Source organism: Triplophysa rosa, linkage group LG10 (assembly GCF_024868665.1).
Source record: "Triplophysa rosa linkage group LG10, Trosa_1v2, whole genome shotgun sequence".
Classification (NCBI taxonomy): domain Eukaryota; kingdom Metazoa; phylum Chordata; class Actinopteri; order Cypriniformes; family Nemacheilidae; genus Triplophysa; species Triplophysa rosa.
The window spans coordinates 21,248,060-21,320,148 of record NC_079899.1 but is presented as its reverse complement, the minus strand read 5'-3'; the positions used below and the strand labels follow the sequence as shown (position 1 = coordinate 21,320,148).

The 72,089-nt window shown below is 39.3% G+C and overlaps 3 protein-coding genes across 10 annotated transcripts in view; all 3 read left to right on the top strand.

Annotated features, from left to right (window-relative positions):
* Positions 1-8,192, top strand: part of foxn3 (forkhead box N3) — a 77,865-nt gene extending 69,673 nt beyond the window's left edge. For all 4 annotated transcript variants that reach the window (XM_057343637.1, XM_057343639.1, XM_057343638.1 and 1 more), the window contains exons 5-6: positions 3,744-3,852; positions 4,963-8,192. In XM_057343637.1, the coding sequence (XP_057199620.1) occupies positions 3,744-3,852; positions 4,963-5,434 (581 nt within the window). In that variant the 3' untranslated portion in view covers positions 5,435-8,192. The remainder of the gene's footprint in view (positions 1-3,743; positions 3,853-4,962) is intronic.
* Positions 8,193-15,138: 6,946 nt separating this feature from the next.
* On the top strand, positions 15,139-62,167 carry ston2 (stonin 2). 5 transcript variants are annotated; one of them, XR_008963677.1, is made up of 10 exons: positions 15,139-15,215; positions 23,047-23,217; positions 23,784-23,945; positions 27,419-27,601; positions 36,827-38,665; positions 39,607-39,809; positions 40,817-40,890; positions 59,867-59,988; positions 60,198-60,268; positions 60,371-62,167. XR_008963677.1 is itself a non-coding variant. In XM_057344096.1 (9 exons), the coding sequence occupies exons 2-8, from the start codon at positions 23,139-23,141 to the stop codon at positions 51,664-51,666; spliced, it is 2,589 nt and encodes an 862-aa protein (XP_057200079.1). In that variant the 5' UTR covers positions 15,139-15,215; positions 23,047-23,138; the 3' UTR covers positions 51,667-51,713; positions 59,867-59,966. The 5 variants fall into 5 exon arrangements, 4 of the variants coding, with proteins under 4 accessions (XP_057200079.1, XP_057200080.1, XP_057200081.1 ...); XM_057344096.1 differs by lacking the exons at positions 60,198-60,268; positions 60,371-62,167 and adding an exon at positions 51,618-51,713 and having other exon boundaries at positions 59,867-59,966; XM_057344097.1 differs by lacking the exons at positions 15,139-15,215; positions 23,047-23,217; positions 60,198-60,268; positions 60,371-62,167 and adding an exon at positions 51,618-51,713 and having other exon boundaries at positions 23,794-23,938; positions 59,867-59,965.
* Positions 62,168-63,307: 1,140 nt separating this feature from the next.
* On the top strand, positions 63,308-66,756 carry dio2 (iodothyronine deiodinase 2). The gene is made up of 2 exons (XM_057343820.1): positions 63,308-63,970; positions 65,116-66,756. Exons 1-2 carry the CDS (start codon positions 63,752-63,754, stop codon positions 65,668-65,670), a joined length of 774 nt encoding a protein of 257 aa, XP_057199803.1. The 5' UTR covers positions 63,308-63,751; the 3' UTR covers positions 65,671-66,756.
* Positions 66,757-72,089: the final 5,333 nt, after the last annotated feature.

The window sequence follows — 72,089 nt, the reverse complement described above, 5'->3', positions numbered from 1 at the left end:
TATATTGTGCCAACACAATGGCCAAAAGCACTCTTAGCCTGAAACTCTTTGTATAAGCAGCGTCTTTAAGGCCCTTGTCACGGAGTGTGTGGTTTGCTCAAGGACGGATGCTGTCAGGAGGGCTCAGATGTGATCGACGGGTCGCCTGCTGTGAAATTTAAACTGAATAAGGTTTCAAAGCGGAATCAGATATGGGAACGGAAAACGCATCGTTTATTCACACACACGCCGTTTCGACCTGCGATTTTTTTTCTTTTAATATCGGAAGCCGTATAGGTCATATGGATTACGTTTATATGTCCTTTTTTAGAGATGAGTAGTGCCCTTTTCTACACTTTCATTTCATGTAAAAGAGCTCCAGTGAACTTGTGTCTTGTGAAATGAGGTCATTATTGTGTATTATATTGTATTTAGTGTCAGCCGCAATGTCAGTAAGATAATAGAGTTGACAGAAACTCCCTCAGATTTAGCCGTTTTCTGATTTCGTGTGGACGACTCCCCCTGGTGGACAAATGCTGCAAAGGTTGTTGCCGAAGACTTGCTTTAAATTTTCATCTGTGTTTCAAGACATTAGCGTACAGTAGATATTAATAATATAAATAAATATCAGTGAAAATGGGAACACACAGCTTACAAGTCAGCTGTCCTCTGTTGGAGTAGAGATGTTAGAGAGAGAATTAAACTCTTCCGTACAGAATGGTGTGTTAGCGCTGCTGTTTCCAGGGCCGTCTGCCATGGACATTAATACGCTTGAGAGGAATGCAGAGAGAGAGCGAGAAATAATGGCATTTGTGCTCTGACTGCGCAGTGCTGCCGTGGTCCTTTGAGAGCATCAGGACACCTTCCCACGGGCACCAGAGAGACTAAATCATTGCTGATGTTTGGGGGACTCAAGGTTTTGTTGTGTACTGTGTGTTTTGTTGCATTTGCATTATTTATTCACCGCTACATGATGATGACAAAAAGTTGAACGTGACTTTTGCTTGTTTTCGTTGATATGATTATCATTTCAATGGATGCATTAAAACACATATTTTGTTTGAATAGATTTTAATACATATTCTTTATGTATTGTATGCTAAGCGTGATAAATTATCTGAGCCCCGTGTTCCTGAATTAATTGAATGGTGTTTTATATAGCGGTACAAAACTGTAGGTTACATTTAAAGGGATTGTTCACCTCAACAGGGTGTCATTTGTTCAACTCCTCCTCATTTGGTTCAAAACCTGTATATGACTCTTTTTCTGTGTTTATGCTTTCATCCATTATGCAGTGCATTTTGTAGTTTTTGTGTTCCCTGGGTGTCGAACCCATGACCTTGCTATCGAACCCATGACCTTGCTATTGCCAGCTTCACACTGACTGCAAGTTCTACACTTAGTTTAGCCGACGATCTGTTTGCATAGTTTTCTAGATGCAATTGCAAACTCCCCTGTTATCATCAACAAAGCTACTTTAACTAACATGTCTTATTGATTTGAATGTGAGGATTTTAGTTTTGTCTTGCCACTCTCTTTCAAACATAATAAGGGTTACACGAAACACATCTGTGTATCAGACTGCACACTGGCTGATTTATTGGTATAGTTAATAGGAAACACCTATGAATTACCTTTGCATTCATATGCAAACGCACACGTCTGCTGCAAATGAAGTGCAATGCATTACAAATACAAACAATTGGCGTTACGTGACTAAATCTGAATAGAAATGCTGTAATCGATAGTTGTCTTTCGGATTAATTGTGCAGCTTTACCTGCTGTTAAACACGACATTATCTGCACATAATACCACATAGAAAGTCTCAGTCAATGGTGCTAACATGAGGCATTCACCACGATTGTAAATCTGGATTTCTTTTCTATCGAGCCAGCTAACTCTCTTTTTCGCTTTTGTTTAATGCTCTCGTCCACCACATAAAAGAGAGAGCGTCCCCAGGCCACACTGGCTTCCTTCCTGATGCGGCCGCACGGTGAACGCGGCTTCCTTTGTGCCCCGCTGTCGTTTCTGATGCCTGGATGGATGGCTCGACACGAACCGCCTACAATGGGGCGAGATCATTAGCCATTCAGTTTGCTAGCCCATCCACGCTAATTGGTGGAGAGCCGCACATCTCTGTCAATTCACATAGCGCGCTTGGTTAGCCGGGCCGGCCTTTGTCACAGGGCATCGCTTCACCTTGTTACGACAGCGTGTTCCCTCCGGGTTGGGGAGGGGGGGGGTTGTGCGGGGGTATGGTGGAGAGGGCATCCAGCCAGCCCAGATGTTCCTTTTAGCTTCCCGACCACAATTCACTGTCACCTAGTTGAGATCCGGAACTATGGCATGCATAGGAGAACGGGTTGCCAAGGCAACAATGCTCCTGCCTAATGGGCATATCAGTGGAGTGGATTCAGAATGGATGGTTGTTTTGTCGTTTTTTGTGTTTGCCATCTGCTTTGAGTCTAGGTTAGTTTTCCAGATGGAGCTATATGTTGTCCTGGGCTTGGACTCGCAGAAGGACAGTGGCCATTAGGTCTGTTTGGTTTGCATTTATTAAGGAAAGAAGCTGCTGTGATGCACTTGATGTGCAACTTGGACACATGAAGGTTTTATTGAATTGATGCATGTTGCATCCACCGAAACCTGTATCTTGACTTGCTGGCGTCCAAATACAGAATACAATGAATGTGTGTTACTGTAAGCCGAGTTGCTTTGATAAAAATGAGAATTGCATGAACATAAACATAATGTAATACTTCTTGCAATATCTAGAGGTGTAAAACCGAATGCAGTGCACTTGTGGGAGTATCCAGGGAGATAATGCAGAATAAAGTGAGCACTTGTAGCATTAAGTGAGCACTTGAAGAAAGCAAACAATCAAATAACAGCCCACTTCCCTGTAAAATCAACCCACCAATTTACTGGAGCGGGCAAAAAAATTCCCTGTTCAATTCAGACCGCACCACGGCCTTGTTTTCTCCTTTATCATCTGTCTGGACTAGTTGCTTTTTCTCCTTTATCATCCGTCTGGACTAATGTTTCATTTTCCCTTTACAGGGGAAAGCTATTATTTTCAATTGGATTTGTGCTTACGATGTTTGCCTGAAAACTATATAAATATATCAACAGAGTAAATATTTTGCAGAGTCACAAAAATAAAGTTTAGAGTCACAATTGCTTTATAAATGTTTTTGTTCTGTTGAACACAAAAGAAGATATTTTGAAGAATGTAGGAAAGCAAACTGGGGTTCTGGGGCACTTTTGACCACCATTGTAATACTACGGTAGTCAACGGTGGCCAAGAACTGTTTGGTTACAAGCACCAAATATATTTCTCTGTGTTCATCAGAACAAAGAAATTCATACAGATTTGGAACAACTTTTTTTTTTACCATTTTTTTAATGTTGTTGACATGTCTCTATATTTGAATATTGCACCCTCGTGTGTTTGTTTTAGTTTTAATATTGCAAAATAAGCTCAACATTTTCACTTTCAGGGGATTTATTATTTCAACAAAAGAAATAAAATGAAACTGCTGTGTTCGTGATTCATAAACCCGGCGTGCTTCTTTTGAAACCCCTCAGTATTTTGAACAGCTGCTATTATAAATGGCAGAATTATTTACATTTTGAGTCTGATGTGTGTGACTAATATGCCATTAGTTCCTCGGGGGTGAATTAGGACATAAAGTGTGTGTGTATTTGTGCTCTCGTGGCCTGGAAGGTGCTTTAATGGACCTTATCTGTGTTTTCTCTCCAGTTCCTCAGGGAGTGATCCAGAACGGAGCTCGTATGATGAGCCAGGGCCTCTTCCCGGGAATCCGACCCCTTCCCATCAACCCTATAGTGAGCAGGACAGCCGCTGTAAGGTCAGTCGTTTCCCTCCAGGTTACTTTCCACCCATCACATTACTCTTGTCATGATTGACAGGTTTATCAGCCAATGGGAATCATACCTACATTGCAGTCGATGTGTGATGTGTGGCGGCTTTTTCTTTACGTTTCATTAGAGCAGGACGGCCAGGTCGTCCGCAAGACTTTGCAGCCTAAAGCTTCGGTTCTTGCATACATGATGTCACATGAATAATTGATCACGCCACATTTTTTAATGCCGTGGCTGATGTGCATGGACCGACTGTCTTGCCGTGAAACATTTATAAGATCGGGTGCCTGCCTGTGCACAAGCAGCCTTTAACACATATTTCCTCTACATAAATGGGCTCAGGGTCCACACTGTGGTCCACGGTCTACAATACGGTCTAAAGAGTAAAATAGCTTTTCCTCCCGTAAATTGAGTGACACTGAATTTAGACATTAATTATTAAAGACGTTTCTTTAGCCTGCTGTGCTGTGGCTATAATTTATAAGTCATAAATGCATGTAGGAGGCAGGAAGTGAAAAAGCTCTTAGGATCATTTTTCTAAACAGAGATTTTTCTATGTTTGAGTTTTCGAACACAAAAGAAGATATTTTGATAAATGTGGTTTTGTGCCCATGGAAGTATGCATTGTTCGAAATATCTTCTTTTGTGTTCTGCAGAAGAAATAAAGTCATACAGGTTTGAAATGACACGAAGAGGAGAAAATGATGAAAGTTTTTTTATTTAATTTGTGTGAACTATCCCTTTAAGAGACAATAAAGTGAACAATAAACAGTATACAAAGCGATAATTGCTCTCTTTGATGTTTACTTTCTTTGGAGGTGAAAAACATTTTTTATATTTTATTTAAAACATTTCAATTTTGATTTAAGAAAACAACTGATAGTTCCATAGACATACAGTAGACATAGTTCATACATAAATACATAACATGCACATACATTTTTGCGTGCATGTGCCAGATATTACTAGCATCTGTGCAAAAACAGCATTTATTCCAAGTGTCCATGATACACACATTACATGCGACACAACACATGCACCAAAAAAATACACAACAGCTATAAATGAATAGATGTCTTCTCTGTGTGATTTAATAGGTCGGTGCTCGCTGGCTACAGAATTACCAGTGATGTTGAGCCAATCCATACCTCTCAACTGGTCACCAGCGACCTCAAGGAGGACCACACCTACAGTTTCGCCAAATCTTCTGGCTCCGACGTCGGAGAAGAGACCCCCTGCGACGGGAGCGAGGTGAGCTACCACGGCAACGAGGCCGGCAGCGAGGGCGAGGACGACGACAAGAGCAAAATCAAGAAGGAGCCCAAGGAGTGGTCGGTGGACGCCCTGGCGCTCGCCCAGCAAAAGAAACGGCAACATTTGACAAAAGCCAAACAGAGAGTGGCCAGTGACACTCTTCCTCTAAAAAAGAGGCGCACGGAGAAACCTCCGGAGAGTGACGACGAGGAGATGAAGGAGGCGGCCGGGTCACTGCTTCATTTGGCCGGCGTCAGGGCCTGTTTGAACAATATCACCAACCGGACGGCTAAGGGCCAGAAAGAGCAAAAATAATATACAGACTGTATTATTAAGAGGACAAAAAACATCACTTTGAATAGAATTTACTATTTTTTTCCAGGACATCAGGTGAATTCTACTGATTTGTGGCAATATCAACAATCACTTTGTTTTCCTATCTTTATAGGTAACATTTTACTGAGGGTTCCTTGTTTGAGTTTACTTTTTTCATTTTGTTGTGTTTCTTAATCTACGGAGATTGAAGCCATAGCCTTCTAAGCAAAAGATTTGGCTGATAGTAAAATGTAGTACAATTATGCCCTGATCATAGAAACATGACCGTCAAATGATCAACTTTCTGCAGCATGTTGTCGATTTTTAGTGCAGCTCGCCAGAGGAAGTTCTCAAGTTAGTGATACGGTAAAGAAGACGGTAATCTCTGATGTGAATTAAACATGTTCCCGTGCCAGAGACAATCCTGTGGCCGTCTGGCTCGAGCACTTCCTGTGATGTCACTTCCCTTTGACGCCCTGGCTGTTAATCCAGTCCGGGAGCAAAGGGCCATGCAGAAAACGCTCGCGTCCTGTTATTCGTCATAGGGCTTGTGTGAATCATGCTGGCGGTAGTTCTTCATAAATCACACGAATGAGAAAAAAGCCATAAGCCTTTGTCGAAGTGCTTTGTGGAGGCAAAAGTGATCCGTTACCAATAAGTCTTTTAAAACTGCCCACCTTTTTTTCCTAAGCAATCAAAATGAGTGATATTGTCCATCTAAAGTGATAGTGGATGGTGATATTTCTCCTTTGGCAGAATGAAAAAGAAAACTCGGAGCTAATGCTACAATACCTGCCAATTGTGTTCTAATATTGGAAAATAATAATACGTGGAGTTGTTTTGTGTTTGTTTGTTTGTTTACGTTTTGATTTCGTTCTCTGTTCAAACCCTCGTGATGTAATAAGCAATTTCATCCAGTCAGGAGAACACTGTATAAAAGTTACACTAGACCATTTTTCCTTTTTTTAATTTAAGCAATGTAGCCAGCAGACTTTTCCAAATTGTGTTGCATGGGTTCTGTAAAGAAAAACACGACCGTTTTTTTAAATCAAAAAGTTCATGTAAGGTAAATAATGTATTTAGCATGGAGCATGAATTATTTTCATATAAATATAGATCCTAGAGAACTACGGCACCGCCTCTAATTTCTATGCCATTAGGCCTAGTCTCTTTCTTCGTCCGATTTGGTTTCCGACTGTCGTCCTTATCACATTTGTGTTCAAGCAGGCGTTTTAAGAATGATCTTCTTCAGGGACAAACACTGACTGTTGGGAAACTCTCTCTGCAATATGACGACTCGGCGCAGGGCTCGGGCCGTCTCAGAGACCGTGGCCCGTCCACGCTAACAGCCGCCCTCCAACGGATTTCAGCCGTATCAATGTCCGTGTCGTTCAGGAGAAGTTCGTAGTGAGTGTCGGTACCCAGCTCCTTCCAGCTTTCGTGCCTGCTTTTCTTCCATGTGTAACCCGGGTGTACGTGTCATGTTTGATATATTCAGGGTCTTCCTTGTGTTCGGCGAGACTTTGGATCTGCAGCGCAAAACTTGACACGTAGTTTTGTTCGTTTGTTCGCGTAGCTCTGTTCAGGAGTTGTCAGTATTGATTCAGATGTTCTTAGTACAGGCAGGATAACAGCTGACAGATAGTTACACCCACATGTATATTTAAGCACTTATAAGCAGTAAACGCAAGCGATACCGGAGCTCAGTGCAAACGCTAGTGTATATACTATCACGACCTCGCCAAATTGCACTTTTATTAATTTAACTCGAGGTAAACGTCTTTACCTTTGAACGCAAGAATTTTTAAGATTCAGTGCCAAAGCCTGTAAGGACTCTACACTGCAAAATGGACGACGCATACTTGATATGTATGTCAGTCAATGTCAGTAAGTTGTAGCATTTTTGTCAGTGACCCATGTATTATATTCTCAATCATATTTGTTAATATCACATTGCATTGCTGTAATTTACTCATCGGGATGTCTCTGATGTCATACCTCATACTGTCACCACCCCCATTCATCTGATGATCCGATGTTTCGTAGCGTGTTGAATGTCTTATCTTGCTCATGAATGTTAATGTGACGTCTCCTGTTGGCATGCCTTTTTACCTAACCAAGCTAGAAATCGTTCTTTTCCACATCTGCACTTGAATTATCCCGATTGTAAGATTTGTGACCTCATCTAATATTGGATCTTCAACATCTGCCACGTGTATGGTCAAAATGGAGGAAAACCAGTAACGTAGAAAGCTATTAATTCTAAACACACTGCCTCCCTTTAAACGACAACACTCACTACGTAACTTTTCCCTTCCGAGTTCTTTCAGAGGTAACGCTCTGTTAAAGGAATACTTTCAAAAGCATCAACAAGCAGCCAAATAATAGGAGGCAATGTTTTTTCCCCATTGTGTTTTTTGTCATTTGTTTTGTTGAAAGGTTCCTGTTAACTGCCATTATGTTTAGCGTTTAGGTTTAAGATGAAAAGTAACAGTGTCCATTTGGTTTGTAATGAATTACTTTGGTCTGACGGCATGTGCACCCAGCAAAAATGTCAATATAGAGGCGTTATTGCACTCTGTATTTTCCTTGACTTGTAATCATATTGCCAAAGACAACGATTTTATCAATTCATGTAAATATCACTTTGTCCAATGCTACGACAGATTTTGTTTTTGTTTCAGTTTTTCTCCAACCCTGCCATCGAGTTTCTGTGATGTATTGTCTTCCAGTTGCAATAAAAAAAGTTGCAAGGTGATACTGGACTAGCATTATGTTTGAGAGAATGTTTTATTTGAATAATTTGATTATAATCATTTGAGTATAGTAGCTTAAACAAATCTTCGGGCACCAAAAATGTTCAAATGCGAACTCATTTCTTGGTTTTGGCCTTTAAACTGTCATACATCAGTACAGCACACATACCGTTTCAGCAGCAACAACATTCTTCCAAGTAAACTTCCGCAAATAATCAATAGCTGTTGAGTAGTTTTAATAAATTAATATAAATTAAAAATGAAATAAATTGTTATATTATAACCAAACGGGCAAGGCGCGTGCGTCCTATGAAGTCTGCCGCACAGAATAGGTGAATAGGTGCCGCACAGTGATCCTAATAGTAGCGGGGTGAAGAGGTCATAGCTGTTTATTTTATCAGTTGCGAATAAACCACAACAATCGACCAATCAGCATCAAGAACCATCCCCATACAATTTACAATCATAATCACAGAGCGAGCGAGCGTTCGGGAATCACACACAGCCGCCTCCCTGCTCCCTGTCACCACACCCATGCTCGCCTGTGTTGCTATGCAACTGCAGAAAAAGAGAGACGGCAAATTTACAAGAAGCTTGTTGCTAGACACACACGCAGGGTTCATCTGTTTCGCAAGGGTTACTTAAAGGTTACTCAGCTACGGTAACAAGTGTTTCGCTTTATGCCAACAGAGAAAATTCAATTTGATTACAAAACGCTTGACAAACGGCATTATTTCATTTGGCTTCACGTAGATGTTTTTGTAGAGTTTGGCACGCCGGCGACCCCATCATATGATCTCTACAAACATTACACTGGCAGTCACAAGACGTTTGGTTTACTCTATAAATCTATCTTTGCATTCTTCTGAAATCTCCCTCGAGAGCCGGCACGCAGCCCCAAAACGCACTTCCGAAAGACATATTGCATGCGTTTGTTGCCAAGGAAACAAAGCGAGGTGGTATTCCAGCACATCTGAAAGTCTTTTCTATCAGCACCTTACATGAAAAAACTCCCCGTTTTTCACACCGAGGCTAATGTGGGAGTTCATACCCCCGTGTGCACCTAAAAAGCTGTCTCTGGAAGTTTGGTTTCGTGAAGGACCCACCAACCAGAAGACTTGCCACCTGCAGCTACTTCAATATTTATTCTCGTTTCCAAGGTAGCAGGAAACGGAGGGGCTTGTTGGCCACACAAATCGATAACTGCGCTCTCTCTTAGTACAAAAAGCATTCAAATCTGCCACACAGAGGCTTCAGTCTGATGGCCTTTCTAAGTCGGACGCAAATATGGAAGCATTACAGCAAATCTGTGGCATAACGGGGGGAATGTTTAAATAGAATTTGTGAGTCTATACATCTTGTCCTAATCTGTCTGATTTGCATGAGGGCACAGTCTAGGGATTTGAGGAGAAATTGGAAGCTCTGATGTGACGGCTGCAGAAACGTGCCAGGAAATTTGATCAGTGTGGGCATTTGTCTGAGCTCTACATGGCCCCTCTGTGAAATAGTGAGGGTTTGATTTGAGTGACTAAAATACTCGATTATTCAGAGTGATATCTGCCAAAGCTGATAGTATGGTGGTTATGTTAACTGGCATTAACTAAATTCTGAAGAATAAATGAATATGTCTTAACTTTCTGAATGTTTTCAATTCATATAATGACTATTAATATTGAACATCAAACTGGTGATGTTCCTTAACATTTTCTATGTACAGAGAGCGCAAATTCATTGCATTTTCCTGACCTCTTTTAAATGACAAGATATCTCAGCCCTGATCATCGGCTGTTTCTACTTTGTCGGCCGATACCGATTATTGGCTGATATATCGGTGCATATCTAGCGTAAATATCATCAGTGTTAAAATGTGTAAAGGTGTGCGATATTTGTTAGCGTGCTCCTTAATGTTGAGAATTTATTTGTGGAAATTTATTAACAGTAAAAAAATATAGCAGCTTTTAACGTCTTTTGTTCCAGTCAAGAACATGCTTCAAATTACTACGCAGAACAACTTTTATATTGCTAAAAGGTCGCTCTTTCGTAGCTCAGGAGATTTGATGGAGCTCTCAGTTGTGTTTCATTACTGTAAGTATTAACTCAGTCTCAGATGTTTCTTGTAAATTTCTTAGGGGAAATAAACATATCGCTGCTGTTCTTCTGAAACCTTGTATATTTCGTGGTTTAGATTTTTTTTGCCGTAAATCATTATTATTAGTCACCCTTTATGTTTGTCACTGGGTTTTGCAAATATCTAACCAATAAAAAGTATTAAAAAAGTGCTTGTCAACTTGGACAACACAGTATTTAGTCAAAAGTACAGTGTTTTTCCATTTCCTGAAAAACAGCTCATTTTGACCACCGAAGGTTTTAGAAGGACACCAAGGATATGACAAAACATATGAGAAAATGGTCAAATACATGAATGGTATGGAGATGAAAGGAGATGGTATGTGTAAAATAATCTGGATTCAGGTAAATTTGAGAAAGATGAGAAATGTGCAGTTCATGTTTACATTTTTTATAATATTGACTTGGCAAATCTGAGCACAGTTTGTGATATTATTAAGATCTCTAATGGAGACATTTGTGAGATTTCTGGGTCTTTTTCTCTGGATAAATGTGAGACGCTTTCAGACTTGAGCAAAAGTTGCCATTTGTCTCCTTTTAATCTCATTGACATGTATGAAACATAATTGAGGTATTAAAGAGATCTCATCTGTGATTTGTCTTCCGTATGGGATGGAAGAGAAAGAGATAATCCAGCACGCAGAAACGGTATGAATCATGAGGTAAAACAAGCGAAAAAGAACAAGCAAAGAAAGAGAGATCAGGTAATGAATCTGACATTTTCCATGGAGGCTGTGCTGACAAAGCAGGTGGAAATGCCAGCTTGCTCTCCACACCACACTTTGGATGTATTTTCTACCTTAGCTGCTGCATTTGGGCAAGACCCCCCCCCCCTCTCTCTCTCTCTCTCTTTCTGTCACACTCTTTCTTTTTATCAATTTTACTCACACAAACTCACACTCACTCTCTTCGTTACAAATGAGCCTGCGGTAAAATTAATGTTCTGTAACCATCCTGTTAACTGCAGGTACGCTATTTTTGCACTGAGGGCAGCTCATGCCCTTGATCTTTCATTAGGAGTCCACCTAAAGGACCTGAGGGAAAGCAGGATCCAGTGGAGCAAAAGAGGAGATAGATTGCCCGTCTATGTTCAACCAAGTCTGTCCATACTGCCTGTCACCAGAAAAGAGTCAAATAAGCTTTGTATTTGCTAACTGCCTTTTCCATCGCTGTATAATTTCTCTGGTGTACTGCATCACATAATGAAGCAATTCTATTACAATTAAATTCTGTTCAATTATGTTGCTATCAAATTCCTTTATCTGTATTCCTTAAACTGTTTACATTAAATTAACAAATGCTATACGGAATGTATACAGCATTTACAAATAACACACTGTACTTGTGAAATATTCTATGATCCTGTCATGATGGATAAAATCAAGTTTAATCTTAAAATTGGAAATTAAATTGTTTGCCCAGGTAAAACAATTGTGCACTAAAATATACTTTATTTAATCACACTTAGTACACTTCCATATGTGTACTTAAAGTGCTCTATTTTCACACATTACGTGTATTTATTATACTAAAAATAAGATCTTTGTATTCATGGTGTCTCAAATTAGCAATTGAGTACACTTAGATCTTTTTAAAAAGTACTATTTTTTGTATATTGAGTACAAAATTAGTGTGTGAAAATTGAGCACTTTGAATACATTTGATTGTATTTTAGTGCACTTTTTTCACCTAAGTGACTAAAGCACCGAATGGTTTGGCAAAATAAGGTTTCCAAAACAAACCAATCGCCACCCTCCCATCTTCCATTGGTAGGTCAAACGGGTTAACACTATAAGACGTACATGTACAAATGGCTTTTTTAACTCTTCTCTGTAAACTTCAAAAGGACAGTACTGTACAATTTGCTCAATTGAACATTAAGAAACTGCTACTGATTCCATCCGGTTTGACAGCCAAATCTCCTTTAATTCCTATGTTTGTTGTGTATTCGATAACTTGCTCTGACAGTAAAATTAAGCAAATTGAAAGGGGCAGTTTAAAATTTGTGAGAGGATGAGGTGAAGTCGAAGGTACATGGTCCATTGGATAAGCACTTGGCACTATCGATCATTTTCCACATGGTGCTGCAATCAAACCCGGCACATTTGTGCCGAGCGACCACCTGCAGACAGAAGACGGCCCATTGATTCACTGCGAGTTCATTGAGTACTTATTTAGAGAATGAATGTGTGTTGGTCAATGGTTGCATCTGCTCCGATCAGGGCTGGCATTATAAAATTGGGGATTGACTTGAATCTATGATGCAGATCTGCTCCTCCAATCTCATTTAACCAGACAGGTTCATTCGTCTGCTGTATTCATCACATTTTAAAAACATTTGAAGTCTGGACTGCTGTGGATCGGAAACGGATGTGAGATTTATTAGATCGACGTTTTAAATGAAACTTCCCAAGAAATGTGCATGCGTAAAATCTCTCTGTTGTCCTCTGCCAGCTTGGGGATAATGTTATTGACTTTTATTTGCATGCGACATCCTGGTAAGCAGATATAGATATGAAAGAAAGGCCGCGGTGCATCCCAGATTCACGCAAATTGGATGTAATGTCATATGAGACTTACAGCTTGGTGCTTCCGTTAAGACTAAAATTGGATCAGTGCTTTGGCAAGAAGGTGATGTCCGTTTTCTCAGACAAGAGAAGCTAGATTGAACTGAATGGTAGTGTGTGTGTGTGTGTGTGTGTGTGTGTGTGTGTGTGTGTGTGTGTGTGTGTGTGTGTGTGTGTGTGTGTGTGNAAGAAGCGATTTGGCGATATTGAAGAAAACCCCCTCTACAAACTGGCAACTTTACTCGATCTGAGGTAGGCCTGTGTGTATCTGTGTGTATGTGTCTGTGTGCGGCTGTGCGCACGCGTTTGTGTGTCTGTCTGTGCACCTGTCTGTGTGTGCGTGCGTTCGTGTGTACGTTCATGTTTGTATATCCCGGTGGGGACCTAAACCTGAATGCACACCAACACATGGGGACTCGTGTCACCGTGGGGACCAAAATCGAGGTCCCCATGGGCAAAAAAGCTTATAAATTGTACAGAACACTATTTTTTTTTAATCTAAAAATGCAAAAAGTTTTCTATGATCTTTAGGTTTAGGGGTAGGGTTAGGGATAGAATATACAGTTTGTACAGTATAAAAAACATTACGCCTATTGACTGTCCCCACGGAGATAGTAAACCAGACATGCGTGTGTGTGTGTGACAGAAGAAAACAGTACCGCACTGAAGCCCTGGGCATTTTAATTGTGATGAAAGTAGGTTAACCAGAGGGGATACATTACCAGCATGTGGAATGGATGAGAGACTGTAGAGACCGTGTGAATGGCTCCCTCTCTCTCACCTTGACTCCTAATGAGACACATGCCAGAGAGCAGCAAGATTCCTCTGGGTCTCCTCTTATAACTCGTCTTATCCAGGACTTTTGAAGAAAGTTTCAATGTTCAACAGCGTTTGAAAGGTCAAATAGAATAACATTTATGAAGACAGTAATGAGATTAAATGGACAGCAAATTGAGACTTTATTAACACTTGGGATCATCGTAGTGACTGTTGTACAGGAGGGCAGACGGCTGCTGTCCCTGGCAACAGCGAGAGATGGCACAGCGTCACTGTTATGCAATGTGCTAAAGCAGACAGTCGAGACAGTGAGCGGTTTCATTAAGGCCTCATAGAGCTCAGCAGGGGTCTGTGCCATTTCACGTGTCACACGCCGCTGTTGCTAAAAATAAAGCTTTCCTTTCACTCACGGATGTGGTGGTGACTTGAAAGTTGTTTTGTGGTTTACCTTCTCCTTCTCTCCTCTATCAGGGTTCCTGGGAAAAGGTCCCTGGCTTTTTCGAAGCATGACGGGTTGACAGGAGCTTGTGATCTTTAACACACATCTGTCTGAAACCTCAGTAATCAGTTGTGTAGATAGCGCTGTTTTGGGAACAAGGAATCACATAACTGGTTTTGATGTAAGGGTAAGATCAAATACAGAAGCTAAAACTTTTTAAAGATAAATTAAAATACAAGATCATGAAAAAAATGTTGAGGGGGCAAAATTGACCAGCTATAACATTAACCAAACTTTAGTTATGTAAAATATTATAGTCAATCCTCCATGAAAACATTTAAAACACCTTTACGTGTGGTGTGGTCATGTTGCTCTTAAATTTGTTGATATGCACTTTAATCAAGGAGAGGCGTTGCAAGACCTTTGGCGCCCCCTGTAGGAGAGATGAATGTTTTACAAAAATCTGTATTATTCTTCACACTATGCATCAAGAGTTATCAAAGTTATTCGCTGGATCTTTTTCCTTGTTTATTTGAGACATTTTGTAATAGCAAATACATTTTTAGAAAACATAAGACACCCGATACAAAACACAAATACACACCAAAACCATATGTTACATCCAACAGATGGCGCAACATGTGTGCGACAATGCGTTAATTAAAAGTTAATTACATAATGTATGTAAATTCATGACACCCGTTTTAAGCCCTGACAAAGTTCTGCTGTAAAAAGTCTTTAAAGAAGTCTGTCAGGTTTAATGCCCCATTATTTATATTCATTTAATTGTTGATGGGTCATAGAAATATGTGTCAATTACCGACAAATTTAGAAAAAACGTTTTGGCGCACAAAGAAAACTTTCTTTCATCAGTCACATAGCATTATTGTCATGTATGGCGATTTTTTCCTCCGATGCCCCACCTCATTCGTGTTTGATTGGACATTTGAAGCAGAGTTGCTTATTTGTCCAATCAGATGCGACTAAGGTGGAGCGTCGTACAGCGCTGCTTCGGACGTCCAATCAAGTGCGAGCAAGGTGGGACACAGGAGCAGTTTCACCGGGAGCGAGTGAGAGCCACAACAATCTGCTTAACCTCAAACAACACGATATCGGTATGTAAATATTCCCATGCACTTGTTTTCTCTGTGCTCGCTATGTTTAATGGAGTATTGTCGTTTTAATTGGCGTAAGACGTTTGAAATGTATTTAGACGTATATGTATTGAGCTTTTAATGTTTAAGTTAACTTACATAAGTTGTGAAGCAACAGGTTGTTGGAAGCGCGCGTGTGCTTTGTTTACATTGATAGCAGGGTTTGCCTAATACGTGGTAAAACATTTACAAAGTTATTAACATGTTAGATTACAGACATGCATTAAGTTTTTTGGTGATGTAGATTTGTTGGGGTGTGATTTCTAGTTGTTTGAGTGTAAATGCTTTGTTCGCTTCGGTTGACCAGCAGCAAATTGTTACAAAGCAACAATGCTTGAGCAACAAATCAAAGTGAATATAATAATTTTTTTTAAAAGCATAAATATTTAGTTTTGAGTCACGAGTCTAATTTCCTAATGCTAAGTGATCAAAATGTCTGAAGTATAAAAATAAATATGTACAAAAACTAAACTTGACCCACCTTCTTGGACACTTGCTGTAGGTAGCTCTCCTTGTTTTGTATATTCAAACTTTAACCTTTTAAACTTCTGAGGTGATTTTAAATACAGTAGTTCCTTACATATATTTACCATTGAAACCACAATTTATACTGTGCCAATACTACTTACTATTGTAAAGTCCTTTCCACATTGTGAGATGCTTTCTGAATCATTTAATCATTCTGTTTCCTTATTGTTGTAGTTACTATGGTACTTTTGCAGAAACTATGGTTACCGTAGTACAAAACTATGTTTTTTAATGGTGCCAACAAGCTGCTGTCAACCACAGGAACCTGAAACTGTGAATATGGTGATAGATTATTGTTGTTTTGTATTGATTTGTGGATAACATGGATTTTCTATTGCTGAGTCACTGCCAGAACTGGGCTGTTACAGTTTGCTCTATGTTGATACTCATGTGTGTGTTTGTGTGCACATATATATATATATATATATATATATATATATATAATGTATATATATTAGAGATGCACCGATTGCAATTTTCTTTGCCGATTCCGATTTCCGATTTTATTACAAGTGAAACCTGCCGATAACTATAATTATACAGTATACTGTATATAAAACCATATTAACTTTTCAATACACATTTTTTTTATTTTCATTGAATAAATGATTGAACATTACAATTTCCCCAAATTTCCCTAAATGCAGTTCTCCAAGCTGCATTAAATTACAGAATCTTCTCTTTCCCAAACAACTCTTAAATTGAATAACTCTGTGACTGAAAAGAAGTACAAATAATAAAATATAACTAAACAAGTCACTTAATTTACCTTTTTCATTTTTGTACTCATCTCACAAAAGTCTAAGATAACAATAAAATACTTCAACTTTATTCTCATCTGTTTCCGTTTATGAAACTAACATTGCTTTATTTCATTTTTTCTGAAATGTAAAATAAATTGTCTTTATCTTGTGTCTGTAGGATTAAAAGAAGTGGGTTGATTTTTGCTGCAACTTCAATAAAAAAGTTAAAAAAATCTTATGAGTGAATTCTACTCTAAAGATGTATATGTATTTGCAGTTTTTTGTGTTCGTAAAGAACTCAATCAGATATTTATCACATATATTGGTTGATTTATTCATTTTTTTATATTTCTCACTATTGTTCCATTATCATATCAGACCTTTGTCAGGTTTTGCTGTTCTCCTGGGGACAATGTCAGACACTTTGTTCCAATAAGAACAAAGATTGCAAACACTTCCACCTTTCCATGTAAACATATCTTTATTTACTTAAAGGGGTGATGTTCTTAAGGTAAAGGTTTGCATTTGGCAGCCCTGCCTGTGCATTTTATTTTAACTTATTTGGTACCAACACGTGTGAAGTGAAAGAGAATTCTGAGCACAATCACTGAACTGTCAACATATAGGTCAACTCTGTTGATCTTCATACACGGCAGCGGCAGATTCCCTAAACCACATGGTACAGGCCTCCAGGAAGAATTGTCCCTCATAGGCTTTATTCATCTGTCAGGGGTGATTGACCCCTTTACCTTTACATGTTTTCAGTTACAGATATGTTTTTTTACTTGCTCTACTTGTTTTGGATCTGGCGGGTCTCTTTAAAGATTGAGCTCAGTGGGGTTTTAAGGTGGAGCGTCTCTTGAGATTATGGTGTTATTCATGTGAGCTTCGCTGCTCTGTAAACAGTGTTTCTGTGAACTATGAAGCGGAGCATGTTTGAGAGGGAGGGGGTGTAGGCTTTTTATTAAAACTGGAATAGTCTTTGTTGGGTGGATGTTATGAGACACTCCCTCAATAGCCCAGCAAGGCCCCTCCATGAGATGAGGCCTTAGGGTGAGGTTCCTCCTGCTGGGTACACCCCAAGCTCTGGACCAAAGCAGATCAGAGTAAAAGTCCACCTGCCAGGGTACCAGTGCAGGTGGCAGAGCTGTGCCCAGTTTGGCTTCACACTGGCTCCTTAAAGCTCCTGGTCTTGAAATAGGAAAGCCTACTGTCAGTATTATAGCACCAACTCTTTTCTCAGTCAGTATTTTAAAACAGCAACAACTTGGTGTGAATAAGACTGATTGACAACAAAACTTGCTGCTTCCAGTATAAGCAATACTGCTGACTGTATTGCATTGATCCTTCAGGTGAACACCCAGTTTCTGTTTGCTGTTTTGCAAAGCTAGTTTAACCACTTTGTTTTCCAGTGTTCCCCTGATTTGATTAAAGATTGTCATACACAAGTTGATTTCTGTGATTTGTTTTTGTCATTTAAATAATGTCTTCCAGTGACATTGATTTTTAGGGTTACAAAAGATTAGATACACTCAACTCATGTACGGTAAATGATGTTGGTTGTTATTACCTCAAATTGTAAATGTTTTGGAAATAAATCTGTTTTTTTATGTAAGTTTTATTAACATTTTTTGTTCTAAATATTGTGATAATACTGTATTGTGATATTGTAAACAAAATAAAAAATAAACTTAAATAACAGATTAATTTTCAAAACATTACCTTTTTATTTGTTATAGAATTGGCAACCTTTAAAGGTTTAATTGAAACTTATGTGTAAAATAATACAAATTCAATGGGCCTTTTACTTAAAACAAATCTGGTGAATTGTAATAATTAATATGAGGAAATGTATTAAGAAAGCTAAATGCTAAGAGAGAACTTCTGAAATCAGTAAAAGCACAAAACAAAACACTAAAGGCGGGATAACATGCTATGTCATGCATTCTGACTTCTTTACACTGTTAAACATGCTGGCTTCTCATGCTTAACATGGTCAACTTGTTAAAGGGGTCATATGGCGGAAGTATGTGTTTTTCTGTGTTTTTGGTGTGTTATAAGTTGCCCATGCATGTATTAGACACGTAAAATTGCACAAATGAAAGTGTGGGATCAAAAGATGCATTCTATCTAAAAGCGAAGGCTCAACCAGACCTGCCTGAAACGCCTCGTGTAACCACACCCCCACAAATCTACGTAACTTCGTAACATGATTTGACTGAGACGGCCCAAATCTACACGTAGTTAAGGTGGGCGTAATTGTAAATCTCATTGTATCGCCTGTCAGTACAGTTGCTTTGGAACCTGATGTTCCGAATATGGTAAGAGGCGTTACATTTCAGTCACACGCTTGCAGTATTTGACCAATCACTATGCACGGGTGAACTGGCCAATCATAGCACATCTCGCTTTTCAGAGCGATGAGCTTTGTAAAAAATTAGTGCGTTTCAGAGAGGCAGGGCAAAGAGGAGATACAAACATGCACGGTATGTGGAAAATACAGCGTTTTTTAAACTTTAAATGGTGTATACACATTGCGTTACATCTAAAACAAACAATAATATTCGTTTTAGCTGTGCAATATGACTCCTTTAAAAAACGAGTTGGACGTATGACATAGTATTTCTGTGCTTGATACTCTCCCCCAGCACTCCAACTTGTTTCGGAAAGTTTTTTATAAGTCTAGATCCCTGTTTCATAACAGGGATTCTATTCCTTTTATTGGGCAACTCTCCCGGAAAAGCACGCCCACGGCAAGGCGAAAGAAATAGCCGGCCCACGCGCCAACCGATGGAGGCAAGGAAGACCCGCTTCTCAAGATTGGCTGCTCTGTGGGCCTGCAGCTCCTTACATTTAGCAGACGCTTTTATCCAAAGCGACTTACAGAGAGTTCAGGGAGCAATAAGCGATATGCCACACAGGAGCAATAATACAATAGGCACTAATACAAAGTTACTAGTTTCAACAAAAGCCAGATACTCTTGCGAAAGTGAGAGAAGTTGAGGTGTTGATGTTGAGGAGGTTGATATAACGCTGGATTTGGAGATCGTTTGTAACTGATCGATGGTGCGGTCCCAGTGCTAAAACAGTGGCAGACATGAATTGCACGCGGTAAGTCAAACTAAGTCATACGTCTTTGTTTTGTTGGCAATCAGCGTGTACGTGCATAAACAACACGAAGAGATAATGCGATGACGTATTGTGAGCTTGTGCTGTAGTTCCGTCCCCCTGCCTTCCTCCAGCAGCTTGTCTTTTTCCGGAAATAATCATACAGCTGTATCTCTCTTTTATAAATTTGATCAAACTAAATACTCTTTGAAGATACGACGTATGCAATACCACTGTATAGGTACCCAAGAGTAATATGAGATTGGCAGCAACTGCGTGTGTTATCCCATCTTTAAATATCATCACTGTCCTTCCAAAACCTTGGATGTCCAAATTTCAGGAAATGGAAAAAAAAACACTGTATACTTTTTAGTTGATTAAATACTGTGCTGTCAAAGTTGACAAGCTCTTTTTAGTAATGTTTATCCCTGAGATATTTTCAAAACTCAGTGACAAACATAAAGGGTGACTAATAATAATGATTTATGACAAAAATAAAAATGACAAAATATGGTGATACAAGGTTTCAGAAGGACAGCACAGGTCATGTTGGCAGCTCAACCAATGGCATTTAAAGTATTTAAAAAATCACTATAACTATACAATATGCATAATATTTATTTTGTATTGCGCTATATTGTGCAACGATATATCTTTACAACGCTACAGGTTTTAATAGCTTAAATTCAAACAATTAAGAGAGCTGTTTTTCATGGTTTGTCATGCCTGTTATAAATCTTTGACTGTGTGGACCATTACCACCACATGTTCTTGTGGTCCAGTTGTGGTATAGCCCATTTGCACAGGAGATGATAGCCGTCTCAGCACTTCTGGACCTGGATGCACAACCCGACCTGTTCCTCCCTCAGTGCGACACATTGTGTTGTGTGTTTACTTCTAGCCACCTGTTTTGGTTTGTAAAACATACACACAGACAGGCACTGTGTAAGGCTAACCGTGAGCACCGACAGCAGCAAATTATGTACTGTCTGAGTGCACGGCCGTATGGCCATCTCTACGTTATCATGAGCTCGTGAGAGAGAGGTTTGAGACAGTGGGAGAGTTCCACACACCAGCTCTGCCAAAGAGTGCCTACTGATATGCAGCAGACGCCTGCATATACCGCTGATATCACTGACAGAGTGCTGAAGCCCGAGTCTGTTGGAGTCTGAAATGGAAGAGAGCTTTTCTGAAAGAGTTTGCAGGTGAAACATTGGTGGTGCTTTGAAATTCAAAGTTGGAGGTTTTGAATCCGAACGCAGGGCCCTAGACTAGGAGTTTGAGAAACTAACTTTATTTCAAACTATTGCAACATTTTACAACAAGATACTGACTGTATTGATATTCTTGCGCAAATATTTTGAGGGGAATAAAACAGATTGACCTGCATTCAAAGCAAATCTGTGAGAAGGTAAAACACAAACTTTGACGTTTGTAACCCTGTAAACTCTTTTATTTTTGGTAAAAAAACAGTACATGACTCAACACTGTGGTCACATTGCACTGAAATGAGCATATTGCACTGATATCCCAACCGTTGTTGTTCAATAACCAATGGATGTCCTGTGAATTGCTGAATGAATTGGCCAGTTGGAGGGAGGGGATATCTTTGTTTGGTGAGAAATAGGGGGCCGAGGAAGGGAAACGCTCGATTGTGAATGCAAAAGAGAGATTCACCAGAACAAAAACATGTTACGGAATTGGCCCCAGTTTACCAGATCATTCAGCACGTCTGAGTGTGTTTCCTTTATGCAAGTGTGTTTCCTGCAGGCTCTTGATTTAGTGAAGGAAAAGACTTCCTCTGATGTGGAAAATAGTTATCACATTGGTCTCCCAGCTTTTGTCATTGTAATTTTCTCATCTGTGACCTTTGAAGGGTGTCAGTCAATGTCAGGTATTGTTTGTCACATTTATAAAAGATTAGTGTGCATCTTTGAAGCTTTTAGTGTCTTTGCATTGCACTGCGTTTAGGGTTTTGTATATGTTGGAAGTGTGTATGATGTTGGGAGTAGCCAAGGGCTCCTGAACTGTACTGTTATAAATGGTTTTCTGTTGTCAGACATTTATCAGAGGGCCTTCCTGTGGTTTGTAGGGCTCTGTTGGGGCATGTTGTTTTTGAAAACTGTGTTTACTCTTGTCACATGAATAAGTCCCATTTGTTTAGGTAATATAAGCTGTTTTCGTCATTGGGCTTCTTTCTCTTGTTTTTTTCCTCTAGCTGTTCATCAAGATATTTTAAGAAATGTGATTTTTGTGTCCATACAAATGGAAGTCAATGGGAGCCAGTGTTGTTTGGTTAATAAAATTCTTGAAAATATCTTCTTTTGTATTCTGCAGGAGAAAGTAAGTCATACACGTTTGAAATGACACAAGGGTGAATACATGATGAACGAATTTTCATTTTTGCGTGAACTATCCTTTTAAGTAGATCATAAGATGTATTTGCAATATGTGACCCTGGACAACAAAACTTATGGGTCAATTTTTCGAATAATCTTTACAAAAAATTATATTTTTTACATAATCTGAAAGCTGAATAAATAAACTTTCTATAGATATATGAGTTGTTAGAACAGGACAATATCTGGCTGAGATACAACCGTTTAAAACTCTGGAATCTGAGAGTGCAAAAAAATCAAAATATTGAGAAAATTGCCTTTGAAGTTGTTAATCAGGGGCACTGTGGCAGACCATCCACTCACAAAAATAAAGTTTTTATATATTTAAGGTAGGAAATTTACAAAATATCTTCATGGAACATGATCTTTACTTAATATCCTAATGATTTTTGGCATAAAAGAAAAATCGATCATTTTGACCCACACAATGTATTTTTGTCTTTTACTAAAAATGTTCCTGTGCTACTTAAGACTGGTTTTGTGATCCAGGGTCACATATTAATTTTGTCCGGCCTAAAGGTAACCAGTATTGTGAATATGGAAATTGCTTTACCATATTGCTTCTTGCTTTAAATATATTAATGCTGTCTGAAAGAAATGGCTGTTTGAAGATTTCTTTTAAGCTATTTAGAGCAAATCACATATCCCAAATATATTTAATATATTAAAAAAGAAAGAAATCAAGATATAATTTGGTTATATGCTTCAGTCTTAATTAGGCATGGGCCGGTATGAGATTTTGACGGTATGGTAACCTTAAGCCAAACTATCATGGTTTCACGGTATGGTGGGTTGCGGTTGCAGCTTTAAAATGTGTTATTTTAAATGTCGGAGTAAAAAACATCGAACACAATAGATTGGATTTTTAAGCATCACAAAATATTTGGAACAGTAGTAAACATGAACAGTATGTGAAAAAGTGATGAAAGTGATAAACCGCAGTATGCCTTAAAACCAGTATTCGGCCCATGCCTAGGCTTAATAAGGGTGTAATTGGCGGTTTATGTTTCTTAGGATTTCTAGGTGGACATGGCGTCCAGAGGTTTGGGGGAGTGAGACAAATTCCTCAAGAAGAGTCCGGTTGAGGACACAGGACACATCCTCTCATGGCTGCTACAACCGGTAGCGCATCTGGAACTCCAAGACCAAGCTGGGTGGCTTTTTCCGATGAAGAGTCACATGCAGGTATGTACCAAAAGGCAGATGAAAGCTGTCCTCACTTATAGGTTATCTTTTTTTCAAACACATTCCAGGTTTCCTTCTTTACCCAGGTCAGACAGAACATCTATTATATTCCTGTAGCTGGAAGAGAATAGCGCTAACAACATCAAGGTCACGGGTTCAGTTCCCAGGGAACAAAATCTATACTGGATAAAGTATACAGTACATATTACATTTACTGTAAGCTTTAAATAAATCACATATTAAACAAATAACAATGAATATGAAGCTTCTTTTTTCTTACTGAAAATTTTCAAGCATTTTGCTCATCATTATTAATAAATCGGATGGAAATTGTAGCTGGTTTAGTTGAATATCAGTTCATCCTGCTTTGTCTGGGTTTGCCATGCGAGTGTGCGTTTAGATCTTTCTGTGAGATTCTTGGGTCCTGAGGTCATAGCTCCATAGCGATTACAGCGGGAACCGTCCACACATCTCGCACCCTGCTAGATTTAACATTTAGCTGTGACCTTTTTGTACTGAGAAGAGACTTTGTATTTCTCAAACTTTGTGTTACTTCTGGTCTCTAGATGAGGACAGCCTCCAGCCCTCCTTTGAAAAGTCTGAGATGGACTCCTCTTGGGAGGAAGGACCTTTTGTGTTGGCTCAGAAGCCAGAGAATTTGACTTCCTGGGTCCAGTTTGATGACAAACCATGGTCACCATCTCCTCCTCCGCCGACACAGGTAAAAGGTACGAGGATTGCATAAGTATGTTTCTTTCAAGTGACATGAAATGTGGAGTTGCCATGGAGTTGAAGAAATATATCAAGTTCACACGTTTATTCGTTTACATGATGAAAAATTGAAAACAAAAATCTTTTTTGAAAAGTTTCACGTACACAAGAAAACGTATTCAAAATGATCTAGTGCATTCACATGGATCCATTTCATTCTCGCGATGTCAGTATTTTCAGAAAGTTACGTCTTGCCGATTACACAGAGACGATAGCGCCGCCGTTTTCAAAAACGTGCACTTTGAGACCTGTTATCAAAAGTTTGCGTTTTCAGTCCCCCAAAACGGCGTTGTTGTGTAAACGAATGGCCAAAACGTATAAAAAGGTTTAAGTTTCAGTTGAAATCGACGTCGTGTAAACAGCCTCCTAATCTGTAGTTGTATGGTAAAAAAGATTTCCGCTGAATATAATTGATTAATAAAGACTCATTCTCTCTGTGGTAATAAACAATATGCCGTAAATACTGATATGAAGTAATTGAACCTTGAAAATTCCTGTAAACTGTTGACCTCTTGATTATTATATTTTTATTGTTTTGATGTGACATTATAACTCTTAAATCGTTTCAAAATAATAGTCATGATAATTCCACCGTTTCATAATACGATGTAGTGCAAACCTGTAATAATGATGACAGATGCTGTCTCAACCACTGAATAAGTAGTAATTTACTTATAGTAGGGCTACACTTATTACCAGACAGTCCGCCTGGAGAAATCTAGAGCAATGCCTCAAGAGCACAATGATGTTAGCTCCGTGGACTTAAACTTGCAACCTTGTGTTTACAGACACTGAGGTTTTAACCATTACAAAACACCCATTTCAACAAGGAAACAGAGTTTGAAGTGGAGACAGTTGACTCAGTTGGGTTGGGCTGATTGGAACTGTGTCATTTCCTTCATGCCCTGATGCTTGGTCTAGTCTTGTCTGTCTGTCTGTCTATTTTATCTCTGTCTCTCTCGCACACACACACACACGCACGCACGCACACGCTGAATCTCTCGCACACACACACGCACGCACACGCTGAATCAACCACCCCCCCACTAGTTTGTGAGTAACGCTTTCCCAGGAAATCTCTTATGAGAGACTCAAATTCAGCGGCATGCAAATGACCAAACCCTTCTAATCAAAGCATCATAAGCAGTTTTTCTTCTCATCTGTTGCTGTCCTGTTTTAGGATGAAGTCAAGGGTGCAGTCAGTCTGTCATTCCTTCATAAGAGATCAGCACTGGGCTTGTTCAAGTACCATTTATTTTCTCCTATTATAGACGCTGTCTAACATATGATTACAGCTTTAGTGCCATGTGTGGTCTAGATGGAGAATAATGTGCTGTGTCAGAAGCTGGGTTTAAGTTCAATTATTATTTGTTTGAACTTTGCATTTAAATATCACTTAGAATCAGCACGAAAACAGTGGTCAGTCTTTAATGCAAATGTTTCCATCATGTGTTTTATTTAAAAATGACTTGTACATCAAAGCATCAAGCCATCTGAAGTTTTGTGTGGTGAGGTCACTGGTTTGGGAAGCTTTCAGGATAAGGTGGAGTAATCCCAGATGAATATTTTAGTTTCTTTCTCAAAGTTTAAGAGTACTCTTTAAATCTTTAAAAATCCTTTAGATTTCTCTTTACTTGCAACACTGACGTATGAAAATATAGATTTTGCCTTATTGTATAGAATAAGCGCATTGAATGAAATAGGAAAAATCATTTTGGTTACAGAAGAATGTCAGGTCAAACAGTAACTTTTGTGCACATATAGATGCTGAAAGGGACAGTTCACCCAAAAATTACAATTCTGTCTTCATTTACTCACCCTCAAGTTGTTCCAAATCTGTATACATTTCTTTGTTCTGATAAACACAAAGAAAGATTTTTGGAAGAATGACATAAGAATAAAAATAACAAATAGTAGGAAAAATTACAGTGGTAGTCAAAAGTGCCCAGAACGATTTGCTTTCTTACATTCTTCAAAATATCTTCTTTTGTGTTCAACAGAACAAAGAAATTTCTAAAAGCAATTTTTTCTACTATGGTAGTCAGTGGTGGCCAAGAACTGGCACAAGCATTCTTTCAAATATCTTTCTCTGTGTTCATCACAACAAAGAAATTGATACAGATTTGCAACAATTTGAGAGTAAGTAAATGATGACGTAATTTATGTTTTTGGGTGAATTGTCACAAAAGAGTGAAAAGCATCAACATTTGTTTAACATTTTACATAAATTCTTTAGGGTTAAAATAATGTTATTGTTAAGAAATCACAAGTTCCTCATCTTCAATTGTGGTTAGCAGAACAAAAATTTCATCATCAGTTTCCCCCAGTAAGTATAATTGTGCCTTTAGTAGTACAGTACATCCTCTCTGTACTGCTCACGCCTGCGTCTCGTGTGTGTTTTCATGTGACGTTCAGTCACAAGTCACAGAGATACAGATATGAGCCATCCAAAAGTTTTAATCTATATTCCATGTCTTCCTCCAGAACCGCTCCCATCCGTCTTGAGGTCTTGTGGACCCAAATTCTGTTCTCTACACTCACTTCCAAAAAATAATAAAAAAGCATTTGTTGTTTCAAGCCAGTGTCGATTTATTTTGTTTTAGGGATGAACTTGATCGTCTGTTGGGTGGCGTGTCAGTTGTGATAAGACTTTATGGTGTTGTGAAAGCCGCCATTTACTTTGGCCACTGTTACTATGATTACAGGCATTATTCACGTGCTATTTCAAGAGTAAAGAGTGGCATTACAGTAAATGCATTCCTGTATGCTGTTGTATGAACAAGACAATGAGAACTTAGTGTGAACTCGGCCAAAGAGAACAAGCATTTACTTGCAACATTTCACTCAGTTTTACTTCTCTTATAAGATAGCTCAGACTTTCTCATAACATCTTTCTGATAAATACTTCTTAAAAAAAAAAAAATTCTGCCTGTGTTTGCAATGCGTATGATTCCCGACTGTATAATGAAACAACACAGGCGCCCGTGTGTATCTTAAGAACTTCAAAAGTGTCATCTGCTTGTACATGTTTCATGAACCTGAATCACAACATCATCTGTTTGGTATTACAGCATGCTCTCCGCATTGTTCTTCTACAGAGTAAATCACAACCTGAGTAATCTGTCCTCTGATAGCAGCTACAGCGGTGCTAATGAAAATCATGGAGTCGGTTGATTTGATTGTTTGAGGAGGCTGATACACATCAGTATGCAGAGTTATCGCTCCTCATCCTTGATGTTTAATCCTTTTACTAACGCACTTTTCCCCACTGTGAATATTTAATAGTGTCTCATTGTAATTCAATGATAACACCTGTTCATTAGTGACACGTGTTTATTCCCGAGCTCACGTACAGATGTTCAACGTGACTCGGGTTGGGCAGAGTGGGATAATAAATGGATGTCACTGAGGAGTTTTTATTTCATTGCAGGCCCCAGACACAGTATTTGCTCTTCGGCCAGCTTCTGGAGCAACGTCCCTCCGTCAGAAAGCAGCTGGACCACCCAATCAGAGGAGCAGGGCTCCGTGAGCATGGGGGCGTCTTCCTGTGACCTGCCCTCTCTTAACACGGAAGAGCGAGCCGGTCAAACACCTTCCGGCCCTCACTCTCCTGGTAAGCATCACACAGACCCCGTTTTCCCCTGGTATTCAAATTCATCAGGGTGATTTGGTCAAAGGTGAACAGCGGTCAATACAGGTGTAAATGGGGTCCAAAGCGTTTTTGATTTGATCACCCACCACATCCGAGTAAAAATTTCAATTGCATTTGTGATGCATATACCAGTGCATTTTAGACAGCAGTAGAAGACTGCCTTCTTGCCTGTCTATCACCAAAATTTGTTAGTCACAGATTATCTAAAGATCATCCCGGAATGGGATCAGTGTTTATACAAGAAATTATGTCAAATAAATCTTGATGTTGGGATTAAACATATATTCCCTTTAATATTTTTACACACAATCTCAGATAGGAGTCAAGACTTTTTAGTACGTTTTTAGTAACCAGGAGAAAATTTCTTTCATCATCTCTTGTCGTTCCAAACCTGTATGACTTTTGTTCTTCTAGAGAACAACAAAGAAGATATTTGGAAGAACGTTGGTAACCAAACAACACTGATCCCCATTGACTTCCATTGTATGACACAAAACCACCGAGACATTGTGTTCTGCAAAAAAAAGAAAGTTTTAGAGATTTCAGACGACTCGAGGGTGAATAAACAAAATACAGAATTTAGATTTTTGGGTGAACTATCACTTTATTACCAGAGGTAAGGACCAGAAACTCATCCCTGCTAGTTTATAAACAGGTTACACTTTTAATCTGAACATCTGTAAGAGGGAGTTTATATCCTCAAACAGTAATTTAAGTCTGTCCCCTCGTGAGGAGACGGGAGGAAGTGAGAGTCGCGCAGGAAATGTTTCACGCACTGAATTATCCCTCAATAAATCCCTACACATCCTCCGGGGGTCGCATGCAGGAACGTTGACCGAATGAAAAGACGGCAGGTTTAGGAATAAATGATGGAGAAATCGGGACGGATAAATTCACGCGTCCGGTGACAGCTGCTGCTCAGACGATGCCCTGCGTTGAGCGATGGTGAGACGCGGTGCTGATTTGAGGCAGAAAGCTCTCTCTCACGCAGGTAATTTGCGGCGGAGAGGTTAGCGCTTTTACACGATCCATCTTGGGCCTCTCGCCTCAGCCCTTCAGCAATAGCTCACTCAGACCAGGGTTTCTATGGTGACAGGAGGGGGTGAGGTGCTCAAGATGGGTTTATTTATTAAAATGTGGCATGCTTCTTGTCTCCTGAGGGAAGATGAAGTCACTGCAACAGAATTTTCGTTAGAAGGAAATTCAAATGGCAATTATTAGTCAGAACAGATATTATACCAAACAAGTCAAATGATTTGTAATCATGGCAGACTTCTCAGGTTCTCAGTTGCCTTTTAAAAAATGTCTATAGTTTCTGGCTACGGTGCAGTGGTGTGGGGTTAAAAATCTAGGGCGGTAACTAAAGGGGTCCATCAAGAGGACATGCTATTAGAAAGACATCTGAGTTACTCCAGATGAACAGTCCCTGTTACAAAAGTATTGTGACTTTGGATAAAAGCATCAGGCAATGAATAATTCATAGTAACTAGATTTGACATCTTCTGAACAAAATGTATGTGATGCTTGCCAGTGCAAAACGCTAGGGTTTCCTGAGCGGTTGCCATGGCATTGCTGTGTGGTTGCTAGGATATTGCTAAATGACATTTTACTGTCTAAAGTCAAAAAAGCCCACCTCCGAAACTCTGATTTTTCAGAGCGTTCTATACTGAACGTCTTGGGGATTTTTTTGTTTTAACCTTTTCATGCATGAATCATGTCAACCTCAGTCAGGATTTGTTTCAGATGTGTTCATATTGCTCTTAGGGCATGAATAACAAAATGGTTCTTAACACATATTTTTCACTTTTCCACTCGAGTGGACATCTGAAAAGGCGACAGTGCATGACTAGTGTCCCCTGTAGTGGTTGATGTGCAACTATGCCATCAAAAATGTTTTTTGATAGCTGTCCACTGTAGTAACCTCTGTAAGTGAAAGAGTTAAGGTCTAGGCTGTCATCGAGACATGGGATTTGAGAAATCATTCATGACCAAAACACACACAGTGCAGGTGCAATTACATGTCAGAGTTATTGATTCTTTGTGGAGGTCTCCCGGAAGTAAATTTTGGGCCACATAACGTTTGTTTATGTTTTTGCCGCTGAAACCGTATATCGTAATCAGACAGTAGTGAAGTACTTTTCCTATTTTTCAAATATATATACTTTATTGGAAGGTTTTTACTTTTGGAAAAATGTTAACTTACTACATTGTATTATTGTAAAGCATAATATCATACTTTTCACTCCACTACATAATAGACTTCATAAATACAGTACATGTCTTTATTTGCACATGCTTGACTTTTCGTTCCATTGACTTCCATTCATACGTATGCGAATGCAACAGACGGTCCGAAGATATTTCGCATTTCGCTGTGTAGCAAAGTTCAAGTTTGGTGAAGTCTGATCTGTGAATTCGCGTCACTACAGTGCGTGAGACCAATAGAAGTAGACCCAATAGACCTCCTGGTACAGAAATGTAAAAGATGGAGGAATCTCTCCTGGCCATTTTAGCAGCACCACCCGAACGAATTTCGCATGCTCAAAGTCTAGTCTGACCGCGGCATTAAAGTAAATAAAAATTTTCGAGCAAAAAGTAAAAGTAAGAAATGGATTTGTACTGGATGTTTAATGTACTTAAGTGTCAAGAACTCGGGTGAGGTGAGAGACAAAGGACCCAAGTGCAGACAGGGACGTAAGGGGTTAACAAGACTTTTAATAAATAATTAACAAAACTCAAAACAAAGACCCACGTGGGGGTAAACATAACAAAACAAGAACAAGATTAACTAAACTGACAAGACTAAACTAATAACACAACGAATAGGAACACTACAAACTAGACTGACTAACTAACAAGACAAGAACTCACCCACACGTGCAACATAACAGAACAATGATCCGACACCAGACAGAGAACACAGGGCATTAAATAGAGGGACAAATCAAAGGGGAACAGGTGTGGGGCATGAACTAATAAACAACCAATAACGAGAGATACAAAAGGGCGGGAACACAGACAAGGACCGGAGAGAGTATCGAAGGCCGACAGGGTCAAAATGACTCTCTCCACACATAAGAGATCCTGCCGTGATTCTACCACAAGATCAAGAAAGACACGACGAGCCAGAATCACGACAGAACCCCCGCCTTAAGGAGCGATATCCTGACGCTCCAAAAGGCACAAACAAGACAAGACAATGACAAAAACCATAATATAAGACATGACAAAAACATGATACATAAAAAACCAAACACTGACATGGTGCCGGCTGGAATGCCGGCTGGACAGTACATAGCGCCGGCTGGATGGCAGGCTGGACAGTACATGGTGCCGGCTAGATGGCCGGCTGGACAGTACATGGCGCCGGCTGGATGGCCGGCTAGACGGTACATGGCGCTGGCTGGATGGCCGGCTGGACAACATGGAGCCAGCTGGAAGGCCGGCTGGACAGGACATGGCACCGGCTCGACGGCCGGCTCGACTGTACATGGCGCCGGCTGGATGGCCGGCTGGACAGGACATGGCGCCGGCTCGACGGCCAGCTAGACTGGACAGGGCGCCGGCTGGATGGCCGGCTGGACAACACATGGCGCCGGCTGGAAGGCCGGCTGGACAGGACATGGCGCCGGCTCGACGGCCGGCTCAACTGGACAGGGCACCGGCTGGATGGCCGGCTGGACAACACGTGGCGCCGGCTGGATGGCCGGCTGGGAGACCGGCTATCACCGACTGGGCAGACCTGGATGTCGACACGACAGGACCGGACAGGATGTCGGCAGCTGGGCAGCGCTCTCTGGCAGCTGGGCAGCATCTCCGACGGCTGGGCAGCGCTCTCTGGCAGCTGGGCAGCATCTCCGACGGCTGGGCAGCGCTCTCTGGCAGCTGGGCAGCAAACAAGGACAAAACACACAAAAAGAGTCGACTCGACAGGCCTGGGCACCAGCTGGGAAGCCGGCAGGGATCTGCAGCGGGAACAGGACACCAGCGGCCTCAACCCTGGAGGGGAATCCGACGACCTCAACCCTGGAAGGGAGCCCGGCGGTCTCGATCCTGGACGGGGCTCCGGCAGTCTCGACCCCGGAAGGGAGTCCGGCGGTCCCGACTCTGGACTGGAGCCCGGCAGCCTCTACCCTCCAAGGGAGTCCGGCGGATTCAACCCTGGAAGGGAGTCCGGTGGCATCGTCCCCTCCCGCTGAGATCCCTCTGTCTGCTGGGTCCGACGTGGGTCGGATCATTCTGTCAAGAACTCGGGTGAGGTGAGAGACAAAGGACCCAAGTGCAGACAGGGACGTAAGGGGTTAACAAGACTTTTAATAAATAATTAACAAAACTCAAAACAAAGACCCACGTGGGGGTAAACATAACAAAACAAGAACAAGATTAACTAAACTGACAAGACTAAACTAATAACACAACGAATAGGAACACTACAAACTAGACTGACTAACTAACAAGACAAGAACTCACCCACACGTGCAACATAACAGAACAATGATCCGACACCAGACAGAGAACACAGGGCATTAAATAGAGGGACAAATCAAAGGGGAACAGGTGTGGGGCATGAACTAATAAACAACCAATAACGAGAGATACAAAAGGGCGGGAACACAGACAAGGACCGGAGAGAGTATCGAAGGCCGACAGGGTCAAAATGACTCTCTCCACACATAAGAGATCCTGCCGTGATTCTACCACAAGATCAAGAAAGACACGACGAGCCAGAATCACGACACTTAAGTATTAAAAACAAAAATGTATTTATAAGAAGTAGTAGAAGAAAAATGATGATGATATGCTTTTGATTGTGCTGAAGTAAATTTTTTCCAAGGTAAAATCTGAAAGTACAGATATGTACTTAAGGAAACTAAAAATACTTCACTACTGTGCACCTCTGGTAATATTTAGTTACAAAATAATAATTGACATAATACATTTATTATTTTATTTTATTATTTATATATTTATTTATATTTATATATATATTTATTTATTTATAGTGCATTCACAACATTCTCATACAGAATTATGCATTTTTAACCAAAGGAGGGCCTGGGGAAAAAAGGCCAGTGGGTAGGGTGCGTGTTGATGTGTACTTTGCTGAAACTTGGCAGCAGGGTGTCGCGCTGTTTGTTTAGGGCCCATCATGTGACCCGTGGGTGTTGATACGCAATTGTTTTTTTATGACCGGGTGTAAATGTTTGAGCAATTACTGATAATATGTACACGTGGTCATTCTAGACAGTTTGTCCATATTGCATACACCACATTATTCCCAGTGAATCTACTTTGTTTACTGTATTTCAAACATTTTCATTATTAGCGTTCTGTGAATGGGATTTACGGCTTATATGAAGCGCATACGCTACTGTTTCACATGAATGTGTCATTGTAAGCAGAGACTACTGTGAACGCAGGGTGTTTATACAGCTGTATAGTGTAGAGCGCTGGAGAAGAGACTCTTCATGGAAGCTTTGTGTCAGGCGCATTTACAGGCACAGATGGTAAATGCTGTTCTTTATGTGCAGTGCATTTGATATACAATGCTCATTTTCATTTCCTTCTTATTCCGGTGATGTAGAAGAATGCTGCCGTCCATAGAGATGCAATGTGTGTGTGTAATAAGAGGAAGAGGGAGTGCGTGTGGAGTTGTCATATCCAGCGGAGCCGGCACAGGCGAGCATTGTCGTCGGTTTCAAATCTCTGCGGAGGACAACAGACACAAACTGTAATCTCGGATCGACTGAGGTCAGAGAGCAGAGCAACAGCTTGTTTAAGAGCACGTCCTGCCAGGCTTCTCGTGTCCTTCCTTACCTCTCACGACCTCTGACCCCTGCAAATGTTCTCGTGAAAACACCTGCAGCTGTCACTCTGTTTCAAGTTATAGGAAGGCTCTGCCTGTGAGAGATGACACTTCCAATCTGTCTTCTCTCCAGCATCTGTGGCATTTAATGGGCGCTTATCACTGAAAACAGGATTGTTAAATAAGAATCTTCATCCTCAGTCCAGCCAAACTGCTAAAACGGTCATTCAGAAATCGGAATGGTTATCACAAGCACAAGAATCAACTTGATTTCATTATAAACGATCCATCGGCATGTTGAATCATGTCATTCCAAAGAAAAACATGCCGTCTCTTAGACCCCAAGGGCTGTCGGATAAGGTTTTGTTGGATAATGTGACTGTATTGCTTTATACAACAGTTCTATGAACTCGTCAACCTGTCAACCATTTGTTTCTACTCTTGGCTTTAATTCACATAGATTCAAGTGAAATAGTCGCATGTGATATCTTCTCTTTTTTATGATGAATAATAAGGATACTCAAAGAACTGAATCGCTGGTTTTACAGTCTAGACAAAGCCCTATTTGCATAGTGATGTGGAGAGATGTGTGAGGGCAGGCAACTTTCTGACCTTGTTTTCCACCAATCATATTTCAAAGAATGTCTTTCTGTCTTTGATGGTGTTGAGGTGTGGCACAGTTTCTGTAAGGACAGCTACACTCAAAGAGTTTGTTTTTGATGGGGAACAGACAGACCAACAGGCATCTACATGTCTGTGCTTAGTTACGCGGGCCACTTCACGGCCAGAACAGGTCATGTGACCAGCTGCTTAACGTGTGGGGCTGTAATGAAGCCTTGCAATTGCCGTCCCATCTGTTTCTTAGCACCTGGACCTTGAGTCTGTAGTACTGGTGAGTCTTTCTGTCTGCTTTAGACTTTAAACCGCTTCAGATTTTATTTTTGAGTTCTTTGTTTTGTAAAGACTTGCAGACTAACAGTGTGAGTGCTTTGGTTTTCATGTAGCCAGACTTGCTTCCTCTTTATTGAATACGTGACCGGATTGGGCATCTTTAAATGCTGATGTAGCATTAAGCGCATCTTTCAATTCTAAGTTTCAATTCAGTTTCTTTCAAAAAAGGCACAATTTGTGTCTTTAGGGTCGATTGCACTGGCCTCTAGGGAGCCGAGAAAGAGAGGGAGGTGAGAACATTTTGTCTGAGTCCCGCTTGGCATTGCTTATGGAGCGTAAGGATGAGTTCTAGTGCTGCGTCCATGCTGTGCTGTGCTTCGGAGCTGGAAGATTGACCAAATACCTGTAAGTTGATGCTTAGCAACTGGTTCTTTCTTTTCTTTTGCAGATTTGTGATAGACAAAAAAAGTGCTTTTATTAGGATTTTGTCTTGTTTAGCATGTCTAAACCTAAAATGACTAAAAAAGCTAAATTGTGCAGGATAAACTTGTTAAAAAATATGTATTGTTTTTCATGCTTTAATCATTAGCATTATTACGTTTTCTAGAATATTTATATGGTGCAACTCAACTAAAAATACATTACATGTCAATTCTCGTATGTTGCTTTATTTTTTCCCTGATGTAAATGTCACTTGAACTCGGTTACACCTTGACATTTTTGCTGATGGTTAAGATTCGCACATCACCCTCTGGTCGATTTGATGTAGCCCGCTTGTAAAAACATGAACAAACTTGCTTCAGAGGTACACAGAAGTTCGTAGGCATTCATGTTCAAGACGTTGCATTTTTTTCTGAACTCCAAACACTGCAGGAGTCTTTTAACCTCCTCTCTCCAGGGCTGATAAAATCCCAGCATTGAAGTCAGAGTCGCTTTATGTTTGCTTATGTGTCTGCGCATATCTTGTGGGCACTTTGCAGGCGTGTATTGTAGTCTTTAATTAGATTCTGTCATAGTTTCAGCTGTGACATGAGGCATTGATAACAGGCCAAGCCCTGTTAAACTAATATGAGGATTAAGTCATTGTATGCACAAACATTACATTAAATAGTCCGTTTTTTTATTGCTTAATGCGAGTATTAATTATTAGCCCATTGCTTTCGTTGTGGTTTATGATTTTTGATGTGGTCTGGAATTTAATTTGAAATACTAAAAGTGGTTGTTTGTGCATAGCGTGCTCATGCTAGTTTTCAGCATGTGAGAAAGACCACTCGCTGCTTTGTTGCATTGGCAGCAAAAGTAGGTCTGAGGTGGGGAATGCTGGTGCCTAGCAACAGGTAAAGACTGTCTGTCTCATTTGGCTGTCGAGAGCTAGAACGGCCAAGAGTTTCAGCTCGGTTTCAAACTAGTTTGGAAGCAAAGAGATTCATTAGTTTGAATAGATAAACAATGATGTTGCTTTTTTATTCTCATTCTTCATCAGTCTGAGGTATATTTCGGATAGCCACTTGCAAGTGAAATGTACAAGACCAAACTGTTTTTGTCAGCAGTAGGAAAAAACAGTTTTGTCCTTGTTTGTTGTGATTACAAAGGTCCCTTGAAATGAATAAAATATTATCTTGCCACCGCCTTCTGTAGGCATGCTGTGACTTAAAGAAACAATTAGTCAGCTATCGTCTTCTTCCTGAAACTAGATCCTTTTTGCCCAAATGCAAATATTACGTAACTCTCAGAGTAAACAAAACGACACTCATGTGGTCTCATCTCAGTGCATTGTATCTGTATTGAATAAATGTACCCCTGTAGTTTTAGGTCTCAAATCTGATTGGATGAGTCACATAGAATATCCAAAATACTTCTGACCTCAAATTAGTTTTATTCCTTAAATTGTCTTATATTCATTTGCCACATTGCATGGTAACTGTAAACAGCCTGCATTTAGGCTAATGTACTACATTACTTGATGGAGAAAATGTTTATTGTGAATAATATCATTAATAATAAATGTTGCTGCTGTATGCGTTGTGCATTAGTGTGTTTTATTTTATTGCTGTTTCCACCAATTTATGAAGCAACAAGATTCACTTTGTGCGTAATATGCATTACCATGATAACATCACAGTGCATCATGGCCTCTAGTGACTCATTTATTTATTTTAGTGCATGGAAGGACTGTAAATGTACAATGTGCAGGGTTATGAAATGTGATTGATTGGAATCTGCCTTCTTCCTGTTAATAGTCTTTCAGTCGTCTCATGACAGTCCGACCATTGTGACTCTCATTACATTTGTGTTAAAAATAAACTCACAGGCTACTGGAAAGATAAAGGAGATCTATTTTCATGTTTATGAGATTACACAGACATTTACAGTAGGCCTAACATGCGTGTCTATTTTCTGGTAATATCATAATACTTCTGTTTGAAAGTATGCATTATAAAGTGCAGAAGACCTAAAATTGAGCAATCGTCATATTCTTTTATTAATAGATTCCTCTGTGTCCCAAGAAGATGAAGGAATGAACATGGAGCCTTTCAACTGGACAGCCAACAACCAACACACTAATGGCCAATCGTATGTCACCTCCAACCACTTTGCCAGCTGGGTCACTTTCGATGACGATCAGGACTCTGCGTTCCAGCCTCCAGGGAGGCCGTCAACTATAAAACTAGACAACCTCAACAATTCTCCACTGCAGGATGCCAACAGAAACCTGATTTCCTCGTCCTTTTCCAGTCAGGTGACAGAAAGACACATCCTGGACTTGACCCCTGATGGCACCAGTTCTGTCTTCGCTTTCGATAACACACTGTTGAACAACAGCGGCCCTTATGACAAGAAGAATCCTTTCCTGGATGATGACTTTTCAAGCCTGCAACCCTCTTCTATTAACCCTTTCAGTGCCTTCTTTGACACAACAGAGCAGACTGCACCCCAGGTCATTGGTCTGTCCTCGGAGTCACCTGATGTCTCCACATTTAGGTCGCCGTTTTTTGCGTTTCAGGACTGTGATGTCAGAAGAGAATCTAATTTGCTTGCGCACAAGGGAATAGATACTGAAGACGGTCTAGATCAACTAAGGAAAATATACATCTCTGACCCAGACCGTGATGGCAGTCCTACCCTACCGGACGATTCTGTGGAGGCGGAGGATTCAGTTGACTCCACCTACGAACCAGACCAGATGATTTCTCAGGAAGGCTGGCCCATGCTTCTGCGCATCCCTGAGAAGAAAAACATCATGTCGTCACGTCACTGGGGACCCATTTTTGTCAGATTGACGAACAGCAGCCAGCTGCAACTTTTCTACGAGAAAGGCCTGGAAAAGCCCTTCAAAGAGTTCCAGCTGAACTCCCAGCATGAGATATCCGAACCCAAGCTCCAGAACTACGACGACAACGGCCGTGTTCATACTCTTAGCGTAGACCACGTGGCTTACAAGGAGAAGAGGAAGATCCAGCCCAAGGTCAGCGTGGTTCATATGCCGGTGAGAGACCAAGTCGTAAAGCTTGGGACAACAAACTACCGTGACTTCTTGAGCTTCCGTCATGCCCTCCAGGAGACGCTTGGGAGCCTCTCTGTGGATAAAGAAGGACTGAGTTGGCCTTCAACATACACTGAGGAGGAGATCTATGTGGAGGTGAGAGATAGCTTCTATGGAGTTCTGGCCAAAGGTGACAGTCGTATCTTGGAGCAGCTTGTTTTGACCCGTGTCAACATGTTAGCCTTCCTCAACGCCTCTCCACCTTGCAGTATCGGTCTCAATGATGTCCAGGTCAAAGGTAAAGAAGTCGTTTCCCGGCACGACATCATTCCTAACACGACGTCACGTTGGATTCAACTGCGTGATTGTCGACTTCACGAATGCTCGGATCACTCGGAATTTGCAGAGTCCCGAGCCATTACGTTTAGCCCCCCTACCGGCCGTCGCTTTGAGCTTCTGCGTTTTTGCACGGCGTTCGCAGAAAAAACCCTCCCGTTCACTCTCAGAACTGTTGCTAACATCAGGGGTGCCGAGGTTGAGGTTCAGTCCTGGTTAGTGATGTCGACGGGTTTCTCATCCAATCGGGATCCTTTAACATTGATACCGTGCGAGAATGTCGCTATCCGTTACCCCATACCTGAAATTTGGGCGAAGAACTTTAGACGGGAGAGCGTGACGGGTGAAAAGTCACTGAAGGCTCGTTTCAATAAAGGAGCCAGCTTTGGTTCAACCAGTGCTTCGGGGGCGGAACCGGCTATGAGGGTCACCCTCGGCACGGCGAAATACGAGCAAGCCTTCAAGTCTGTGGTGTGGAGGATTAGTCGACTACCAGACAAGAACTCAGGTGAGACACTATTGCTGAAGTAAGAATTTAAGGTACCAAGGTACCAGTATTTAAAAATGGTGTCTCTTTTTTCACGTTTTTCTTTGTTTTTATGACAAGATTAGCGCCACTAGAAGATTTTGACTTGACGTGCAAGTTTTTTTGTCGATAATCTAATTCTCACATTTAAACATGATCCCTTAAATCACAATGTATTGAAAACAAGTTTTTAATGCAATATTGAATTCCAAATCAAGTGCACCGGAGTAGATATAATATTTTATTTTGTTTGTTGGTTTGCTGTTGTCATAGCATCTGCTTGTTCACGTGACTAGTGCTGGTTTTTGTCTGTAAATAGTCAGTACTTTAGGGTGTCAGTTGTCAGTGGCAGTCCATCAGCAGGGTTTCTTTCCCCTGCATAAGTCTGATTGGTTAGACAAAGCTCTGACTGTCACGCTCTGTTAATTCACAGGCTGTCCTTCTGACACACACTTTATGGCTCATTACAACGACTCTTTCCTCAAGCGAGCACATTTTTGTTTAACATTCTGATGTCATAGTTAAAGCTGCAATATCTAGTTTCTGTATTGTTAGTGGCACCAATTGAAATTCCAAAATTAATAAATTCTTGTTGGACAATAAGCTAGTCCTGTTCCTAAATTCACACAACTGGTTGAGCCAATGGGGTTGTTCGAACAAACAATGAAAAGTGAAAGTGCCAAAGAGTCACAATGTTCATTATAATGTTTATCGGATTAATTTAATCCACTCATAAATAGTTACCTCTGCACAATAAGATGAGAAGTCTTAAAAAGAACTGATGTTATCAATTTTATATACCCTGATTCATGGTCTGTTTTCAATTGAATTGGAAAGTTGTATGTATGTCCTTTTAAATTAATAAATAAATGAACGAACGAATGAACACATGACCCAATATTAAAAAGTTTTGTTTTTTGTAGCACTTGGGCATCCTCATACTTTCTTCTGCCGGTTGGAACTGGGATCAGACTGGGAGGTTCCACCTAAATTTGAATGTCTGGTGGAGGTTGAGTTTGATATGCCGTCTGCTTCGGCATCTAAAGCCACTGTGCGCTCTCTGTCTGTGGGAGACAAGACTGACTTGAAGAAATGGATCACTTACAAATCACATTATTCCTATCAGGTACAGTATTTTCACAACTATACATTGCTTTTTTTCCCCTCTCACTCTCTGCTATTGAAGGTGGATGCAAACATGAACAGGGGTTTAATTAAACAGATAAGCTATGAGGACAAAAAATATTGTGACACGTGAAGACTTTTGTGGTTACTCTGCTTAAGTGCACTTGAAAGTCAATGACGTCATACATTTACTAGAAATCACCTTAAGACCAGCTGCTTAAATGTAAAATAAAAAATGGCAAATGCATAAAAATTAGCATAATTTCTTAGCAGAGTCCGCTTTGTGCACCAACACCAGACATTTCTAGGTGTGAATTAGATGTTCAGCAATGGCCGCTGTGTGGTATGTTTATACCACCTGTCCTAATTTACATAATTGCATAGTGTTCATAAAAATAAGCAAAGTAAACCCTCAAGATTACACTTTTATAAACAAGCCTAATTTAATTCACTTAGTATCGGGGGATTCAGTGCCCTCCAGGATGGGTCCTCGACCGCTAAATGTCACGTACCCTGTGACAAAGCCACCGAAAGACGAGTTGTAACCCTGAAGCAACCTGCTGCGTCAGCTGCCAGAACTTGTTTTCCCTACTGCATTCCAAACGTGTCATTTAGGTGGCTGGAGCTGTATTCTACAAACATCTGTTCCCATTACTGTTCAGCAGCCACAGGGAATGATTCATCACCGTGCAGAGGTGTACAACAAACAGCAGGGCAGCAGAGACGAGATGTAAATCTGCCTGTAGACTCTGTTTAGGAACGACAGAGAATCTGGCTGAAACAGCATCTCGCTGTATATGATAAATGTACTGTAGCTGTGGGGTAGGTGGCAGGCAGCAGGTGAGGTCAGTCATCCGGCATGGGCGGGATGAGCCCCCTGAAAATAGCGATGCCTGAGATTAGATTGTTTGGTGGTTGTTTCTCTGTTTTGTTAGGATTGACTGCCTCCATTTGGGGCTTGTTTGCTACTACAACTACTCACTTGCACTTGTTTCTCTTGTCCTGTAGGTGGCAGTGGAGTATAAGAATGAGAGCGTGTTGGACAGCCATCAGGACGAGACACCCGGGGAGTGTACTCAACAGTGAGAGTCTTTATTTTAAGAGGGCTTACAAGTTGCACTTTGATGACCGAGAGAAAGTTCAGTACTGCACCGAACCGTTTACATTTCTTTCCCATTTGGACTTTTTTTGTAAAGATGTTAAAAATGAAATTAAGACTTATTCTGTGAGAATGGTATGTACAACGGAAAAACACAACACAGACCCTAAAATAGATTATTGTTTCAAATACGTAACATATGAACTACTTCACTAAGTCCTTATCAGAAATTTTATTTTAGAGACTTGGAATTATTGCTCAGCCCAGTCAATATCTTCTCGCAGTCATTCAGGGAAAAATGACTATAATCATCTTTGCCTATTTTGATGCTGTTTAACTTCTTTCTGTATATTTTGGACTATGATATGAAGAGTAATTCCCGTAGGGTTGCCAGATTAATTTCCTTGTTATTTAACTTTGTACAGAGGATAAGGAGGTACTCCTAACAAACACATTTCAGAGCTTGTTTTAGCTGAATTAGAAGACACTAACAAGTAAATCTCTTTTGATCACTAATTTCTACTTTAATTATGAAGACTAGTGCGACAAAAGATTGTTGTTATGCCGGTTGCTTGGATTTGCGTTGTTGAGTTTGATTTCTTTTTAAATTCCATTTGTAGACATTTTAGAGCAACACAAACTTTTAATGTAAATATCATTTGCATTCAGTTTTTCTAACACACAAGTAATCATCGGATTTTTATGATTTCAGATGAGAGCCGATTGAAAGTTTAAAGCAGGATACTGCGTCTCATGGATTTGATAGAGGTTTCATTAGGAATATATGATGATGAATGTCAGATAGCTTGTACTTTGCACGTTTTAATGAGTTTAACTCGGTCAGTACATTTAACGTGAGTTTAACGTTATATTTGATCCAAGGTAATTCAAAGTGCTTTACATAAAATGATTGACAAACGAAAAAAAGAATACATAATGCATAAGACATCTTTAAAAAGCAGATGATTTAAAATTACAAATACAGCTGAATTTAAAAGACAATAAAATTGATTTTAAAATGTGTGTATATAGAAAAAGAATAAAATCAAAAGAAAATAGAAATAAAAGTGCAATCTACTGTAATTGTCTTTATGCTTTATGTGATTTGAACAGTTTTCATATAATTGCTTTCAGGTTTATGAAATAGTTTTGTGTACTGCTTAATTTATACAGCAAATGAATTTGTTTTGTTTTCCAGTTAAAATATCTAACATCCTTAAATTGAATTTAAAGTAAGATGCATAAATCAATGCAACGTGTTCTTGGCTCAAAAATACCTGCTTAGCTTTAGTTCATCTTGATTTCAGGATTTTATGATATTGTTACCAGAACATTTCAGAATAAGGCCGTGTTCACACTTGACTTCTTTTTTGACTAGAAAAAGTTGACAATGGCGCTTTTTTAGAAAAAGAAAAACGCTTGCAGCATTGTGGTTTAAAATAGCAGCCGGTAATGTTCAAAGATAGCATTTGTGCGTGAAGGCAGCTTAGAGAGACAGACAGGCTTCATTGGCAGCGTAACGGAAGTCTATTTGAATTATAAACAGAGAGTGTCTTTGCAATAACCAATCACATTTAAAAACTACAAAACTAATTTCTCACTAGAAATGCAATCAGAAGTTATTGAAAGTGAAAATTAAACTTAAATTTATACAAAACTATGCTCCAACGGGCGTTTCGGCCGCTATTTTATTTTTTCGAGCTTGAGTCTTCTTGACCAATCACGTTCCTTGCATGTTGTTATGGAAACGACAGGTCTCTGTCATTGGTTAGCTGTGAAAAAGGTGCTTGACCTAGGGTGTTTTTTTCAGAAAAGTTGAACTTTTTTCAACCTCAAAAGACGCTCTGAGCTGCAGAAAAAACACTGGTGCTGGCGTTTAAAAAAGCGCAGGACTTTTTTTGAAAACACGGTTTACTCCATAGGATTATAATATAAAACAGACGCTAGGAGCTTCAAAAAAGAAGTCAAGTGTGAACACGGCCTAAGACATTTTTGCAATGTAACTCAATGATGTCAGGATTTTACTGATGTCATCAGGTTTGCTAGGTCTATGAAACAAAACCAGCCCCAATGGTTAATCAAAACTAGCCCAGAGACCACAGTCGCCAAAACTCCAAAAATGCATATTTTACAGTAAAAAAAAAATGCGGACTTGGCAAGCCTTGATATCATAGATGTTTTTTTGTATTGGTTGTACTGGTTTATCTTGTTCATACACAGTGCAAATCAGGAGCAGTTAAAATAATTAAATGTTTTTTTTAAACATAATTAAAATGTTAATTTTTAAGGTCGCTTTTTAGGCCTCATCAGAAGAAATACTGAAAATCAACATTAATAACATTTGTTTGTTCCTGACACATAAATGGCATGATAAAAGAAAGTTGCGTAATGACAGTTAGTTTTGCCTCAATTTCATTGTGTTTATTTATTATGTCTGGGTTTTATTCATGTTTTCTTTTGTTTGTTTAACGTGTTTCATGTTTAACATAGATAACAATAGATTTAATATTGTTAGGTATGCTTACTCTTTATTTTATCTTTGTAAATGTCTTTAAATATTTTTCATCGACCTCATTCAATCTCCCATTCAAAGAACTGGACGGCACACATATACAATAAAGTATGTTTGTTTGAAGAAGTCATGTTACCTATCGTACGTCTATTGCTATTTATTTGTGTTTGTCCTCACCTATACATTCCTTTTGTGTTTTTTTTTTTTGTACTTTGGTGCTACATGACTGTTCAACATGCTGTCAACAATTCATATCTTTCTGTCTCTAAAGGAAGTGCTGAGTAAAGGCCATTTCACATTGAGTCTGAAATTTGCATCCAAAATTTCCGCACGTTAAAAAATAAATACGACCTCACGTTGTGTCAATCACACATACACACTGCCTCCGATATTTTCGTCCGTCATATAAAAATTCGGACTGGGTTCGATTTTCTGCGTTTTTCGCATCCGTAGCATTTTGAGAGACACCGTACAAATGAGCGCCAAATAAGAAAAAACGAATACGAAAATTTCGGACTGTACATGCAAAGACCTTAAGTACTCATTTTTTTGGGTGTATTCCACTACATTTCATTAAAGACGCATTAAATCCTGCAAAACACAAATACAGGTGTCCATTCAGTTGTGCCCATTGTCGTTTTGAAGACATAGTTTTCTGATTTAACTAGATTTGATAGATACTAGTAAGGAGAGCCATAATCGTATTTTGTTTCTTGGCTATTTAGAAACTAAGCAATCGTATTGGCATTTTAAAAAGCATTCTGAGAGCTTATTATAATCGACAATGATCATTTTAACGGAGGAGGCAGAGGCTTAAAGTCACCATGCAATCAAACAGGAAGTTTCTAAGTGTTTTACACAGTGTTGCAGTGATTATTATAAATGATTTATCCGTGCACACCAATATATTTTTTAATTAATTTGCACTTGTAATCTTTAATCAAAAAGGTTAAGCTCCTCTCTCCCTCTCAACAACAACTCTTCACCACATGACGCAACAAAAAAGAGGTAGGACTATACCAACTGTCCAATGGCCAGGCATTTTTAGCCCTCCCCTCCAGGCCCAATTTACAACAAACCAATCAAAAAGGGAAGGGCAAAATAAAGCCCCGCCCTACATTTTTTTCTAATTTCAGAAGCCGTTTCACTCGGACACATATCACGATATGCAAAAGAGGTCAATCGCAACTTCCGTTTCATGGGGACTTTAACAATGATTATAAAGGCCTTTATTTTTAGTCATTTTCATGTTCACCCATTTTGTGTGGTATTTTCAATGGCCAATGCTTTCATGTCTCTTTATAGTAGCTTTGTTGTCGCTATAATTTATGGATGTGAGATTGATTTCTGATTCCTTACGTTGTTTGTTCAATTGTTGTCCAATGTTCAATTCTTCAGTCTTTAGGAAAAATCTCTATATATGGAATGTAAAAAATGTCAGCTTGGTTGGTCACAACCATAATAGTTTACAAAGTTTCTGCTGATTTTACATTACAGCTTGTTTTTAGGAAAATATTTTAAACCTGGTCTTTCAAAAATTGTTAGGAGGAACTTGAAAATGATGAAATGATGCAAATGTGAAGGAAACATCTACTTGAGATTAAACCGCATAGTTTTGAGGATGTGAAATTTTGTTAAATAATATTTTGATGAGAAATGAGCGATTATTGATCTCCCTGCGGATTCTCTTAGGTACAGTATGCATACAAGTGTTTGTAAATTCTTAATAATTAATCCGCTTTATGCCCCTTAAACGGGTTCATAAATTGTTTGTTATTATGTCTCAGCTTGAATGAGTTAATCTGCTTCAGAAAATAAAGTGGAAACATTATAAGACAAAGAAAGATATATAATGTTGAAGACAGGCATCAAGGCAGGCCGGTGTATAATCTGCTCCTCTATAGTATAGCTAGCTCCTCTTATCTGCTCACCAAAGAGTAAAAGTGCCCAGAAAGTGAGTTAAATTAGGTTGTAGGGTGCCTTGACACCTCATGTTTGGCACCAGAATAATGCAGGGCATCTTCTAGAACTGGGGCACCTTCTTCAAACTCAGTGAAAGGAAAACAGATGTTAAAGAGCTCCGTAGAGCTGGCTGGCACATTTCCTCAGCACCTGCGGCAGTTTCCATTGCTTTCACAGAGACGAAGTGAAGAGCTGGTTAAGGGCGAGTGAAGGGGCATATGGTACTGATTCTACACCTAGCACCTTTATAACCAAGTTGTGGACTGATCTGCTTTTATTTGAAGAAGTTGTGCAGCTCTTGACCTTTGTAAGTTTTGAGATATGTACTTAAGGAAACTAAAAATACTTCACTACTGTGCACCTCTGGTAATATTTAGTTACAAAATAATAATTTACATAATACTTTTATTTTATTTATTTATCATCTATCTCATCATCTCCTCTCCTCTAAATAGAATCTATCTTTCTTTTCTAATCTATAAATAGAATCTATCTATCTATCTATCTATCTATCTATCTATCTATCTATCTATCTATCTATCTATCTATCTATCTATCTATCTATCTATCTATCTATCTATCTATCTATCTATCTATCTATCTATCTATCTATCTATCTATCTATCTATCTATCTATCATCATCCTTAGTTCTGCGTTAGCTGTAGTAAATACTGTTACCCAGCAGAGGGCGCCAACTACATTCTTGACATTTACGGCTTCTGGATGCATACAGTGCAGTCCACACATGGACAGAGATGCTTTTCTTGGCCTGTGTTTTGTGTTTTATATTCATCTGTTCTATGCCATTAGCTTAGGATATAATATTTCAAACGTTTCAATAAGGTCCATTTCATCTTTACTTGCCTCGACTTTTCATAGGCCATTGCGCCTATAGATAATGAAAAACACAGAAAAGACTCAAAACGTTCTTTCTGGATCGTTTTCAACTCTTCAGTTTATGCCTGACTAGTGTGGCATGTAACAAATCAATGGTTTTGATGTCTTCCGGATGGTTAAGGGTGCCGCTGATGTGGCTGGCAGCATGCGCTGCCAAGGTGGTTGGCAACGCCATCTGGCCTGCACATCCGAGCGCACTGTAGCGGATCTTAGCGTGTTCAGATGTCCTATCAAGCCGTCTGTGTGTTTGTTTATCAGTTTTTTATTTGTCAATTTGCTTTCTGTCTCGGACCAGAAGAAGGTCATGGAAGACTGCCAAACCTTAGTCCAGATAGTGACCCTATTGACCAATAGAGTGCCGGAAAAAACTGTCCATGGATCAACGGTTACATGCTCATTACCATATCATGGTCTTCGCACAATATCTAGCATTTAAAGCAGTGACAGAAAGGCAAATATCTTTTCGAACTACACGCAAAAAAAAACTGTTTACGTCAATTTACGTCAAACGCTTTGAATCAACTCCGCATCAAATACAAAGGTGCTTGTAAATGCAAAACATATCACTATAGAGACACTCTTTACCCTTGTGTTTGAAATGTCTTGGGCATTTTTCCACATTCCGTGTTATTTTTGCCCCGGGTCCTTGTTAATTTCAGATCTTGCTTTAAACCCACATAAATCTTCAAAGACATCCTTCATTTTCACAGGGAGTTAATCTCAAGGAGCCCCTGAAGGCACGTTAATATCGTGACAGATCTCTGCGGCACACGACACAAGGAAGCGGTCTACCCTTTTGAATAAGAAACAAAGAATCAAGCATCAATCCTCTCTTGAGTCTCTTCATTTGGCTTCTGGCCCGTAACCGATGCCCCTCGCCATAATCTCATACATGCCCCGCCCCCCACAGTTACTCCCATCTGATTGGCCCCTGTGCTCGGCATGGAGCTCTATAATCGCATGCTGGCCACAATATGTATTTTCGTCATTTACACATCATTTCTTCAAGCACTCTATTGTGGTTTATTTCTCTCGGGGTCCGTGGCCGGCACAGACGGGCAAACGATCCGTCAAACACATCGTTCATTGTCCGCAAGCGTTTGTCTCAGAGCTCGGTGTGGTCCAAATCAACCGAGCGTTACCCTAAATTCGAAACCTTTACTCATCTCTGTGATCGTGATCAAAAAGTGCATCGCTTCTTTTGCCTCCAATGTAATTATAATGTTGGCTGGTTTCAGACGGCCTGTTGATTTTGGCCCTCCGTCTCTGCGGCTCCGTGCTTCTTGTGATAGCTCTGATGCAATAGGAATTTTACAATGGCTCTGCTGTTTGTCTTCGCCGCTCTGTCTTCTTAAAGCTGATGACCCCACAATGGCCGGATAGACTGCTTTAATCCAGAAAAGCTCATGTTTTTGACGGTTGTCTGCAAAGTACTCAAGCTATCCTACAGAAGGCTATTGTCTCTTCGGAACAGACCAGTCGTATTTGCTGCTGTTAAGCTCCATAGTTCACACTGTAGTGCAGTGGCTATTGTAGAAAGGTCACTGTGGCGCTCGCTCTCTATCCAGGCGCTACGGACCGACAAAAGCTTCTCTGATTGAGTTTTAGTGCAGGGCTAGGTAATCTAACTGGCTTTAGAACCTTTCTGAAGAGGTCAGGATTTATCTTTTCCGTAAAATGTATAGAAAGAAAAATATTCTATTTTTATCTATTTTCACGGCTTAGGTCAAGGAGGCATTGAATGGAGTCGTATGTGTCGCTGATCTAAATATGAGGTTTACTGAGACTGGCTGGATTGAGATTATGAAGAAAATAAGATTGATATGATATTAAATAATAACACTAGTTGAAGGGTGACAGTGCTTTTTCATTGGCTAGGCCGAAACTTTGGAATAGTCTTCCAGTCTCCCTCCGATTAGTCTCTTCCGAATCTGAATTTAAATCCAAGTTAAAAACGTACCTTTTTTCCAAGGCTTACGACTTTCCTTAGAGTATAAGGATCTGTCACCTATCATTTTGTTTTTGATTGTTTTCCTTTTTAGTGCATTGCGGTCAAAACTGTTTGTATTTATTTCTGTCTTTTTAGCAAAGGTTTGTACAGCACCGTGGTCAACTACAGTTGTTTTTATTGTGCTTTATAAATTGAATTGGATTTTGACTATTTCTTAAACTTTTTTTGATGTTTATCTGCAGTATAATTATTTTCATAGTCTACCTTGTTGAGCATGAAACATTTAATTTTTATGGTTGTTATTAAAGATGCAACAACGTAGCATCGATACTAAATAGACAATTTTTTTACTCTTTCCCCGCCAGCATTTTTTTTTAAGTTGCCAGCCAGCGGCAGCATTTTTTACGATTTTCACAAAATTTGAATGGCTGCCCAAATATTAATTAAATACATAAACATACAATATATCAAATGAAGGAACAGAGCCTCTTCTTTTAAACCAAAAAACTTTTCATTTGTTCTTTTTTATCATATCTCAAAAATGTCTAGGTTTCTTTAAAAATACCAAAGGGATAATTTTTTTCAGATCAGATTTAGAACGATGATTACAGAGTATTTACTGGTTTTGAATCCGTTTAGACTGTACTGTTTTATAAGGTGGATAACACCTACTCCATAATAGCGGAAACGTGAATTGCTGTAAAATCAGCAACATGAAATGCCGTAAAATCTCATCTTTGGCGGGGAAGTGCTGTCTCTTAATTGAAGAGAAAACTCTGCATTGGCTGGAAAGGAGTTCATGAGCATGTTGAAATTATTAAATGTAAATAATTCAATAATCTAAAATGTAAAATATAAAAAAATTCTGAAATCCACAATCATTGAGGAAGCTACACATCTCTTCTACTCAGAAGTCGGTTTATTTAAATTACTTGTCCGGTGACCTGTCAGCTCCTGTCTGACAGCGGGTTGCCAGTCACAAAAACCACACTTCAGCACTTTTCTAACAAAGTCAAGGAACAGATCACAGATTTCATGAGATGTTGGTCATGGCAATTGATGGATGACAAGAATGTTTATGTAAATGCACTCCGACCTTCTGTTTGGACACCTATAGACAGAATTGTTGATGCATCGCATTTACAAATGACATATTTACTCACCCTCATATCATTTCAAATAACCACAGAGGAGATATTCGGAAGACTTAACGATTACAGCTAAAAACAACACAGAGAAAATGTACTAACTGCATAATCGTCTGTAAAAATATGCATAAAAAAGACAGGTCAGAAAGGAACAAAAAAGGAGCCATCACTATGGACATGGGACATCGGGGGCATTTACCATCAATATCACCCTGTGAGCAGAGGGTGGGCCAGACAGGCGATAGAGATGAAAAGAGGAAGTGGATCACGGGTCGAGTCGAGAGAGCAGAGGAGACAAAATGAGAAGAGGGAGCCAAGAGCCAATAGGACTGGAAGGAAGTTGTACATCCAAGAAACGAGAAATTATTGGACACTAAAATGACCATAAACCTCCAAGTTCACAGAAAAATGGCTTGGGAGATTCACAGAGGCTAAAACACCGTCAAGTGCAGCCGCGGTGCAACAAGTTCAGCAGAACCCCGAGAACGAGGCGAAGTGACTCAAGAAAAGAAAATGAAGTACAGTAATGTGGTTTTCTTTCTTCGCCTTTTTTAATAGTTCTCACCATACTGTTGTGAATGTGAACACATTTAATGACTACCCATGTGTGCGCAGTGTGTGCAATATGTCTTGCTGTTTTTGACAGCAAAGCAATGTTGATATTACACTTCAGCTTCATGTAACTCATACATGATATAAACATCCACAACCTGCCATGTCACTCAAGTGTAAGACACTAATAGTCATGTACTGTAATTGAATCTTTCTCTTCTGTTCTCTGTCTCTCCTCTCGTGTCAAATTTTGTTGACACAGACTTCCATTCCACAGTGGGTTGTTTATTGTCTGTAATGAACAAACAAAGTTTGATAACAGACCTCTTCTGTATCGCTCACTTGTGTCGGAGCAAATGTTTTCAATGCTGGATGAACAGTAAGGATCTTTTTTTTAAAGATGCCTCAATGATATAATGGTAAAATAATGCCATTAATGATAGACTTTTGATGATGTGTTACACTGTGTTTTGCTTGGTACAGAACACATTAGAACCATTATAATTTCAAATTTTGTCCACACTGGATGCACACCGGACGCGATACGAGGAATGGCTTGTTCTTAATGGGTCTGTTGTGTTATTTCTAGTACGTTCTATTGTCGTTGCGTCGTGCCGTGCTGCATCCGGTGTAGACACGTGTCACCAAGAAACAGTTTTAATAATAATAAAAGTTGAATTCAACTGGATTGCTTTCCGTTTAAACTGACTGAATAGAAACTTAATTATTCATGCATTTCAGGCATTTAAAGAGAACATTCTGGCCCTTGGTAACGTCGTCTTTCAGGATTGTTGCTGTGCATTTAAATGTTCTGTCTCAGCGCTACAGATATTGACTTTTAATAGCTTGTGTCTGAACCGCAGACTTACTGTTCAGACATCATGCTTTTTATTCCTTACACCTGTAACGCAACATTTTGCTGTCGTAATTCTTGCTTGGTACCAGGGGAAATATTTACACTCGACAGAAGTGTTGAAATCTCATAGTGATGGCTTTAACAGTCTGTCACACTTTAAGAATTCAAAACCGTTATTTCATGGTAGCCAATCATATTCATTATCATGCTCTAGCTCTGGACACTCCACGTGATACTTTAAAGGGTACAGCAATTCATTCGTATTAGCAAAATGACTGATAATCGGACTTATCAAATGCATTATTTTCACTATGGGGGCCGTGGTTCAATGCATGTGGCCAAACAGGAATGAAAGAGAAAATCATTTTTTGTTTTCTATATTATCAACCAGATGAAATAGATAAATGTGGATTATAAATAAGGTTGCAATTAAAATTCCAAAAAATGGTTTACAGTTTGATGGCATAATCTTTATACAGTTACCGTTTTATTCTCTAGTTTAGAAAAAAAAGATCCATGAAGAATAATGTTACTATTAATTCTGAACAGTAGAATAAAGTCAAGAGGAACAGATTTCTGGTTTGGTGTTGATAAACACTTGAGCCTTATGGATGAGGTTTGGGAGTATTGCTAAATATGAACCAAGACAACAAAAATGTTTTATGACAAAAAGAGGGCTCTTGTGAGAGGCACAAAGGCCATTCAAAAACCTTTATTTTTTATATTGTCCCATTAACCCACCATTAAGACTGCATGACTGTAAATCGTCACCATACAGAGTCAATTTATCATTGGGTTTTGATCTGTGTACTGTTTCTGTTCCTGCTACAGCTGTCTGGTCCAGATCTGCATTAGTTTGGCTTCAGCCCAACACTCTTAACCAGCCATTTCTCTCAAGCTGGGAGGCTGCAACTTTACAGCCAAAAGGTATTATGGATGAATCTCTTGATTCCTGCATTTGGCAAAGCAGCACATATTTGCCTATGTCTCATGAACAGCTGTGATAGAGAACTCACTATTAAAAACATTAAAATTGGGTGGAATTCCCCATATAGTACTTCATTTAGTAATGCAATTTATATCGGCAGGTGCACGAAAAGCTTGCGGTGCAAGAGTTATGAGCCTGTATGATCCATACATTTCTCATATTTTATCTAATGTACAAGGCAATGACTCGAGTGATCAGTTAGTTTAGTAACTTTATTTCCTTCTATACTCTCAAAATGGCCTTAGATTAGATGTTGAATTTTTTTCCATGCAGAGAAACAATAGAAAATCGAATGGTTTTAATGGTTATAATAGAAAATGGAATTGCTTTTAATGAAAAGTATAATAGTGTCTACTGTATGTGATGCATCCTATTGGAATAATGCCCAAAACACACTACAAAAAGGACATTTGTAATTGTAATAGAAAAAGCTTATGGTTCATAATGGTATTTTAATGGAAACCATTAGAATTTCTGTAATGGTTTCTATTGGGTTTCAATGTTTTTTTGTCAATTGTTTCAATTGAAACCTGGTTTCAAAAAGCGTCCCATGTGCCTCTTTGTACAAATAAGTTGGTCACGAATTTACTTGATTAGTGACCTAGAAAAATGTAAGAGGCAAAACTTGAAAACTCTTGAACTTTTCTTAGAGAACGTTCTGTATGTATACATCAGATTTAAGTCTATGAAACCGCTGAGGGGTATACATAGAATTCATTATATTTAAAGATTCCCTTGATATTTTTAAGGCCTGAGGTTGAACCACTCACATTTACTCTCACAATGCACCGGTTGTTTTCTCTGTACACCAGAGCGGATCTCAGGGCCGGTGCTGTCACATAATGTGAAAAACAGAGCTCGCACACTAATGCATGAGAGAAGCTTTAGCATGAGAAAATGCTTTTTAAACTGTGAACAACCTATAAGTAATCATTTTCTTGTTAATATATTAAAATAAATCGTCACGATCTAGTATTTTGGGCGTTTAATGAGAAATGTGTAACCTCTGTGCCATAAATTAAACAATTTTCTAAACAGGTCTCCCAGTCAGCAGCTGATTGGCCATGCAGATAGTCCCGGCCCCTCCCCAAACTCACGCCACTCGCCAAAATTTTGCCACCGTTTTACCCACCTCTATAGAGATCAGACATTAAACCGGTTAATATCAAATGAGGGCAGACATTTGACCAGTCTTATCAGATGAAATGTTCTGCATGGGTAAACAACCCAGTTGTAGTAGTAAAGTTTCCCACCACCATCGGCAGTCTCTGATCTACTTGTTAGAAGAGTTTCCTGCGTTCTGGACAAACTGAACCCGTGACCTCAGGGCGTCAGGCGTGCCAGTCAGCGAGCTACCGGCGGAGCCTTCAGCTTGTTAGTCTGAGTGCCATTTGATGCCCAGGGGAGATGCGTCTACCACAACAGCCTATAGTACGTTCAGTAATTGACAAACTAGTTTCGCATCATTAAACCACTTTCCTTTCTTAAAATCTGCCTCCATCCAGGCCACAGTATTATTTTGACAGGCTTTATTGTGTACCAGTAAAAATTGGGTGGACAGACACAATACCAGAGAGTACGTCAGACGTGGATGCGGTAACTGAGAAATTCACTGGATTTCCATTGCTTTACCCGAAGAGACTGAAAGCGCAGCTATGAGATGTTCTTGTTTTATTTTATGACTCTTTCTTTAATGAGAAGCTCCCCAAGCCTTAACATTTCAAACTTAAAACAATGCTCGTGACCAAATACTTTGGTACTTTTAATTGGTTGTGAAAAGTGAGTGTTACATACCAGAATGAAGCTGGGAGTGGTTGAAAAAAATCGAAGGGATTGTGACGTTAGCCGAAAAGGAATGTTGTTTTAAAGGCGGAACAAGTTATTCGTTTGATAAAAGAAAAATGTCGTTAATTGGAAGAATGTACACTTAGACAAAACCACTGGGACATTTCTCAAAATATCCTCTTTTGTGTTCCACAGAAGTAAATCAATCATACGGATTTGGTTCCAAACCTGTATCAATTTCTTTGTTTTGCGAAACGCAAAGGAAGATATTTGGAAGAACGTCAGTAACCAAACAGACCTCATCCCCCATTTACTGCCATAGTAGGGTAAAATACTGTAAATACTCTCAATGGGGGATGAGATCTGTTTGGCTACTGACAAATATCTTCCTTTGTGTTTAGCAGAATATGGAAATATATACAGGTTTGGGAACAATCTGAGGGTGACTAAATGATGACAGAATTTTCATTTTGGGGTAAACTATCCCTTTAAGAGCGACCAGACGTCCATCTTTGCCATACAAAGGTTTTATAGAAATGGATATTTTATGCAGGTTGGGTAAAACCTAAAGGTAAATGAACTTTAAACGGTCAAATGGGCCAGTTGAGTTACGGTATGTTGGTAAAACACTTCATGCAGCTCATTTGGTTCATGTGTGTTACGGGATCCGAATGAACAGACCTTGCATAAATAAGACGCGTTCGCCCTCAATGACCTTCCAGAGGTTTTGTTTCCTTTGGTGTAACGTATACATATAATCCACAGAATAAATCATACAATCGCGGTGGGCAGAGCCGGTCGATTTAAACACAAAACTTGTTCTGCAGTGTCCTACCCAGCACAGAACGTTCTGTTTATTGTAATACAACAAGGCTGTGGCCATAACCGAGAACAAAGCCTTTTGTAGAATAGAATGAAACCGCTTTCTAAATCGTAGAGTGGGCATACGTTCCATCTGCATGTGGGTGAACGGTGATGAAAGGAGACGGTTATATTCCTAAAGATAGATAATCCATAAACCTGGCATGTGTGCGGACTGTCTGGGTCGCTGGGGAAGATCTGATCTCTGGACGGAGGCAGAGGGAAGACATTGTTCTAGTTCAGGTCCCGGTGCCAGCTCATTACTATAGCACGCCAGGTCATGAGTTCATGGGTTCTGTGAGAGGTGGAGGATCATCTTGATTACTGAGAAATTAAAGCAACCAATCAATGTTTTCTTGGAAGTATGGGGGGCAGATGGCTGTTGCATTATGTCTGCAAGTAAAATATAAGTGAAAAGTCAAATGTTTCATAAGTGGGCTGATCGTATTTCTTCTTTCTTGAGCTGTTTCTTATTATCATGTAAGGCTCGGTCTCCCTTCGATCTGGTGCCGTGCTCTTTTCCCCTGCCAAAGACTTTTGTTAGTTATGCAAAGTTATGTACTGTAAGGCCTGTGACAGTATCTGTGTCCCGTTGATTCGTCTCTTCAGGTTCACAGCTACTCTCATGTAATGCAACTTGGAAGCAATGCATGGCCTTCTTTTATTGAGGTTTTATTGAATCAAAGCAGATGCAAAATAAATGAACTGTCAATATTTTCTTCTTGTGGGATGGAAATGTTTCGCTGGTTGAGCGCAGTTGATTTGTTATGCAAGTGTTTTTTTTAAACATGCTGTTTAAATTTATCCACAATGTCGCATCACGTTTCATCCGATTATTCGACATTTTAAGCACCATTTAATACATAAAAAATGTTTTGTGATCTGATATAAATAATAAGCATGAACCTGCCACGTGTCTTGCTGTGGATTACATGCCCCCCCTAAACATGACACGACACAGACAGACGTGTAATTCTGAGAACTCTTGGCAACGCTGACTTCAAATCTCCACCGGCAAACAGAGTCAGCGCCGCCCACTCGACACGTTTTTCATGCCTCAGCTGGGAGGCTTTTGCCAGCTCATTCAATACATTTTGTGCGTCCAGTTTCAAAACAGACTTTACCTAAAGCATCAGAGTCTGTGTTAGTGTAGTGTCCATTTTTTGTTTGCTGAGTAAACAGCGTGAAGTGAACACTCCTGTTAAACTTAAATCTGTTCACAGAAGCCGTCGAGTTCCCTTGAAATGTAACTGTTTCTGGAAAGCGTAGATTATTTTGATGCATTGAGCTTTAATAACATCCAGTGTGGCACTTTGATCTGAATGGTGTGGGGGGATGGAGTTGCGTCATGAAGACCACCCACGACACTATAGCTTTGTACCATCGCTTTTGCAAATGTGTTTTGCAAGATAAGCATCAGTTTTACAACTTCTTACAGTTGTCGCTAGAACAATTTTGCAACCAATTAGCAACGCCCTAGAAACCACTGACAGTGTGCCAGCATCATGGTATGGTGAGTTTTGTCTGGGTGAGCACCACTTAACACTTAACATAATGCCACCATGTAAATATAAAGCTTTTATTATGATTATACATGAACCAGGGTATTACATTTAGATTAGCCTGTATTTAAATCAATTTATTAGTATAATAATGCAAAATAAAAGAATAGAAATGCTAATGACGCCTTAACAAAATAAAAGTCAAATGCATGACTGTGCATAAACACTGTGTGCCCACTTTTTCTAATCATTTTTTTTCTAATTGTTTAACACTAATTCATGCATACTGTAGCTGATGGGACAAGTGTAGCAATAATGTGGTGAATAGAATTAGAAATAGAATAAAATTGAGGGAAAGTGCTTTAGATTGAATTATGCATGTTGTCTCTATTGGTCTCTTTTGCTGTATTAAAGTCCTGTAAATTTTGAATAGAAGGTACAGGACATTATTGGGTGAAGAGCAAGGGAATGTGTTTTCCTAAAGTAGGCACACTACCTCCTAGCCCATAAATCTGCGAAGCATTTCTCCTTAACAATCAAACAACGTTTTGCACTATTGTTAATAGAATTTATTGAAAGCATTTACACATAACCAGAAACGTATACGAAAAATACAGTATATATACACACACACCTTGAATGCAATAGAATATATAGATAGATAAACCTATATAACTAAATCTCCGTCATGTCAGGTTGTGTATTGGTTTTGAAGTATATTTTAGATCAATACATTTAAAAAATCCATTTCAGAATTTCAGTTAATCAGTCAATAATGCCGTTCAGTCATGGTCTTAATACAAAAATGCTGGGACATAAATCAGTATTTCATGAACCCGCAGTAACAGTGAATGACTTTCATGAACCTGCTGTGCTGTATGTAGATCTGTTACAACAATTACTACATTACATACGACCAGTTCTTTCCAAATCTTCAGTAACGTGATTCAAAATTATTGCCATCATCATTCTCTGCATTTGAGATTATATACGTGCTACTTGATTTTTAATGGAGAAAAATAACATGCATAACAGTTACGATAACAGGGGGCAGAGGCTATTTATGCTGATGTTTGATTATTTGTGGTCCCCACAAATTTTGTGGTTTCTCTCCCTGGACAAACCGTCCATGCGTTTTTTGGATACACACTATTCCACCCCCAGCTGTCTCTCACCCCATAAACCCCTCTCACCCCCCAAAGGCAGCCAGAACGGGAAACAGCTCATACTGTTTATAAATGAGACTATACAAACCTTACTCAAAGACTGGAGGTTTCCTTAATTTTCCACCTAGACGTCTCTGTGCTTCAAGACCTGCTTTCGTGTTTTCTTTCATGACTTCTTGTTACTGACATTTTTTTTACTGACAAGCACAAATTAAAGTGGTAGCCAGTGAGGGGTAGGATCTACAGCGACTTGCACAATATGTATGCCTTTTGAAGATATTATTCTATGTTAACAGGGTTAAAGTTTTCTGTGATCCAATTGACTAAATTTGAATTACGGTCTCATAAAAAAGAACACAATTTATCCCAAGGACGGGATTATCCCACAATTGGTCTTTTTCTCTGTTTCTATATTCAAAGCCTTTGGAGGATTTTGATGCCTCTAAACATCTGCAGCAACATTTCTGCAGCTGCCAAACTTGCCAGAGTAATTAATCACATCCACAAGATAGTGACTGGGACTTTAATCACGAAAAATGAACATAAACAGAGAGAGGGAATTGGTTATTGTAATTATATGTATCGTACCACAAATGTCAGGTGCATTATTATTAGTAATAGATTCTGATTCGTATTCTATTAGGACAGATGAGAGTTCTTATCTCAGTTGGTATCACTTTACATTAAGGTCTCATTTATTAACAAGAGTTAATGCATTAGCTAAAAGGAACAAACAATAAGCGAAATATTTATTCAATATTCAATATATATTTTGTCATTAATTTATCTTTGTTAATGCTAAAACCAATACAGTTGTTCATAGTTCATATTATTTCATTGGAAATTAACTTCTTAACTTTACTTAAATTTTGTTTTATTTAAATTGTGTTATATGTTAATAACTAATGTTAACAAATACAACCTTATTATAATGTGTTACCTGTTTGACCACTAGTCAAGTCAAATTTCATATTTCATGGTTGAATTAAAACGACATTTAGGTTGAAATTTTTAGGTTATTTATTTATTAGGTTATCTTTTGGACAAAAGATAAGAAAAAAGTTTCTTTGGAAATCATGTATACGTGAACATGTATAATTATAGTACAATGGTAATTTAACAGGGACAAAGAAACGAAATAAAACAACAACTTGAAGGTAATTAAAGCCAAACGCTTTTTTACAAACAACAAGAATCGGGAGAGGATTAACAATCATTGAGTTAGAGAGTTGTAGTAAAGCAAGTAAAGCTATTTTCATATTGTTTTCTTTGAAGTTTTGTTTAAAAACAAAATCAATTTCATTGATTAACTGGCGTTACAGAGAGCTAAAGAGATTATGGCGATTGGTGTTAGTTTCCAGTTAATCCTATTATCCTGTGGTTTCTGGCTTTTGAATAATGATTCAATTACCTTGAGTACTAATAAAGCTAATGTGCAAGACGTAAAGTCATAGATAAGATCAGGCAAGTGTGCTTAGGTGCTGAAAAACTTGCGTTTGTTCCATTGTCTTTACGTCACTGACCTTTAATGGTAATGAATAATCAATTTGTTGATGTTAAGGGTTTTGTGTAGAGATGTTGTGTAGAGGGCAACCTGATCGTCAGGTCTGATACAACAGGTCAAGATATCGCCAACATCTCATGATCCCAAGACATCCTTCCACGGAAGCTACTGTACGCTTGGCATTTGTGCGGAAGCAATGTGATGCATCTAGGTTTACAATACATGGGTCAGGCTTGCCAGAACTCCTGGATGTGTTTTTAACTTTTGCATGACCCAATTCTTGGCCTAATCCATCATCCCATTTTAGAACATAGTTCTCTGCCAACCATCTTTAAAGTTGTTCCCTCTGTGGAGAAAAGATCAAGTTAGTCCTGTAGTTGTAATTTCCTATCAAACATATACTCGGAAAAGAAAGTTTTAGACCCCAAATAAGACATTTTGCCAAGCTCATGTTCAGACCGCATGTTTACTCAGACTGTCTAGCAAATAGCACAATTGGCTCTCTCATGATAAACAAAACCAAATACTGACGAGCGTAGTGAACCTCCTCGCCAGCATTTCGAGGAAATCGGAAGAATGGAGCCACACTGGGCTTGTGGTGTGCCAAAGTCCTTGACTTTCCACAGCTGACAGGGTGTTTTTAGCACTCAAGGAATGGGATGAAAGTTCCTTGACTAAGCGTTGAACTATCTTCACTTTTTCCTCTATTAAGTTTAAAGGGACCGCTCACCCAAAGATGAACATTTAGTCAGCGTTTACTCATCCCCATGTCAATTCAAACCTGTTTGGATATTTTGAAGAACATTGGTAACCAAACAACTTTGGACCCCACACAAAAGTACACAAAACCAACAAGACATTTCTCAAAATATCTTCTTTTGTGTTCCACATAGAGGAAAGAGTCATATACTGTATATGTTTTGAACGACATAAGATGAATAAATAATGACAGAGTCTTTATTTTAGTGTGAACTATCCCTTTAGAAGATACAGTAAAATTCTAATATTGTGTTTGATCTCTAGGCATTTATATGGATACATATTTTCTCTTACAAAAAGCTCTTCTTTGGTGGTCATCCAAGTCCAGCTGTCAGTGTCCTTTTCTCAGTCAGTTGTATCTGGTTGTCTTGTCAATGTTTAGGTGGTTAATATGCTCCAGTTAGGTGGTTAAGGTTGTAATTACGCCATTTGGCTACAAAAGCGTCCTTTTCCAATAACATTTTCACATTAGTTTTTATAACAGTAGATGTTTACCAGTCCATTTATTTTCACAGCTCAAAAGTTCTAGTAAAGGCCTTGACATTGGGAGCGACACCATAGGTGTCATCATGATTTTCTGGGAGTCGTGTGCCAGCCTTGCAACTGAGATGGAATGTGAAGCAACCGCTTTCTTCAGGTATTTTAAAGTTCCTTGTTTTGAATCTATGACCATTACTTGTCCGGAGCTTTAACCAATCCAACACCATTCATTTAATTCATGCTATCTGCCAAACAGTATTAGTGGTATATGGGTATAAAGGGGAAGGGTGTTTTGGAGTTTTTTGGAGCGTAGTGATGAGATTCACATGGCATAGTGATCATGTTTCTGATTATCTTTATTTGCAGTATTGCTGACAAGCATCCGAGATGAACTGCTCGTTGATTGAGAATGCCCAGTGCTGTCATCAAGGCAAGGGGTGGGTGTATCATATAATCTAAAAAGATGCCATATACTTCATTTGTAATTTCAGCATTTTATTGGCTTAAACTTTAAATTGCAAATTCATGTCATTTTTCAGAAATGCAACCAAGGATTGTCTTCAGTTACAGCTGGGCAAGCGTGCAGAGAACCCACAAGCTTTACATCTAATCTATGCACATTCAACTAACTGTTCACTCAGCGAAACCCACTGCTGACCGATTTGACACGTCTGTATTACATTTTCAGTCAAATCATTTAGTCTGCAGGTCGCATTGTATGTGCTGTTACATAAACATGCACTGTTAGATTTTGTGGTGTGAGAGTGTAGTCGGCTAATCCTATTCTGTGTATCAGGATGAGCAGGGTGAAAGTAAGTTCAACCTTTCACAAGCAACTAAATATATAATCAGAAAGAAAATACATATGCGACTCATTTTGAGTGGTTGCTGGTGAGAGTGCCCAAAACATCGTGCTTAAAATGATTGGAAAGTTGGTACGATCAATGCATACTGATAGCACCCTAAGCTCAGTAGTTCACAGTCTGGATGCACTTCTTGAAAAAGCATAAACCTCTTTTTAGTCCAAGAAAGACCGACGTAGGCCAAAAAGAGTTCATTTAGAACGAGCCACCAGCTCATCGCAGAGGTAGTAATTGAATTTTTGGCTATATTCCTGTTTGTTGTGGATGAAGACGTCGCCAGCCAAGTTTGCATTCTCATTGTCCGTTGGCTTAATTCCTGCTTGTACACACTGTGCAGATGGGAATAAATATTTGCAAGGAACATATAAAACAGATGAGACCGTTTACAATTCTGAGCCACAACAATAATACAAGCAATCCATCCACTTGGACTCATTGAATGACTAAAACGAATGAGGATGATATCAACCAGTGTAGCGTGGAGATCATAGCATGCGTGTTTTACGGTTTCCGCGGAATAAAAGACACCAGTAGTTTATATAACATTTCTAAGCTGATTCAACAGGACAGAATGTAACATTTGACTCGAATATGTTTCTATCTGCCAAAACAATCTGAAATCTGAGGGCATGAATATTACGTTCTTCAATTCTTCAGGACGCTATATTGATGTTGTATCAAAGGGGTTGTTTTATGCAACGGGTGATAAACAGAGATCTGTTTTGGGATATTGTAACGTTTGTTATGGTTTTGGCAACCTGAAAGAATGCAGCCACACCTTTGGTTTATATTCCAACCACGATGATAAATTATACATATCAAACAATCGTTACGGCTCATTTGGATCAAAAGCTATATGGCACTGGGCCGTCAGAATGGTTAAGATTATAAAATGACCAGGAAGAAACGATGGAGAAGGATGCTTTCTAACAATAATTTTCTTTTTGCAAACGTTTAATTTACAGGAGATTTCTCTTGTCATAACAGACAAACTGGATCGAATCGAATATTGAATTTGTCAGAATATTGTCTTTTACTACAGAACCTTCAAGTCAAAGTGTGAATTGATGTGTTTGAAAGATATTAGGAAGGAAGCAACTTGTTTACACCATCAGAAAAAAATTTAGTCTGTCTTTTTGTGATGTACCTTATGATGTTCTAATGTGTACCTTTAGGCTTAGATAAGAGATAAACGTATTTTTCATTGTGTGTTAACTAATAGAACCTTATTGTAAGGCTTAGGCGTGACAGTGTTTTTGGCGTGGAAGGCGTAATCGTTCCTATGTGAAATCATGTGATACATTGTAACAATGATAAAAGCTCTATAAACAAGGCTTAAGCAGGAAATAATTGATTCGCTGAATAAATAAAAACCGCTGTCTGAAAACAATCTTCAAAAGTGAATCGTTATTCTGCTCTGGCAAGGATCTTTTGCCAGTATACATGTTTATATCACTGTAAACATAAATTGCATAGCATATTATAGACTTTATGGCTCTGCATATTTTCATAATGTCCTGTTGCCTGAAGTTCAAGACTTCATTTCCAAAAACAACACTACATCGTACCACATGAATTAGACTGAGCTGAAAAACATAATTGCAACACTTTCAGGCCCTGCGCTAGCGCTCCAGCAAGGTCAGTTTTGTTTAAGAATGATGTTGGACCGGAGTACCAAACAATATGGACTGGACACCCAAACAAGTTCAGGCTTGGTGTGCTCGTAAAGACGAACCCATCGACCCATCGCATGCAAGTCTGTAAGTTGAGTGTCAAGAGAGACCCACCGAGCTGGTCATGAAACTAGGCTGAAAGGGAGAGCGATATTCCCCACCCTGCTCGATCCTGCTATTGTTACGGCACTATTCATGTGGGACTGGCTGATGTATAAGATAAACAGATTTTCATAATTTCCCCATCCCCTGCTATCCTCCATGTTTTCTTTTGGACTCAGATCTAAGGTGAAAACCACTGTAAGCAGCCTCTCATGTAAACACTGTGTACACAAGTAGAGATGGATGTGTGTGTTTGAGATGCAAATGACCACAGGACAAAGGAATCTTTGTGTTGCTGACCTTAATTGGCTTGGATGAAGTTTCTGGGTCAGTGGGATAAGAGACGATGTTGCCCTGGCCGCTCTGCCGCATATACAGTATGGAATCACGCTGAGGGTTACCACCCGGAGATTCGAGCGCTATGATCTCCACCAGATGAACTTGGTCATTAAACATAAAAAATCGTATGACTTATAGAACCAAACCAGTTTGGCAGGATATCAGGAAGCTCTGTGATAAACAAGAGCAAACATGGTTAAGGGCGATGTCACATTGTCAATCACACTATAATTACTGGAAATATTTGTGGGCGAGGCCATGTGGCTCTCCATGCACTTTCAATGGAGGAAAGAGTATAGCGTTAAGCTTTGTGTGTTAATGCTTACCCGACCACAACAATGATAAGCATCCACTTATTTGCAGCACCAACAATTATCTAATCAGATAAGTAGATAAACGGTCTACTTTTATTTGCTTAACTCATTTTATACTAAATCTGTCTATCTGTCAGTTTATCTATACCTCCCTAAAATCATGTCTCCAATTACGCAGGTTCACGCGTAATCGCCCCTGTAATCAATAACCAGTTTCCATCTTTATATTGCGCGTCACGTCTAAAGAGAAAGCCCCTTGTTGTGACGTCAGGCTCCCACCACGAGCTTTATTTTAAAAGCCCGGAATGATTTACGGTCTAAAAACACACGGGGCGATCCGGGAACCTGCCCAGCGGAAAGCCTTTAGTTAACTGTAAAGCGAAAAGGACGGGAGAAGACACCGGCGCTCCTCCGTGCGTCTTTACGCCCGATGCTTGGCGAAGCGCAGAATCGGGTTCACCGTGCGTATACGCCCACATACTCAAGTCGGCTCTTCTTTCTTTAGGTAGATGAAAGTTTGCTAGGAGGGGGGACGGCAGACGAGATGATATCTGACCAAGATGAGTCGGAAAGGTGAACTTGAATAAGAAAAAGTGCGCGTCAAACCACCTGTTACAAATCTGCGAGAAATGGGCATGCTTAGCGTCGACCTCCTAGTGACTTTGCAGATCTTGCCAGGTTTCTTTTCCAACTGCCTGTTTTTCGTGCTGTATGATTCGGTAGTGCTGGTGAAGCGCGTGGTATCACTCCTGAGCTGCTCGGGCTCGACGGGTGAGTGGCATCGCATGTTGACCACGGCCGGTGTGCGCTCCGTATGGAACAGCTTTCTACTGGATGCCTACAAACAGGTAAGGATGACAGCGGGTTTTGGCGTCTTCGAGTGTGTCTGCTTACAGATTCAAATGTTTTCGTTATAATCATTGGTCAGTGCTGTGTTAATGTAAGCACAATAATGTAACGTTTGGTGACACTTTCAATTACAGTGTTAATAATGAATAGTTAAAAGTTTACTTACACCCAAAACATGTTGATCAAAGTGCAAGTATGTTTTCAGCACTATATTTTTCAGTATTACTAGAAGTCAACCACAACCCATGTTGAGTAACCTTTAGCCTATTTTAAGTTGTAAATGACTAAAATAAAGTGCAATTTGTTTTATGTTTTTTTATATGTGACATTTATAATATGGCACGCATCCTGTTACATACGTATATTATAATGGTACGCATCCTAGAGTTTGAATATATTTGTTCATGCCACACATTCAGTGCAGTTCTATTCACTTTGAAAGTGTGTGAACTTTGGCCTCCAGACAGTCAGTGACCTCACCAGATATTCATTAAATGTCTGCATCCCCGTTCCTGTTACTTTTTAACTGAAAATCAATCAAACATCACCCAGTGGGGTAAACTATAGCAGGTTAATGGGCATGTATTGTCCTGCCTAGCCATATGTCATCATTTGGTTGCATAGCCTTGCCTGAGGCAAACATTTTGTGGCATAATAACCACATTTTTTATTAGATATGGGATGAGAGTAATTAAGCAATAATTGAGTAAGAAAACCAAATGCACTCACTGTCACAGAATGGCATTATTGTAAAATGTCTTTTGTGGGCTCAAAGGGATCTTGTGCTCATTATGTAGATTAGCTTAAAGATGCTTAAGATGCTTAAAAGTTTAAGTTCTTATCCAAAAATGTGTATACTAACACATGCTCAAAACATCATTATCAACTTAGAACGGTGATAAAGCGTAGACTTTGTGAGTCTTATGCATCTGTAACTGTGAGATTCAAGGATCACATCACTTTAGGTTCTTAACTGCAGATACTGTTAAACCAGTTGTTAAATCATTTTTTCACACTTAGCTCATGCTTATTTCACACGTAACTCTTAAAGGCTTTATCTCTTATTCCTCCACCGAAATAAGCACTTTGCACGATGCAATCTCTGTAGTAAACTGTTCTATGAATGTGTAACTGTTTTGTTTAGGTGAAGCTGGGAGAGCCTGCTCCAAACTCCAAGGTGGTGAAGGTTCATGGCATAAACAGATGCTGGAGCATCGGTGGTAAGAGCCCTGACAAGTGCCACCTGCTGGACTTTGAGTCTCCCAACCGCCCATTAGTGGTCAACTTCGGCTCGGCCACTTGACCCCCCTTTATAAGCCAGCTGCCGGTCTTCCGGCGGATGGTTGAGGAATTTTCAGACGTGGCAGACTTCCTGCTCGTCTACATCGATGAGGCTCATCCCTCGGACGGCTGGGTAGCACCTCCCATGGAGCCCTATTCGTTCGAAGTGAGGAAACACCGTAATTTGGAGGAGAGGATGTTGGCAGCCCGTAAACTTCTGGAGGTTTTCTCCTTGCCCCCTCAGTGCCAACTGGTGGCGGACTGCATGGACAATAACGCCAACGTAGCCTACGGTGTGTCTTACGAGAGGGTGTGCATCGTACAGAAAAACAAAATCGCTTACCTCGGGGGTAAGGGTCCATTTTTCTACAACCTTAAAGATGTTCGCCATTGGCTCGAAAAGAGTTACGGGAAGTGAATGTTTTTCGAAAAAAAGTCAAATAGCCTTTTCTGTGAATGCTAGAAGAATTTATTTTTGTATGATGGACGGAAAGGAGGATAAGGTGCTTTCAGAGACTGTTTAAAGGTGGCTCCAGTGGAAACACTTGGGCTGGGCTCCAAGTCATTTTTTTTCTTGAATTGTTTAAATTGATCAGCAGGTGTCCTGGGTGGAGTTCAACATTCCTAACCACTTTACAATGAAATGAATATAGACACTCAATACTGACATGTGGTTTGCACTTCCATTTTGAGACGATTCGTTGATGCACTATTAATACCTTGTTCCTTCGCGAAATAATGTCGAGTTTGAATGTGCAATATTTGTATGCGACGTAACGGATCTCGCTTATGAACGTAAACCAAATTGCTGAACGGAAGAGAAAGCACAAGCACCCAGCTTTTTTATAAAAAAAGAGAATAATTTATTTTTATTGACATTCAATGTCTTATTTTTAATATGTGGCCTGTTTATGCGGTTGTAACGTTTTTCCTTCCCCTGTCGTAAAATGACAATCATTCATGTTCCATTAGCCATTACATCCCTGATATGCTGTCCAGTACGTTTCACCAGTAATCACGGATAAATCACTCATTACTGTACAAAGAAAACAATTTCATTTCACCGTTCTTGGTTAAGAACTGTAACTTTTCATGAATCCAGTAGTCCCAGCTGTCTAGTTTGGACACTTTGCTTTTACTGCAGTGTACAGGAAAACTGATGTAAAGTGGCTGTTTTACTCCTGAACGTTAGAGAAGTGTTTTCGAATGTTTGGCTAGAACTGACTCTGACGGATTTACAGTCATTCGCTTGGATCGATACAGTGTGGGTGTGTGCATGAAAATCCCAGACGAAATGGTCGCCGGTCCTGTCTGTGGTTGGATGAGAGACCACACCTCTCTGCTCTGATCCAAACGACTATGACTGTTAACATGCTGAAACGATCACTCTGAATCTGTTTGAGAAAGACTGTTTCCATGTAGTACAACTGATTTCTTCCTTTTAATAAATAAAAGGCAAGAAAAACTGCTGAGCTGCTGCTCGAATGATTCCTTTCCCTTTTTTGTCTTTAATTCTGGGAAATTTCAATGAGGGGTGATCGGCCGCAAGGAGTTCACAGGAAAACTCCAGATGGTGGAAAACCCTTCTCTTCGAGCGCATGATAATTAAAAGAAAAGAGAAGGAAAACGCGACAGCCGTAAGGGGTCGTGGAGTACACGTGATTTAAAAATGTGTCCGTAGCAATGCATAGAGAGATGAGTCTGAACATGTGCACCACAATCAGACCGTGTGACGCACAGAGGTCTCTGGCTGAACTTGTGCTTCTTTAAGGCTGCCAATAACTAAACGGCAAAAGCTCAGGGAGAACATGTCCCAGGGAAGTACCATGAAACAGAACCCCTTGTTGTGGCCGGGCATCGCTTCTCCGAGCGGAAAGATGTTATTCACAACTGTCCCGGTCTTGGAAAGCACCATGCTGCACGATAGAGCGGGACAAGTTGCCAACGTTAAAAATGGATGCACCAGAAAAAGAAAGTTAAACAACGGGGCCAAACACAAGCCCCACTCCAGGAAAGGGTCCCATGCTGTGCCTGCTAAGGATTGTGTCTGGTAAACAGGTACTGAACAGAATTCTAAGCAGCGTGTGAAGTGTTCTCATTGGTAGGATGCAGAACTGAGGGGGAAAACCCGGTCCGTTTTTTTCGCGTCGCGCCTTACGAAACCGTATCTTTGCCAAGTAGGCCTGTATAAATTAAAGTGAAATGTTTTTGCAGATATTTAAATGTATGTGTATGCAGTTCAAAGATTAAGGCATTTATGCTCATCCTTCGAAAACAGACTGTTTGGTTTGGATGGTAACGGACCGCTCTCTCTAAAAAATGATCCTAATATCAATATATTCAGGAAATCGGCTCAGCGTCTGACCTGAGGGATGCCAGACATTTTATTTATATTCAATACAAATTTTCCCACGCAAGTATAAATGAAAGAGAGAGTTTGTCTTGACATAACAATTTTAAGTCGTAAGTAAATTTGGGGAGCCATTAGGAAAGCCCTCTGACCTTAGTGCCAGGTCTTGTATATTTTATCTTTCCCCATGACCCATGTAACACAGCTGTTAGTGATGCACACAGTAAATGATGGATATAGGGCAAAACCATGCGTTTATCGAAGTTTTGTAGATATTGTAGAGCCAAGTATGTGCAGTTTAAATAGTTCAAAATGGAACATGCTTCAAATACCTTGATGACAAATCAAAGCACACCAACTTAAAATGTAAGCTTGAAAACTTGGCATTCTTCATCCATTATTTACCTCCTTTAAATTTGTCGATCTTTATATGACCACATAACATTATAAAACATGATATTGCGGGTTCAGAAAGTGTTCAAAAATATGATTATGAACTCATTTAATAGCTCACGTTTTTAGAGTGTAACATTTTTCATGTTAACCAATTCATAGGCATAATTTATAAGTAAAGTTGGAAATAAATTAACATTCCACTGCGAAGGTGAATCAAAGCTTTGTGTACTTGTTTTCTCCCTGATGTTAAAACCGCTGAATGAAAATGAAAAACTCACAACTTCTCCTAGAGGTATGAATTTATTTTGAATATATTTGGCATTAAGATGATCCATTAGGAATGTTGATCCATTAGGAATGTTGATCAGATTAGAGCAGTGGTAACATTTGCTTGCATCCTACTCGCTTGGACCAAGTTTCATTTATTTGATTAAAGTCTTTAATGAAACGGAATGTTTTCTTAAAGGGCCAGTGTATGAATTTTAGAAGTGAGGTTGGGAATTGCAACCAACGGCTCATTCCACCGCTCGCCCCTCTTTCAAAGCACTATGGTGGCTGACACAGGACTAAGATGTTGTTTTCGCTTCTTTTCCGAAGAAGAGCAGTTTGTCCGTTTAGGGCTACTGTAGAAACAACATGGCGGATTCCATTCAAGGGGACCCACGGTGTATGTAAATAGAAATAGCTCATTCTAAGGTAACAAAAACATAACGCTTCATTATGTAAGATCTTTATACACATCTCAAGACAATTAATTATATTATATTGCATTTCTGTCAGATCCTCCAAAAAGCCACACACTGGACCTTTAACATTCATTCAGTCAGACTTTCTATTTGATCTTAAATTGAACTTCATTCTTAATCACTATTATTAACATTACAATAAATCATAAAATGTCCTGTACGTCTGATACAAGTTGGTCTCATAGATATTGAATCTTCATGTGAAAAATTGTATAGACCTAACGGTATAAATCTTGTAATGCCAGTTTCCAAAAGCTCTTTCATAACTTGGTTAGGGTTGTTATTAAATGATTTTACAGACTTGTTAAATAATACATTCATGCCCAAACTTGATGGCTAATCATTTCTGAAGCTCAGCTATATTTAGTTTAGGCAGGGATGACTAATCCTTTATGAGGCCAAAAAGATTTGGTTTTAGTTGGCACTAGGTGTTTGCTGCAGAAAATTTAAGACCAGGTGAGGTGTAGTTTCAAACTTAAAATGTCCACTCCTTTGGCTATAAGAACAGTTACACTGTGAGCTGGCATTAGCCAGAAATACATTATACTTTCTTTGTGACAACTTGAATCATTCAAGTGCAACATAAACATTCCGCTTAAAACATCTGAGTGGTTGATTCATTTGTGATTTTGCGCCAGAGGGATAAAATGACACTAAAATTACCCATTCAGATTTACAATTCGCAATAAAATATTCCAGTCTGACATATGTTTTTCATCACACTCTTCTATAGGGAACATCTAAAAATGACTGGGTCATCTTGCTTTCTCACACCTTTGATGTCTTGAAAAAAAACACACTTTTAATTACAATGTACTCTTTGAAAAGATTTACTGCAGACAGCAGCGGCTTTTCCAGGATGACAGTATCTCAGGTGGGTTCTTCTAAAAGCCATTGGTTAAGATGTGTTTATTGCGCCAGCGAGACCAGCTCGGCTCATTACTCTGACAAAACATCTCAATCTTCTGGCAGCTGCCCTGATGGGGTCTATTTTCCAGACATTTATTTACAGTATGTCTCCACAAAAGCATCTCTTGTTTTCCATAATAATAGGAGGGGAAACGTTTATTCACACTTTCGTGAATGTTATTTTGTTTTGCCGATATACCTCCATAGTAACAATGTCTGAACTCCTCCTCGTTCTCCACAAAGGCTTGGTTACAGAAGCCTAATATTTATGTTGGCTTGTCAACCCAATGTAAATGTGCTCATTTCTCTGACCAGATCTCACCACTTGTCATTTTCCCTCCATAGACTTTAACTGACATATGAAGTATTTCTTCAGCTTCTTTCATCTCTAAAGCTACTTAATTTAGCGGGATTAATCTGAGAGTTGTTTACGGTCATATTTTTCTCACCACACAACCTTCAACCCTTTGATATCAAATGTTTTAAGAAATTCCTCTTGTGAAGAGCTTAAATCAGAGTATTAAGCTTTATTAAGTATTGCATACTGAGCTTTCAAACATTACGTTTTTTTAGAACAAAAAAGTAGTTAACTTTACGCATAGTGTACGCAGCATCCTTTATTAAGATATTATTCTGGGATTTTAAGCAAGAATAATGCTTAAAGTATCTTGCAGCAAATCTCTTTTATTGTTTTATTATTTTGTTTCTCTTTACCATTGACTAACATTAGCAGACTAGTTACTTGAACTCTTTAACCAAGTAGGCGAAGTCAAGCCTCCACAAATTTGGTTTCTTTTGTATTCACACCCTATTACATAAACTCTTAAAATGCTTCAAATTGCTCTGCAAATTTGGGTTTACACAATCACACAATTAATAGTATCAGTGGTCACAATCGTTAACTTTTAATATAACTAATAACAAAAATTACAAGTCCTCATACAAGTGTCTGCAGCAAAAACGTGGAAACTTTAGCTATTGGAGCTGCGAACCAGGAAATCCCATTAAGGTTTCCAAACTCAAAAGTTCTTTTAGAGTTGAATTAGGAAAGGACTTTCTTTCTTTCCTTTAACAAAAGAGAGGAAGTCTTTACAAGAACCATACTGTTCAGTGACCGAGATTTTGCTCCACTTACACCAAGCAAGGGAATGTTTGGGAAAACCGTGGCATTGTCTTCAGACAATACAGCATTGGTACATCATGCTGTCTTTGTCACGCCGGCCAGCACATTTCATCACAGACTCTTTTTCTGTCCTCCGGCTGCTCAGAATCCCCACTGCAAAACTCTGGTGATCACAAACATGCACCTGCACTTAACTGACAGGTCTGTAGAGGGCGCTGTGCAGTCAGTAACAACAAACACAATATGAACTTGCATTTTAAATGATCTGTTTAGTAAATGAGGCATCTGTAAGCAGTGTTGTGCAAGTTACTTCCAAACTGTAATACATTACAGATTACTTGTTACTGTTATTTAAAAGTAATCCCTTACCTTACAATATTACTGTCTCAGAATTGTAATACGTTACATGACTCCTGTATTACTTTTGAGTTACTTTCACCAAAATAACTACAGAAGTAGAACTTAACATTCTAAAATAAGTCTTTGAATTTTTGTATTTTCAAAATACAAAATACTTCTTGGCATTCAACCTCTTTAGACTGCTGATTTCTTGAATTAACTAGGCTATACACAAATAAATACAAAAAAATACTAGATTAAATGCATTTAAATACAAAATACTATTACAAAATAATAGTATTTTGTATTTCAAATGGATGTATTTGAAACACTGCCCATCCATGCAGTCTAATAAGGAGGTTGATTGGCAAAAAGATACTAAAATACTAAGATTAAATGCATTTAAATACAAAATACAATTCATTTTTTTTCAAAGGTATTTAAATGCAAAATAGTCCCATCCCATCACTGAACTAGATTATATAGAATACTAGTTAGTCATCATGTAAACGTTAGCATACCTTGTCATTGCTGCTGGTCACAGGGATCTTGTTAACTAGCTTCCTGAAAGCAGCCCAATGACCCCTCAAAACCAGCCCAAAGGGAATGAAAACTAGCCCAATTATTTTCCGGTGTCAAATCAAAGTTAACAACTGCCAAAAGAAGTTTCTATTGCTATATTTACTTATCTGAATGGTTTCCTAGGTATTGTACAGTATATATTTTTTGTTCTGATGAACTCAAAAGATGTTTTGGGGGATTTAGGAAAGCAAACAATTCTGGGTCACCTTTGACTACCATTATATTTTTTTCTGCTATGGTAGTCAATGATGCCAAAGAATTTTCAGTTGCTAACATTCTACCAAATATCTTTGTATTCAACCGAACAAAGAAATGTATACAGATTTGGAACAACTAGAGGGTGAGTAATCATAACAGAATTTTCGTTTTTGGGTGGAGTGTCCCTTTAAAAA

Bases quoted from the DNA above. Each gene is read 5' to 3' on its own strand.
- ston2 (XM_057344096.1), top strand. From the start codon at position 23,139: ATGGCTGCTACAACCGGTAGCGCATCTGGAACTCCAAGACCAAGCTGG. The intron at 23,218-23,783 runs GTATGTACCAAA...TCTGGTCTCTAG, and splicing joins CGATGAAGAGTCACATGCAG to ATGAGGACAGCCTCCAGCCC. The intron at 23,946-27,418 runs GTACGAGGATTG...ATTTCATTGCAG, and splicing joins TCCGCCGACACAGGTAAAAG to GCCCCAGACACAGTATTTGC.